Genomic DNA, 72,089 nt, shown 5'->3' with positions numbered 1-72,089 from the left:
GTGTTCTATTCCCACTTTCGTGGATGAATGTATAGCCTGCTCATAGTCTGACTAGTAAAAAGTGTAGTAAAATCAAGTCTTTTTAGATAAGCAAGAATCATAAGCAGCAATTTACAACACCTAATAAGGAGGCCATCTTCTTAGGGACTTAGAACACTAATGACAAGATGAGATTTATAGTTGTTTCATTTGTCCATGTTAATCATCACTGAAGCTGGGGGCAAGAAGAAGAAAGTCATAGAGCATCATACGCTGAGGTGTCCTGTCTGCTGGACAGCCACACCACAAATGCTACCCACGCTCAATCACACAACACAATGCTCCCCATCACATTAAGACAAAAATAATGTAATGTAAAACTTCCATAATGTAAAACTCTGACCTACAGCAATACACAATGTGCTTCTTTTAGACATACAATATTTGTGTTATACGTTCATTTATACACATAAAACCAGCCTTCTAGGACCAGCATTGTGATGTAGTGGGTTGAGATGCCACATACCATACCAGCATCTCATATGGATCCTGGCCATTGTGGTCATTTGGGGAGTGAACTAGCAGACAGAAGATTTTTCTCCCTCCCTCCTCTCTGTAACTATTTCAAATAAATAAATAAATCTTAAAAAAAGTCAGTATTTCCTTTGCTTCAACTCACTTCTAGAATATCTATCTTCTTTATATCTGTGCTTCCTTCCACTTTTAGCACTGATTTAATCACTAGCACCACCAGCACCAAGACCATCATTAACACTACTGCAAAAACTAGCTTGAAACTCAAATGCTTATTTAGTCTATATCATTGTGAATATGATTTATAATAATAAATGGTCCTTTTGAATGAAAATTTGTTTGTTTTAAGTAACTAAATTATACCTAGTTGCTTTTCAATCTAGTTTGGTTATTTCTTTCCAATAGATACAATGTACCAACACATTTTTGTACACCCTTCAATGATATTTTTAAAAAAAATTCATACTTGGGGCCAGCGCTATGGCGCAGCAGGTTAAAGCCCTAGCCTGAAGTGCCAGCATCCCATATGGGTGCTGGTTCTAGTCCCACCTGCTCCTCTTCCAGATCCAGCTCTCTGCTGTGGCCTGGGAAGGCAGTGGAGGATGGCCCAAGTCTTTGGGAGATCCGTAGGAAGCTCCTGGTTCCTGGCTTCATATTGGCGCAGCTCCGGCCATTGAGACCACCTGGGGAGTGAACCAGCAGATGGAAGACCTCTCTCTCTGTCTCTACCTCTCTCTGTAACTCTCTCTTTCAAATAAATAAATCTTTTCAAAAATTTCATACTTTCATCTCAATTGATAGTAATTAGATCAATTATATAAAATCATCTTATATCAAAAATGTTGAAAAGGAGCTAATTTATATCAGGTGGATTCCTTTCAGCCACTAAGTCTCTACTGAATATGAAACTTTGCTTCTGTATTTGATATTTTCAATGTGTTATTTCATATGATATTCCAACTGTTATCTAAATGAGTTTCCTTTACCCACCTTGAGTTTAAATTCTTTCAAAATTGGGATTGAACCTTTGAAAAATTTCAGGACATTCCAGCTCTGTTTGAACACAAAAGGCAAGTTGTTAACTTTGTTGAAGCAAATACATTAATAATTTATATCCTACTACAATGTGTGCTTCCTAATTCCCTTAAAAGACATAAAATTCACCAAAAATTCAGTAATCTCTCTTTGAAATCAGCTTTTATCAACTGAATAAAGGAAAATAAGGCTCTGGTTCAGAATGATTTTCTAAGACACATCATTATTAACCTCCATCTACTTCTCCCCATTGATTCCTTTTCTCTCCATGTTTTTCCTCCTTTTCATCATTTTCACTTTTTGTATTTTCTAAGAGATTCCCTTCCTATACACTGCATATATTAACTTTCACAAATAAAAGAAAATGTGATATTTGTATTTCTGGGTTTGGCTTATTTTATGTAACATAATGATCTCTAGTTCCAAACTATGATGTACAAAAATTTGCAGGATCATATATCCTCTGGGGCTCATTTAGTAGTGAACAGTAGATGTCACTACACTTGAATTTACAGAAAGAGAGGAACACTATCCAACTAAGAACATACATTCTAGAATTTGCCAACTTATTCAATTTCTGGTTTTCCTTGACCTGGATTTCTGTTTGAATGGTGAATTACCTACATAGCCAGAAAGATATTGCACATAGTACTATTAGAAATTCAAAAGACATTTAGCTTCTTCAATTAAGTATATCTCCTGTACAACCTCCCATAAATACCTCCTAAAATGTAATTACTCCACTCTTTACCCAGAGCCCAAAACAAAACCTTGTTCTTTCACTTACGTACTATGACTCTGCATTAGCTAAACTAAACCTCTATTGTGCTCATCTTTATTCCCCAGCATCAGGCATATCGCTTCTCAGTTTTTTACAATTCTCTTTTCCCTTCCCTCTCTAAAAGACTTTGAGCTTCTGTGACTTTCCATTCTGAATGGAACCCATCAGTTAAACAGTTCCAGAAAACCACACTCCATCTCCGTTTTATAATGACACACAACACAAGAGTTATTTTACAACTTGTATGATCTCCTCACCATGAAACCAGTACCCTCAGTGCAGGTTAACAAATGAGTTCAGCAACACAGTTCTCTTTCAACATCATCCTCATTAACATAGGCAGAAAATGGATGAATTCTTATTAGATGTTAAAAGCCTGTGGTAGAGGCATCAGCTTGGATCCAGAGTTATTTATGGCACTATATAGAGAATCACAGATGGAAGGTACCAGAGGGAGATTAAAAAAGTATTCTCTTGAGGTAGTGGCTTCTGTCTGTTACCCATGAGATGCTTAAAACACAAATTACAAGGAAGTAAGACCTCAGCAAACTTCCTTTTCTCGACACTCTAGAGTCCTTATCAATATTGCACATTCAAGCATGCAACAAGTCATGTCTCTTCTATCATAGTCATGTGTCTTCTTTGGAAGAGATTATTCTTGATAAGTGGTCTTTCAGTTTCCAAACAATGTTTGGGTCACTTTCAAGTTTATTTATTTATTATTTGAAAGGCAGAATGATAGGGAGAGGGTAGAGAGAGAGACAGAAAGAGAGACAGAGAGCGAGACAGAGAGAGTATCTTCCATCATCTGGTTCACTCCCTAAATGCCTGCAACTTCTGGAATGGGAAAAGACACAAGACAGATGTCAGGAACTTCACCCAAGTTTCCTATGTGGGTGTCTTTCATTAATATTTTTTTCTGAGCTTTTTTTTGACTTTTATTTAATGAATATAAATTTCCAAAGTACAGCTTATGGATTACAATGGCGTTTTCCCCCCATAACTTCCCTCCCTTCGCAACACTCCCCTCTCCACTCTCTCTCCCCTTCCATTCACATCAAGATTCATTTTCAATTATCTTTATATACAGAAGATCAATTTAGTATATACTAAGTAAAGATTTCAACAGTTTGTGCCCACACAGAAACATGAAGTGAAAAATACTGTTTGAGTACTAGTTATAGCATTAAATCACAATGTATAGCATATTAAGGACAGAGATCCTACATGAGGAGTAAGTGCACAGTGACTCCTGTTGTTGACTTAACAAATTGACACTCTTGTTTATGGAGTCAGTAATCACCCTAGGCTCTTGTCATGAGTTGCCAAGGCTATGGGAGCCTTTTGAGTTCACCAACTCTGATCATATTTAGACAAGGTCATAGTCAAAGTGGAAGTTCTCTCCTCCCTTCAGAGAAAGGTACCTCCTTCTTTGATGACCCCGTTCTTTCCACTGGGATCTCACTCCCAGACATCTTTCATTTAGGTCATTTTTTTTTTTTTTGCCAGAGTGTCTTGGCTTTCCATGCCTGAAATACTCTCATGGGCATTTCAGCCAGATATGAATGCCTTAAGGGCTGATTCTGAGGCCAGAGTGCTGTTTAGGACATCTGGCATTCTATGAGTTTGCTGTGTATCTCACTTCCCATGTTGGATCATTCTCTCCCTTTTTGATTCTGTCAGCTAGTATTTGCAGACACTAGTCTTGTTTATGTGCTCCCTTTGGTTCTTAGTCCTATCATTATGATCAATTGTGAACAGGAATTGATCACTGGGACTAGTGAGATGGCATTGGTACATGCCACCTTGATGGGATTGAATTGGAATCCCCTGATATGTTTCTAACTCTACCGTTTGGGGCAAGTCAGCTTGAGCATGTCCCAAATTGTACATCTCTTCCCTCTTATTCCTACTCTTATGTTTAACAGCGATCACTTTTCAGTTAAGTTTCAACACTTAAGATTAGTTGTGTATTAATTACAGAATTCGACCAATAGTATTAAGTAGAACAAAAAAAATACTAAAAGGGATAAAGTATTAAGTTGCTCATCAACAGTCAGGGCAAGAGCTGATCAAGTCATTGTTTCTCATAGTGTCCATTTCACTCTGACAGGTTTCCTATTTGGTGCCTAGTTAGATGTCACCGATCAGGGAGAACATATGATATTTGTCCCTCTGGGACTGGCTTATTTCACTCAGCATGATGTTTTCCAAATTCCTCCATTTTGTTGCAAATGACCAGATTTCATTGTTTTTTTTTCTGCTATATAGTATTCTATAGAGTACATGTCCCATAATTTCTTTATCCAGTCTACTGTTGATGGGCATTTATGTTGATTCCAAGTCTTAGCTATTATTAATTGAGCTGCAATAAACTCATTAATATTTGTACCACCTTTTTATTTTCTTTATTTTTTTCAGTTTTTATTTAAGGAATGCATTTTTTCATAGATACAACTTTAGGAATATAGTGATTCTTTCCTCCTTACTTCCCGCCCCTCAACCAGCTCCCATCCCACCTCCCTCTCCTTCTCCCATCTCCTTCTTCATTATGGTTCATTTTTAGTATGAATTTATATACAGAGGATCAACTCCATGCTAAGCATAGACTTCAACAATTTGCACCCATGCACACACACAACATATAGCGTACAGGTTGGGGAGAAAATTTGCAGTTAATTCTCATATTACAATTAATTAAGGACAGAGGTCCTACATGGGGAGCAAGTGCACAGTGACTTCTGTAGTTCCTTTAACAATTAACACTCTTGGCTGGAGCCACGGCTCACCTGGCTAATCCTCCACCTGCGGTGCCAGCACCCAGGGTTCTAGTCCCAGTTGGGTGATGGATTCTGTCCCGGTTGCTCCTCTTCCAGTCCAGCTCTCTGCTGCGGCCCAGGAAGGCAGTGGGTGATGGCCCAAGTGCTTGGGCCCTGTACCCATATGGGAGACTAGTAGGAATCACCTGGCTCCTGGCTTCGGATTGGCACAGCGTGCCAGGCGTAGCAGCCATTTGAGGGGGTGAACCAATGGAAGGAAGACCTTTCTCTCTGTCTCTCTCACTGTGTAATGCTGCCTGTCAAAAAAAAAAAAAATTAGCACTCTTATTTATGATGTCAGTGATCATTCGAGGCTCTTCCCATGGGCTGCCAAGACGATGGAAGCCTTTTGTGGCCATAGACTCCATTGGTATTTGGACACGGCCATAAGCAAAGTGGATATTCTCTCCTCCCTTCAGAGAAAAATATATCCTTCTTTGATGACCTTTTCTTTCCACTGAGGTCTCACAGAAATCCTCTGTGTAGCACCACCTCTTTAGAAGCTCAACATGTCGAGATGGTCCCTGAAAATTTCCTTGTATACTTTTGAAATTTAATGTATGGCCGGCACTGTGGCTCAATAGGCTAATCCTCCACCTGCGGCCCCGGCACCCCGGGTTCTAGTCCTGGTCGGGGCGCTAGATTCTGTCCCGGTTGCCCCTCTTCCAGTCCAGCTCTCTGCTGTGGCCCAGGAGTGCAGTGGAGGATGGCCCAAGTGCTTGGGCCTTGCACCCACATGGAAGACCAGGAGAAGCACAAAAGCTCCTGGCTTTGGATCAGCATGGTGTGCTGGCCGCAGCCGCCATTGGAGAATGAACCAACAGTAAAGGAAGACCTTTCTCTCTGTTTCTCTCTCTCTCTCTCACTGTCCACTCTGCCTGTCAAAAAAAAAAAAAAAGAAAAAATAAATTTAATATAAATATTCGGTAAAAGTCCCTGTCCTTTCAAGGGAGGCACTCTCTTGTGTTCTGTAATTCATCCTGAATATGTTAATTCTAAGATCACAAAATTCACGAAAGGATCTTTAGACTCCAATATCAAGAAGATAAAACACTGGAGATTCAGAGATTTCTCCAGTCCTCATCAAATGTTAATGCAGTTTTCAGTATCTTCATTTTATTTCTTAAAATGTTGAATGCCATCGTGTCAGGAATTGAGCAAACTAAACCAATTACTTGGCCATAATACACAGAAGAATTATCCTGTCCAAGGGATGTCTGTGTCTCGCTAGAGGGCTAATTGAACTTCATAACAAGGGTCCCCATTATAGCCACTCATAAGGTATAAAATAATATATTTTATTTAGAGGGCTCCTATCAGCAAAAACATTTGATTTTAGGAAAGCAATACACACATAAAATTAGCCCAATCATCAAGTCATAATGTAATGCCAAAGCAGGGAAAATGCTGATTGCCTTGTTTTGGTCAATATAAATTTTATAAAAGTATTGAAATGGCATACCATAATTAATAAATATGCAAAATTGCTATTAATAAAAAATTTTAAATGCAATGCAAAATCCATGACTCCACATTAGTTAGAGTGATTTATCAATGAAAATTTGGACTCATGAGTAGACAAAGGGTACTTTTTGTACCTTATTTACTGCCCAAATAAACCCCAAGAAGATTATTTTTTTAGTTCTTTTTGTTCAGACCCAGTATCTATCTGTGTTCTTTATTATTTTTTGTAGGATTCCTGGCTAATTTCTTCCACCATGAGGAAAAGGAAAACTAACAATAAAATTACAACTTGTAAAATTGTGTTTCTCTACAGATTTCCCTGCATTGATGCAAGCTTATGGTTTTGAATTTATTGTCTCCAAAACTCCATGTTGGAATTGTGAAGTCCTTAAAAAAGATATAAACTTAAACTGGCTATGCTATTTACAGGTAAGACTTTTGGAGGTGATTAGGATTAGGTAAATCAGCAGTGTGATTTTCCCATGGCTAAACACTGGTGGTTTTTAAAGAGAGAAATAGACCAGGATAACAAACACTTCCTGGAAAGCCCTGTACCACTTTATACCCTGTCAGTAGGAAGACTATCACCTGATGTGTCCCCTTGATCTTGAACAAAAGTTGTTAACAAAAGCATTCCAATTTTCTTTGCAACTTAGTCTACTATATGGTTTTTGTAGCAAATAGGGTATTAATCAAATTATAATTGTCTGTGCCATTAACATTACCCCCCCCTTTTTTTTTCTGATGCCCACGTATGGTTTGATCTCGGGAATTCAATGTATTCTAGCAAAACAATGGATGACCCAAAATCATGAATGAGGACATAATCACATTAGATAGTAGATTTACAGAGCTGATAAGTCAATAAGACCTATAGTACAAAGATACAGCATCTATCTTAGTACACTCGAGCTATATTGAAGAAAACAGCTGACCAATTCCAACAGTGTCTGGATTAAGATGTGGCAGATTAGGGCCAGTTCTGTGGCTTGGCTGGTAAAGCCACTGCCTGCAAGGCCAGCATCCCATATGGGTGTGGGTTCTATTCCAAACTGCTCCACTTTCAATCCAGCTCCCTGTTTATGTCCCTGGGAAAGAAGCCAAGGATGACCCAGATCATGGGCCCCTGATCTGTGGGAGACTCAGAGGAAGTTTCTGGTTCCTGGCTTTGGACCATCTCCAGCCATTGTGGCTATTTGGGGAGCAGACCAGTGAATGCAACAGCTCTTGCGCTCTCTCACTCGCTCTCTCTCTCTTTCTCTTTCTCTTTCCTTCTCCTCCTCTTTCTCCTCCTCCTTTTCTTCCTCCTCCTCCTCTCTCTGTAACTCTACAATTCAAATAAAAATAAAAGAAAAAAGATGTGACTGATAAGATGTGAATAATATGGAGAGTCATCACATATGCTGAGGAAGCTTTCTCTTAGACAAATTCTTCAGAATGCTCAGATCTTCTCCAATAAGTAATCCTTTACCTGTGTGAAAGTTTTAACCTTCAAAGAACATGTACCGACAGGTGAAGAAGCAATGAGTTTCAGCCAAAAGTCCTCCTGTAGCAATTTTCCCCCAGTGAAATAATTCCACAATATGTTTCTCACATTTGTAAGCACAAAACAATGATTTCTCAGCATAGATAGATGCTATCAGTTTCCTAACACCCATTCCTATGTATCCAAGGTTACTGGGAAATTGAGGTGAATAAAATATCATTGTGCTCATTGGCACAGAATGTTTTAATCAGTGCATATTGGTACAGTGGAGAAATCAGCATGGAATACAAAATATTAATAAGGAGGCTTTTCATTAATATGCTTTCTTTTTTTTTTGACCAATGTCATTTTATTCCTAATTGTGGTAACCAATAGAGTACAAAAAATGTAGTGTAATTATTTCCATTGCAATATGCATAAAATTATTCTTGTCATAAACTGCTCAGAGGAAATGACTTAAAGTCTAAATTAACTTAATTATTATCTTATAACAACACAGGAAATATTTATTTATTTTTTTAACTTTTATTTAATGAATATAAATTTCCAAAGTACAGAATATTGATTACAATGGCTTCCCCCCCATAACGTCCCTCCAACCCGCAACCCTCCCCTTATCCACTCCCTCTCCCCTTCCATTCATATCAAGATTCATTTTCGATTCTCTTTATATACAGATCAGTTTAGCATACATTAAGTAAAGATTTCAACAGTTTGCTCCCACACAGAAACATAAAGTGAAAAATACTGTTTGAGTACTAGTTATAGCATTAGATCTCAATGTACAGCACACTAAGGACAAAGATCCTACATGAGGAGTAAGTGCACAGTGACTCCTGTTGTTGACTTAACAAATTGACACTCTTGTTTATGGAGTCAGTAATCACCCTAGGCTCTTGTCATGAGTTGCCAAGGCTATGGAAGCCCCCTGAGTTCACTGACTCTGATAATTTTTAGACAAGGCCATAGTCAAGGTGAAAGTTCTCTCCTCCCTTCAGAGAAAGGTACCTCCTTCTTTGATGACCCGTTCTTTCCACTGGGATCTCACTCGTGGAGATCTTTCATTTAGTTTTTTTTTTTTTTTTTTTTTTTTTTTTTTTTTTTTCCCCCCAGAGTGTCTTGGCTTGCATGCCTGAAATACTCTCATGGGCATTTCAGCCAGATCCGCATGCCTTAAGGGCTGATTATGAGGCCAGAGTGCTGTTAGGACATTTGCCATTCTATGGGTCTGCTGTGTAGCTCACTTCCCATGTTGGATCGTTCTCTCCCTTTTTTATTCTATCAGCTAGTATTTGCAGACACTAGTCTTGTTTATGTGATCCCTTTGGTTCTTAGTCCTATCATTATGATCAATTGTGAACAGGAATTGATCACTGGGACTAGTGAGATGGCATTGGTACATGCCACCTTGATGGGATTGAATTCGAACCCCCTGGTATGTTTCTAACTCTACCGTTTGAGGTAAGTCAGCTTGAGCATGTCCCGAATTGCACATCTCTTCCCTCTCTTATTCCCACTCTTATGTTTAACAGTGATCACTTTTCAGTTAAGTTTCAGCACTTAAGAAGAATTGTGTATTGATTACAGTATTCAACCAAAAGTATTAAGTAGAACAAACAAACAAAAATACTAAGAGGGATAAAATATTAAGTTGTTCATCAACAGTCAGGGTGAGGGCTGATCAAGTCACCATTTCTCATAGTGTTCATTTCACTTTAACAGGTTTCCTTTTTGGTGCTCAGTTAGTTGTCACCTATCAAGGAGAACAAGTGGTATTTGTCCCTGTGGGATTGGCTTATTTCACTCAACATAATGTTTTCCAAATTCCTAACAGGGATCACTTTTCAGTTAAAATTTAAACACCTAAGAATAATTGTGTGTTAATTACAGAGTTCAACCAATGCTACTAGAACAAAAAAAAATGCTAAAATGGATAAAGTATTACATTGTACATCAACTGTCAGGACATGAGCTGATCAAGTCACTGTTTCTCATAGTGTCCATTTCATTTCAACAAGTTTCCCCTTTGGTGCTCTGTTAGTTGTCGCTGATCAGGGAGAACATATGATATTTGTCCCTTTGGGACTGGAAATGCAAATCAAAAACTATGCTTTCTTAACAATAGGATTTAACTATAGCCTGCAATACTTTAATGGTATCAGGCAAGATCAAATAATTTAGCATCTCCCAAAATCATATGCTAGTATGATTCAACAAATTCTATTGTGGAATCATTGGTTTATTCTTTTTTGTGTTGCATTTGGATGCTATAGTCTTTGATTCTCTTTATTAGTAGTTTGACACTTTACGACCTTCTCTTATAATTAATATATTGATAAATATTAATGATTTGATGGGGAAACATTTGGATATTCATTATATCTTATCACTCTGTGGGAAATAGTGATGTATAAAATGTATGTGTAATCTTTGTGAGATTAAAATAATAAAAAGAATATATATCCGTAAATATACTATATACTACACTATAACACAGTACATAAATATTTCCTAGTGTTTTTCACATTTTGATCTTATAAGATTATAATTATGGATCAGGTGGGTGCACAATAGAATGTGTGACTTTGGCCATGAGGTATGACTATAATCCATTATAATGGGTTGATACTAATCAATATAAACCTAATTCACCTACACAGTATTTTACATAGAAGAAATAGAAAAAAAGAAAAACCACATTGAACATTTTCTAACTTCAAATGGATGACTTATCAATTATATTGAAGATTCTCTTCTTATTTTACTTGATCATTTCGGATTTTTATTGATATCAGAGTATTGTCTTAGACTCATGGGAGTTGGCAAGCAGGAAACTGTTTTTAATTTTCAGTTTTGTACAGTTGAGCAAAAATGACTCAACTTTTTAGCTTCAATGTCCTCACTTATCCTATAGTAAAATAATAGTATCTGTAATCTTTATGGTTTGAAAAATTAATTCATAAAAATGTGGAGTTTTTTTTTTGACAGGCACAGTGGACAGTGAGAGAGAGAGACAGAGAGAAAGGTCTTCCTTTGCCATTGGTTCACCCTCCAATGGCCGCCACAGCCGGCATGCTGTGGCCGGCGCACCGCGCTGATCCGTTGGCAGGAGCCAGGTACTTATCCTGGTCTCCCATGGGGTGCAGGGCCCAAGCACTTGGGCCATCCTCCACTGTACTCCCTGGCCACAGCAGAGAGCTGGCCTGGAAGAGGGGCAACCGGGACAGAATCTAGCGCCCCGACTGGGACTAGAACCTGGTGTGCCGGCTCCACAAGGCAGAGGATTAGCCTAGTGAGCCGCGGCACCGTCAAAAATGTGTTCTAAATATGAGCAATGTTATAACAATATCTGTTGATAATAACGGCCCATTGCCCCTACATCCATATTTCTTTTCCTGTACTAGACTGTGACCTGCGATTGAGTGATATATAACTTTATATACTTGTAATTGGATCACATTTAGCACAGAATATAAAGGCTTTAAGCATTTGATGACAAATTGTTCTATTATTTTTACTTTTCAATATTATGCTGTTTTTCAGGAGGCAATAGATTCTGAAGTGTATTTCTATTAACACTTAAAAATACATCCTGGTACCAAAAGTAGTATATTTAATAATTGGAAAACAAACCAATCCCATCTTTCTTTGACTTTGTGTCCATGATACTAGTCTTAATCTAGACTGCTGCTACTAAAAAGGAACATCGTTAATTCTCTCTGTCTCAAAATGACGCTCTTCCAAAAAACCTCGATCATTCCTTAGGTCTTCCTTAGCCTTGTTAAAAATGATGAAGGGCTTAGAGGACCATAAACACTTTCTTTGATTCTCCAATTATACTGAATCTTAGGTCTCCTGGGAGAGAGGATGACATACAATAGGCTTCTGCGCTAGTGCTGGGACCTAAACAAGTGAGATGTCCCATCATGCAGAGCCTGAGAGAGTCTGAAATTGCAGAGCAGGTGAGGTAACAAGCGCTATTTTAACAAAGTATCCGGTGAGTTCAAGTTTCACATTAGGAATAATCTTGGTTCAAAAGAAAGAAATTGTGCATTGTTTCCTGCCACGCTTTCCCAAGTACAGCCCTGTCCCTAAGGCATATCTAATGCTGAAGGTGGAAGCATATTCTATGCTATTGAAATGACATTTGCTATCAACAGCATGTCTGACTACCTGTCCAGACTATAACTTTTTAAGAAAATGAAATATACTTTGAAGCTGGCTTTTGTCTTTCAAAAGAGTTAATCTGCAAGATATAGAATGATTTTAGAATGTGGTAAATAGGTTATATCCAAAATATGGATCAACAGAGGAAAAGAGGTTGGGGTTTCTGGTCCCAACTATAGGAAGTCCCAGGTAAGATTTCTTATAAGTATAGAGACATCTTTGAAACTTTTTTTTACATTCTGTATTAAAGGATTCTAGTATTCTGTACTTAGTTTTAGCTTTCTTGGTAATGTTCTATATGAAGTAATAGAAGAGGGTTACTATGTAGATTTCTTAGATCAGTGGCTATCTCATTATTCACGGTGTCTCCTTCTCCCAGGGCTTGTGGATGCAATCCTACAGCTACAGTAGATGATTCATTGAGTGAGGTAAGCAGTGATTATTAGTGAGAAAAGATACGTGAATTATGATAGAAGATACCAAGGTTCTGGATGACTATCAGATCAGAATTTAACATCTAAAGAAGAGAAGGGAAGCTCAAATGTGGACTATGAAGATCCATACAATCTTTGCTCGTTTTATGAACAGTAGTGAAGTTGATATCTGAACTAATTCCTGAAATCAACTCATTTTTATTCCCTATGGTTTTTATTTTCATATATTAAAACATATTCACTTACTGTAGCAAACTCAGTGCTTTTTAAAGGAAAGTTAATTGAAAGTGGGAACTGGAAAATAAAATATGGATGGAGATGCCCAGCTGCAGGTGCAGAGTTAAACAGGGAAAAGCTTGGGAGGACAAACAATGGAAACTCTTACCCATCTACCATTAGGTGAAGAGGCTACACCTCTCCCACCTCCTCTGGACAGTCTTTTCAGAACAGCTTTTTCTCTTTTGCTTCTTTGGCATTATATTCTTGCGGGGTTTTCTATCTTCTCAGCATTTCCTTCAACCACTGGATAAAGATTCTCTTCCTTGGATTACACTCCTTTCTTTTTCTGCTTAACTATGAGTATTTGATTTTAGACATCTGAAGGTTCTTTTTGAAAAATCTCTTGACCCTCTCTCGAATCGTCATATGTAACTTCCCCTTCTGGGTACTAGGAGCCCTCACTACTTTTGGACAATTGGTTATGCATCTTATTTGGTGTTTTACATAATTTTCTCAATTTTGTGTTTTATATAATTTTCTCAATTTTGTGTATCAGATCTCAGTATGATTTTTCCACATAAGCTTGAGCACTAATTTTTTATAAGCAGTGCCTTTTATTTTATTGTAAAGATCTGGGTCAAATGCCTTTTGAAAATCTCTATATACCTTAGTATATATTGGGCTCCATTTTGCCCTAAAAGCTGGAATAGAACACTCAAGTGATAATCTCAATGAACCATCTTTTGTCAAGATAGGAATTTATTTCCAAAAGTCATTTATTTTCTTGCTTTCTTCAGACTCTCTTGCATAACACAGCTCTGATCTAAACCATTTAGTCATCTCTTTTGGCACCAAAATGATTTTTAGGACCCTTTTTTCACTGCAGATACTGCTTTCTTTCACTCCACTGACAGTCTAGTCAGCAGTTGTCTGTTACTGCTTTCCCAGTTGCTATTTGTTCAATACCTCACAATCTGTTACCAGATTTCCCCTTCACTAATTCCTTGAATTTGTCTTAGTCAGTTATGAAAATCTAAGGTTTTTATTTCACATCCTATTCTCAATATTGCCAATGGGAAGTAGTTCTGAAAAATAACATTACTAGTAATGGTAATAATAAAGACGACAGCAATAACAATAATAAAATGTAAATAGTGACAAGAATAACATTGGATAAAAGGCCCCAAGAACTGTGAAAATGTAGTAGGAAGACAAGAATAAGAAATCAAAGGAGTCAAAGGAGAGAAAAATGTGAAGAAGAGATTGTTCATGAGTGACAAACAAAGCAGGGAATAGAGCAAGATGACATGGGTGTGTGTGGTTGAAATCGTAGCTGTGAGATTGTACAAATTATCTAACCTGTTCATGCTATAGTTTTATAATTTGTTAGAGAACATATAAAAGTCACCAATTTGTTGGGTTATTTTTTTTAACTTTTATTTAATGAATATAAATTTCCAAAGTACGATTTATGGATTACAATGGCTTCCCCCCCATACCGTCCCTCCCACCCACAACCCTCCCCTTTCCCACTCCCTCTCCCCTTCCATTCACATCAAGATTCATTTTCGATTATCTTAATATACAGAAGATCAGCTTAGTATACATTAAGTAAGGATTTCAACAGTTTGCTCCCACACAGAAACATAAAGTGAAAAATAATAGATGATTTTTTTTAAATGATGATGAAATCAGATCAGACCTATTGTCATGTTTAATCCCAGTGAGAGTCAAGTTGGGAGTTGATAATTTCTTTCTTTTTTTTTTTTACAGAGGATCAGTTTAGTATACATTAAGTAAAGATTTCAACAGTTTGCACCCCCATAGAAACACAAAGTGAAATATATTGTTTGAGTACTCGTTATAGCATTAAATCTCAATGCACAGCACATTAAGGACAGAGATCCTACATGAGGAGTAAGTGCACAGTGACTCCTGTTGTTGACTTTACCAATTGACACTCCTGTCTATGGCATCAGTAATCTCCCTATGCTCCAGTCATGAGTTTCCAAGGCTATGGAAGCCCTCTGAGTTCTCTGATTCTTATCTTGTTTAGACAAGGTCATAGTCAAAGTGGAGGTTCTCTCCTCCCTTCAGAGAAAGGTACCTCCTTCTTTCAAGACCTGTTCTTTCCACTGGGATCTCACTCACAGAGATCTTTTGCCAGAGTGTCTTGGCTTTCCATGCCTGAAATACTCTCATGGGCTTTTCAGCCAGATCCGAATGCCTTTAGGGCTGATTCTGAGGCCAGAGTGCTATTTAGGACATCTGCCATTCTATGAGTCTGCTTAGTATCTCACTTCCCATGTTGGGTTATTATGACGTGTAAATAGTATTCAGTGAGGAGTAAATTGCATGAAGTGGATAACATAGGGATAAGTCTTGGTAAACACTTGAAAATTGAAGTTAATTATATATAATATAATATACAATTAATTATTTATGATTATTATATTATTTATATATTATAATTATTTATTATATAATATGTAATTATGTATAATATGGAAATTTTACATATAATATAGGAATATTATTTATATAATATGGGAACAAATTATATTTAAAATATGGGAACAAAATTATTTCATTTTGATCAAAAATCTAGATGATTGAGAGTTGTCACTGGTGTCAAGGAGACTATACTAGAAGTACAGGTAAGAAAAATAATGTCCACAATTCATTAATTCTTTTTTTTTCAGCATCTACTAGAATGATTTAGAAATTAAAAATTCAGTTCTGTCTATTCTTTCTTCCTTTCTGTCCATCTTTGAGCTCAAGGTGTGTGATTAAATTTAAAATGTTTGCATCTAGAAACATGCTAGTTGCGCTTCGACCTGCATGCCTCAAAGTCACCGTGGGCTGGTGGCAGAACTGAGTCTGTACTCAGACAAAGAGCCTCCTGTCTAGCTCAGTTCTCCTTCCAGTGCTCTATGCAGATTGAGACAAGCTGCCAAATTTATTCTCTTGGTTCTTCTATGGACCCGGGATCTATTAATCAAATTAAAACAATTGCAGTTACTTTCTCTGAATTAAACAATTTTGTATTGTATTCCTCATATTGGTTAATGGTGTCAATATTTTTTTCCAGACAACATGGCTCAAAATCTTTTATTGCCTTTCATTTCTTTCCAATTAAACTATCACCCAAATTATCTATTTTATTTACAAATATGCTTATGCACACTTCTTATCTATACCATTTTTTTAAAAAGATTTATTTATTTATTTATTTGAAAGTCAGAGTTACACAGAAAGAGGAGAGGCAGAGAGAGAGAGGTCTTCCATCCTCTGGTTCACTCCCCAATTGGCCGCAATGGCCAGAGATGTGCCGATCCGAAACCAGGAGCCAGGAGCTTCTTCCAGGTCTCCCATGTGGGTGCAAGGGCCCAAGGACTTGGGCCTTCTTCTACTGCTTTCCCAGGCCATAGCAGAGAGCTGGATTGGAAAGGGAGCAGCCGGGACTCGAACCGGTGCCCATATGGGATGCCGGTGCTTCAGGCCAGGACTTTAAACCTGTGCACAGCACCAGCCCCTCTATACCATTTTTAAAATATTTATTTATTAATTTGAAAAGCAGAATTACAGAGAGGCAGAGGCAGAGAGAGAGAGAGAGAAAGAGAGAGAGAGAGAGAAAGAGAGAGAGAGAGAGAGACAGGTTTTCCATCTGCTGGTTCACTCCCTGAATGGCCACAACTGCCGGAGATGGACCGACCCAAAGCCTGAAGCCCAGAGCTTCTTGCCAGTCTCCCATGGGGGTGCAAGGGCCAAGCACTTGGGCCATCTTCCACTGCTTTTCCAGGCCAGAACAGAGAGCTGGATTGGAAAGAAAGCAACTGGAACTAGAACCGGCGTCCATATGTAATGCTGACACTGCAGACCAGGGCTTTACCCGCTGCACCACAGCTCTGGCCCCGACTATACTATTTTCATGATTAATGCTATGTTGTTTCTGGTTCTGCTCTGGTTTGTTCAGCTACTCCAGTTAGCTGGAATAGGTCTTTGATAGGTCTTGCTACCTTCTGGTCACATTCACTCAATGAAAACCTCTTATGCAACTTGTTGAAAGCATACTCATAATAATCATGGAATTTAATGTTCTCTTTTAAAGAATAATACAGGAGCATTGCACTGTGACACAAGAGGTTAATCCTCCACTTGAGGCACCACCATCCCATTTGGGCATCAGTTCTAATCCCAGCTGCTCCTTTCCTGATCCAGCTCTGTGCTGTGGCCTGAGAAAGCAGAGGAAGATGGCCCAAGTGCTTGGGTCCCTGTACTCACGTGGGAGACCCAGAAGCTCCTGGCTTCTGATCAACTCAGCTCTGGCCATTGCAGCCATTTGGGGAGTGAACCAGCAGATGGAAGATCTTTCTCTCTGTCTCTCCCTCTCACTGTCTGTGACTCCACTCTCAAACAAGTGAGATCCTTAAAAAATACAAAATACATAACTAGGAAATAAATAGGAATATAACTGGAAAACAAACCAAAAAACACATATATTATTCATTGAAAAATCTCTGACAAAATAAAGCTGGCATTTTGATCATTTTCTTCCTTGTAGCATTGGCATCACAAAACTATTGTTAACTTTGATGTTAATGAAGTGTATCTGGTTTATCCTCTTTGAAACATAAGTGAGCACCACCAATTTCCCAAGGCAATTAACTTCAATAAAATGCCAATATTTACATTCAACCTGAGAAAAGAATCTTGAATTCTCATTATTATTTTCTTTCTCCATTCCAGTATCCACTATCAGAAGTCAAAATAGAAGATGACAACCTCCTCTAATCACACCAATCTTAGAGACATCTGGTACACCATGATAGGGATCCCAGGGCTGGAAGATGCACATGTGTGGGTCTCCATCCCTATCTGTTCCATGTATATAGTTGCCATTGTAGGCAACGCCCTGCTGTTGTTCCTAATCCTCACTGAGCGCAGGCTTCATGAACCCATGTACTTTTTCCTATCCATGTTGGCCGTGGCAGATATCTTTCTCTCCACAGTCACCACTCCAAAGATGCTAGCAATCTTCTGGTTCCAAGCTGGAGGTATTTCTTTTGGTAGCTGTGTATCTCAGATGTTCTTCCTTCACTTCATCTTTGTGGCAGAGTCTGCCATATTGCTGGCCATGGCATTTGATCGTTATGTAGCCATCTGCTATCCATTAAGATACACTGCTATTCTAACTCACTCAGTCATTGGAAAAATGGGTATTGCCTCTGTGAGTAGAAGCTTCCTCATCTGTTTCCCCTTGGTTTTTCTGGTTTATCGTCTTACTTACTGTGGCAAGAACATTATTTGTCACTCATATTGTGAACATATGGGCATTGCCAGGCTGGCCTGTGATAGCATTAAAGTCAACATTTACTATGGGGTAATTGCAGCCCTATTTTCTACATGTCTGGATGTGGTGCTTATCATCGTCTCCTATGCACTTATACTTTGTGCTGTGTTTAGAATTCCTTCCCTTGAAGCTCGACTCAAGGCTTTGAGTACTTGTGTCTCCCATGTCTGTGTCATCCTTCTGTTCTATACACCAGCATTCTTCTCCTTCTTTGCTCACCGATTTGGGGGCCGCAACATACCGCTCCATGTACATATCCTCCTTGCTAATCTGTATGTGGTGGTGCCACCCACTCTCAACCCCATCATTTATGGGGTTAAAAACAAGCAAATCCAGGAGACAGTTATCCAGGTCTTTGCTTTCAGAAAGACATTTTGTTGATTTAGACTAAAATGCTTCAGTCTTCATGTTTCTAAGTAGCCACACAATTAAGAGTACTTAAATTCATAGCGGACATCTTGTATCATGTCAGCCTAAGGAAGAACAATAACAATAGATTTGTGAAAAATCAAGACATTGTTAAAATTTTACTGATTATCTGCTGTTTTTGGTACAACTAAGGAAACCCATTTTTCTTCAAAATATTAAATTTGTTACAAAAATTTAAAGCCTAATAATTAAATAATTAAATAATCAATTTCAATTTTATATAAACAGAGAAGCACAGAACTGAAGACATAGCCTACCCTCACATTCTAAAAACTTAAAAAGAATCATATATCAACCTAAGAATTTTTCCACGAGCTTTTTCATCTCTGTAATTTAAAGAAAACAGTAGTCACATATTTAGTTAGCATCATGATCTAACTTTTTTTTTTTTTTGACAGGCAGAGTGGACAGTGAGAGAGAGAGACAGAGAGAAAGGTCTTCCTTTGCCATTGGTTCACCCTCCAATGGCCGCCGCGGCCAGCGCGCTGCGGCCGGCATACCGAGCTGATCCGATGGCAGGAGCCAGGAGCCAGGTGCTTTTCCTGGTCTCCCATGGGGTGCAGGGCCCAAGCACCTGGGCTATCCTCCACTGCACTCCCTGGCCACAGCAGAGAGCTGGCCTGGAAGAGAGGCAACTGGGACAGAATCCGGCGCCCCGACCGGGACTAGAACCCGGTGTGCCGGCGCCGCTAGGCGGAGGATTAGCCTAGTGAGCCGCGGCGCCGGCCATGATCTAACTTTTTTAAAAAGATACATTTATTTATTTGAAAGTCAGAATTTCAGAGAAGAAGAGGCAGAGACAGAGAGAGAGAGAGAGAAAGGTCTTCCATCCACTGGTTCACTCCCTAAATGGCCACAACAGCCAGAGATGAGCTGATCCAACAGGGGCCAGGAGCATGGGTTCCCCATGTGGGTGCAGCGGCCTAAGAACCCAGGCCAACCTATGCTGCTTTCCAGGTGCATTATTAGGGCACTGGATGGGAAGTGGGGTACTGAGACTTGAACAGGTACCCATATGGGATGTCAATGCTGCAGGTGGTGGCTTAACCCACTGCACCATAGTGCTGACTCCCATGATCTAACTTTTTAACATTTGAGCTCTGAGTTCAAATTTTGAATCCCAAATATCTGATCTTGGCCTTGAGTATGTATCTTTTTACTGGATATAAAATATTACATGTATCTTAAAAGATTGTTGAGATGATCCATATAAATTTCCACAACTGTGTCTTAAATGAATATAAAAGAATGTTGCCTATTGTTATTATCCACAGTTGTATAACTAATTTATCTGTTCCTCATAAACACTGGACCTACAGAACAGAGTGATATGGCAATGTTTTTAGAAATAATTTATGTATTTATTTGGAAGGGAGGGAGAGAGAAAGAGGGAGAGCGAGAGAGAGGTTGAGAATGAGAGGGATCTTCTATCTCTGATTCACTCCCCAAGTGGCTGCAAGTTCTGGTGCTGGAACAGGCTAAAGCCAGGAACCAGAAGCCCATCAGAGTCTCCCACATGGGTGGCAGTGACCCAACTACTTGGACCATCATTTGCTGACTTGCCAGGTACATTACTATGAAGCTGGATCAGAAGCGGAGTAGCTGGAACTCCAGCCAGCACTCTGATATGGGATGGGGGGGGACCAAGCAGAGGATCAACCTGCTGCACCACAATGCCTGCCCCAAAGGCAACTTCATTTGTTTCTTCTTTGGTACACATAGATTCAACATGGGATACAATGATTTTAATTTTCTTGAGTAATCTTCAATAAAATCATTTTAATTTCTTAGTGTGGAGTCAGGAGAGATATGTAAACAGAGATAGATTTCAAAAGTATTAGCTCACACATGAGCAAAAGCCATTGAAATAGATCAAGAATCAATGCTGTTCTTTAGATTAATTTACATGTAGCCATTATCCTCTGAGTGATTATCAGATGGCTCTATGAAATGCATTTTTCACCATAAAAACTGATTTTTACTATTACTAGTAACAGTTAAATTTATTTACCAAGGAATAAAAATGACAGTGGGGTATTAGATGACACAATAAAATAGTAATTAATAACAAAGATATGTTCTATGTTCACTTGTACAATCCATCCTGTTTCTTTATATAGGCTATTACATTCAACTTATTTTTTTGTAAATTCCCATTGAATAATTATTTACTTAAGAAAATGTTGAGGATCCATTGCTCTCATTGCCTCCTGAAATTACATTTAACTCTTCATTCTGAATTTTCTATTGCTCATATGGAGGGCATGTTAGGACATTTTCATAGGAAAGTTGCCAGAGAACTCTATTTTGCCTGCTTGAGTAGGTTGATCATGTTTTCTCTCAAGAATGAGCAATGAAAACACTTCTATATCTAAGGAATTCTTAGTTCACAGTTTTTCCCTCCAGATTCTAGGTATGGTTCTGCTTAAAATTGTACCGACGTCTTCAAATGACAAAATTTGCTAAGATGCACCTATTATATTATGGATACAAAGCTCTCATCTACCTGCTTAATACTTAAAATTGATGATTTTTTGAAAAACAACATCTCTGATCCCTAAAAGTATGAATCTCTCTTACTCCAAGTTAATGCACTATTTATTTATTCCATATACTATTCAAAAATATAATAAATTTATACATTTTATTACCTGTCTTCACCTTCCTTATCACTCTTAACTGTAAACTGTAAACATACAGTGTTTAATTTGTTTAGCATTACATCTCACTATCTAAAATGAAATTTTCCACATAGAATCATTCAAGCTGTTAAATAAATGGACTAATATATTAATTTTTTCTGTGTTTAATCTCTATGAAAATGATGTATGAATAGCTAAAATGTTTAAAATTATCATTTTATTTTGATTTGCATATAATTAATATTATTAAACAATTTGTTCAAAAACTGCCAAATGAAATTGACTAACCAAACAAGAGGATTCCATATTTAGCATGAGAATTTGTGTTTCTGAAACATTGCTTATTATGGTTAGTTTTAGCCAACACTCTATGACATCAATACCTGTGTTTACCATTGTAACCCTAAGTACATAGCCCTAAGTTCACAATAAGACATTTTGAAAAACAATAGAGAAATAAATTTGTAATATGCAACATATTTGTTAAAACAAATTTAGATATTATTCAAGAAGTTGGCAATGAGGAAGAGAATTCTAAATTTATCCTGATTTTTAAAGTTTTTATAACCAATGAAATGTTTTGTTCTGAGTGTTACCCTGGGATTGTTTCTGAGTTTTGATGTTCTGCTTTCGGGTAATGTTCATGCATATTCATATAGAATAACAACATTCTTTCACTATAATATATTACATATATCTCACTGGAATTTATAGGAACTAGAGGGTGGAATATTTCTCTGAAAATATAATTGACAATCTTTACCAGATTAGCCAGGAAAAAAAAAGATATAATCTTCTATGTAACTAGGAAGTATTCCAATATATTTAATGACCATGATAAATGTATAATTTCTTAGGATATACAAAAAACAAAAACTCCTTCCTGAAAAAGTAGAAAATCTAAGTAGCTCATATCTATTAGAGAATTTATAATTCAAAACCTTCTCACAAGAAATTTTCTAGGCCAAATAGGAGTACTACTAGATGAATACAGATAATTAAGGCAAAAATAATATGAATGTAATACAAACTTCTCTCAGAAAATGGTACAGGAGAAAATCCTTCATAATTATTTAAGAGGGCTATTTTATGCTGACATAAAACTTAAATTATAGCTCTTCTCACAAATAGTAATTTTTATCTTTGTCACTGGAGGTCATGTAATGCGGAGAGCTTTTTCATCTGGTGATCACTATCTTGAAAGTTTCCAATTTCAAATCCTTGATGATGTGTTTGTGTGGGCATAGGCACTTCATGAGCTTTTATCACCCTTTCGTACACTAATTCACACATTTAAGATCATGCCAGACTGAGAACAAAACCACTTCACAAACACTGGCCTCCAGATCCATGGATCAGCTTAGGTTAGCTATGGAGAGTGCTGCAGCATTGACATAAAGGAGGAAAAGAAGTCACAAAACAGCCCTTTTCACCAGAGCTGGTCTCAGCAGATTCAAGCTCCCTTCTTTGCAAATTAATGTCTGGATCCAGAATCTTATTTATGTTGCTCTTCTTGAAGTTTAAATTAAATGAGTAAAGCATGCATCACTGTCAAACACCATGTTTATTGTGCATAGTGTGAACCCTCCAGACAGTGTAGTCCAAGTGTTTGGTCCCCTGCCACCCATGTGAAAGACCAGGATGTGGTTCCTTGCTCCTGACTTCAGCCTGGCCAGACCTGGCTATTGTGTCCATCTGGAGGAGTGAAACAGTAGATAAAGATCTTTCTCTTCTTCTCTCTTTCTCATTCTACTTTTCAAATAAATGAAGCTATAGATAAATTAGTGATTCATTTTAAAGAAGCAGGTCTGGAGGTACAGAGCCAATGATAATTCATTCATTCTTTTTTTTATTTGCTTTCTTTTTTTTCTTTTTTTAACTTTTATTTAATGAATATAAATTTCCAAAGTACAGCTTATGGATTACAATGGCTTCCCCCCCATAACGTCCCTCCCACCCGCTACCCTCCCCTTTCCCACTCACTCTCCCCTTCCATTCACATCAAGATTCATTTTCGATTCTCTTTATATACAGATCAGTTTAGCATACATTAAGTAAAGATTTCAACAGTTTGCTCCCACACAGAAACATAAAGTGAAAAATACTGTTTGAGTACTAGTTATAGCATTAAATCTCAATGTACAGCACACTAAGGACAAAGATCCTACATGAGGATTAAGTGCACAGTGACTCCTGTTGTTGACTTAACAAATTGACACTCTTTTTCCCCCCCATAACGTCCCTCCCCTTTCCCACTCCCTCTCCCCTTCCATTCACATCAAGATTCATTTTCATTTCTCTTTATATACAGAAGATCAGTTTAGCATACATTAAGTAAAGATTTCAACAGTTTGCTACCACACAGAAACATAATGTGAAAAATACTGTTTGAGTACTAGTTATAGCATTAGATCTCAATGTACAGCACACTAAGGACAAAGATCCTACATGAGGAGTAAGTGCACAGTGACTCCTGTTGTTGACTTAACAAATTGACACTCTTGTTTATGGCCTCAGTAATCACCCTAAGCTCTTGTCATGAGTTGCCAAGGCTATGGAAGCCCCCTGAGTTCACTGACTCTGATAATTTTTAGACAAGGCCATGGTCAAAGTGGAAGTTCTTTCCTCCCTTCAGAGAAAGGTACCTCCTTCTTTGATGACCCGTTCCTTCCACTGGGATCTCACTCACGGAAATCTTTCATTTAGGTTTTTTTTTTTTTTTTTTTTTTTTTTTTCCTCCAGAGTGTCTTGGCTTTCCATACCTGAAATACTCTCATGGGCTTTTCAGCCGGATCTGCATGCCTTAAGGGCTGATTATGAGGCCAGAGTGCTGTTTAGGACATCTGCCATTCTATGGGTCTGCTGTGTATCTCACTTCCCATGTTGGATCATTCTCTCCCTTTTTGATTCTAACAGCTAGTATTTGCAGACACTAGTCTTGTTTATGTGATCCCTTTGGTTCTTAGTCCTATCATTATGATCAATTGTGAACAGAAATTGATCACTGGGACTAGTGAGATGGCATTGGTACATGCCACTTTGATGGGATTGAATTGGAATCCCCTGTTATATTTCTATCTCTACCGTTTGAGGTACGTCAGCTTGAGCATGTCCCGAATTGCACATCTCTTCCCTCTCTTATTCCCACTCTTACATTTAACAGCAATCACTTTTCAGTTAAGTTTCAGCACTTAAGAAGAATTGTGTATTGATTACAGTATTCAACCAAAAGTATTAAGTAGAACAAACAAAAAAAATACTAAGAGGAATAACATATTAAGTTTTCATCAACAGTCAGGGTGAGGGCTGATCAAGTCACCGTTTCTCATAGTGTTCATTTCACTTTAACAGGTTTCCTTTTTGGTGCTCAGTTTGTTGTCACCTATCAGGGAGAACAAGTGGTATTTGCCCCTTTGGGATTGGCTTATTTCACTCGGCATAATGTTTTGCAAATTCCTAACAGGGATCACTTTTCAGTTAAAATTTAAACACCTAAGAATAATTGTGTGTTAATTACAGAGTTCAACCAATGGTACTAGAACAAAAAAAATACTAAAATGGATAAAGTATTACATTGTACAACAACCGTCAGGACAAGAGCTGATCAAGTCACTGTTTCTCATAGTGTCCATTTCATTTCAACAAGTTTCCCCTTTGGTGCTCTGTTAGTTGTCGCTGATCAGGGAGAACATATGATATTTGTCCCTTTGGGACTGGCTTATTTCACTCAGCATGATGTTTTCCAAATTCCTCCATCTTGTTGCCAATGACCGGGTTTTGTTGTTTTTGACTGCTGTATAGTATTCTATAGAGTACATGTCCCATAATTTCTTTATCCAGTCTACTGTTGATGGGCCTTTGGGTTGGTCCAGGTCTTAGCTATTGTGAATTGAGCTGCAGTAAACATTAATGTGCAGACAGCTTGTTTGTTTGCCAATTTCATTTCCTTTGGGTAAATTCCAAGTAGTGGGATGGCTGGGATTTTGGTATTTTTTGGAATTTATTTGCTTTCTAACTTTTACCAAATTTTTGTTAGTACAAAATTGGCCATACAATTCTAAGATAACCATACTTGTCTAGAGAACAGATTTCATATATACAATTCCAAGAATATTACTATCCTTTCTTTCCTCCCTTCCTCTCTCTTCCTTCCTTTCCTTCTTTTTCCATATAATTTTTGCAATAACATACTTTGAATTTATTTTATAATCACATTAAATGCATATCTTTTTTTTACTTTTTTTATTTAGTAAATACAAATTTCCAAAGTACAGTTAATGGATTACAATGGCTCCCCCCCGCCAATATTTCCCTCCCACCTAAATGCATATCTTTAAAATAATGGGCCTGATATGCTGAAGGGCGAAATGACCCTGCTATCTCAGGCATAAAGTGGAATGTGAGGGTCACTGGTTGAATGACAGAAGCAATCAAAAAATGCCTTGCCGAAGTGGATGTAACAGTTTCATCAGTTCAAGGGGAAATGCCACTCCCTGTAATGCTAGCAGGGATTGTGGAAAAAAATAGTTCCCCACAGGAACAAGACTAGCTCCTGTGTCCTGGGAATCTGCATGGGTTCTTTTAGTATCTTGATGACTCAAAATGACCTGCTTTCCTAGTTTTAACTTAATATATTTTAGAAATCTGAATATCATATTTCCTTAAATGAAACTTAGGATATGCATCAGAGATATCAGGAGGAAATCAGGGAAGTATCTTTCAGAAACCGAACTATTATCAGAGGAGTCAGGAAAGTGTATTGGTGATCAGATAGTAGAAGGCCAAATAGTGAAGAGAATACACAGAACCCCTGTAAAACTCAGAATGCGGAAATATTGGACTTTAAATTTATGGAGTGTAATCATTTTTATTTAATTAATCAGGAGATGTATGCTTTAGGCAGTAGAACACTATGAAGGCCTACAACTAAGAAGGCAATCTCTGGAGTAAGACTATCAATATATCTCTGCTCCAATATTTCTAATTATAAAATCTAATGAAATTTAATTTAAGTGCCCATATTTTTCAATAGATAGATATGCAGACAGATAAAAATGGTATTTGTAATAGTGTCTGGAACAGAATTGATATTCACTAAATGATAGTAATTATATATAATATATATATACATATATATATCTGTATAAATTTAGTTAGCACAAGGACAATTGGTTTCAGTGTTGCACAGTAGGATAAAAACTTTACTTATACCACAAATAATCATCATTATTTGTAAAAGCTGGTGTGCATTTCCATCAGATCAGAGATAGCATGGTCTAGGTAAGAATGTTTTCTTGAAATGTAAAAATGTCTTGCATTTCCATATTACTAATTTTCTTTTCTTTTCCTAGAGCACGTCTGTCATTAAGTACATTTGCCAGAGGATACAACTAGAAAAAGGGTGTGGAGACAGGAAGTTCTGATGTGGAGGGAATTCCTTATGGACACAAAAGAGGAGAGAAACATGTTCAGCAGGAGAAGGGCAAGGGAGAGCAGGTGGGACTGGAGAATTGAGGAGACAGAACTTTTCAGTTACAGATTCACTGGCACTCATTCAAAGAATTAGAACATGAAAAGATAGAAGCCCAGTGTGTTTTAAGAGGGAAGCTAAAAGCAAAAGTGCATTATCACATTGTTCTCTGAAGAGCTGAATGAGATTTCCTTCAAGAGGTCTCATGACAACATAGGAGAGCAGTGTTCGAGTGAATATGACCAAGCAGCATGTCCAGAGAATAGCTTGAAATAAAGCCCTCTGGCTTTCTTCTTCAAGATCAAATGGACCTACACATTCCTTACAGTGCTCTAGGGGACATATAAATCATAAAAAAATGCTCACCAAAGAAGTTGTTAGTAGTGTTATCTTGGGTAGGGGCAAAGGGTTGTGTACCCAAGAGTCACTGAGACAAATGTTTCAAGGTTGATGAGTTGTTGAGTAAGATTCACAGTTACAGACATTTTATTAAGTTGGTTCAAGGGAAATTAATCAGGAAAAGTTCAACAGAGGGTGCAGAAATTTTGGAGTTCAATGCAGAGGGAGGAGGCGAACATTTCCTCAGGATGGGTCAACTAAATGAGACAAAATCAGAGCCCCAGTCAGTTCTCTGTCCCAAACCTCAGGGAAATGTCAGTTTCTCTTCAATATAGCAACATGGATGAGTGTGAGAATGGGTGGGTATTGACCTATGGAGGAAAGAAATAGTCTAGTTGAGACATTGCCTTGCAATTTATAGAAATCATTCTGAGTAAGTTACAACACAGAAAAGATATTTTGATGTTCAAAAGCATTATTTGAATTTTAAATGGAAGATTTGCTGTTAAGACAACTATTAGCACAAATAATGTTACTTGAAGCAGGATAACACCATGAAAGTAAGTAAGCAAAATAAGAAACATCTCCACATTTTACTTTTGAAACATAAGGTTTAAAACTTATTACATAGTTAAACATTGGTATAAATGGCATGCCTTGGTATATCATAATGTTGATTGACAAAAGGATCTATAAATATTTTATGTGGTAATACAATAAAAATATATTTACATCAATTTACAATTTAAAACCCTTATTCACAACATGAACACCACCACTAGGAAAAAAATAGGACAATGGAGCAAATTCTTGGGACACAAAATGAAATGATAACATATCTGATAAAAGAGTTAACTTTGACACCAAATTGCTCCTACTATTATGGTTCTAGTAATTTAAAATTCCCTTATCATAATTTTCTCATTTACAAATTTGAATGAATAGGATTTTCCCGAGAAATTAGTTCTGAGGATTAGTCATCAGTGTCACTACCTAGATCCTCCAATGTGTCTGGCATATAAAAATATCTGACCAATACAAACTAAGGAATATTTTATATCTTTTATTATTTTTGGTGGGTATTATATTCTTAAAAATAAGGACACAAACATTAAAAATAAATTTAAGGGAAACTAAAGTAAATTAAAAACCAACTTAAGGGAAATGCTTTTATAATCAGGTAGGGTGACTGTTTATAAGACTTTTATCCAGGGGCCGGCACCTTGGCTCACTTGGTTAATCCTCCACCTGAGACGCCGGCATCCCATATGGGCACCGGGTTCTAGACCTGGTTGCTCCTCTTCCAGTCCAGCTCTTTACTGTGGCCCAGGAGTGCAGTGAAGGATGGCCCAAGTGCTTGGGCCCCTGCACCCGCATGGGAGATCAGGAAGAAGGACCAGGCTCCTGGCTTTCGGGTCAGCGCAGAGCCAACTGTAGTGGCCATTTTGGGGGTGAACCAACAGAAGGCAGACTTTTCTCTCTGACTCTCTCTCTCCCTATCTATATCTCTACCCGTCAAATAAAAAAAATTATTAAAAAAAGACCTTTATCCAAATCAAAACGACACAAGAGCAAAATATCTATTAAATCATGAATGAATAAAGTTTATTGTGTATGATTCAATGGAATAGTATTCAATAGTAAAAGTTAACTTACTTTGGAAACAGGCAACAATAGGAATGAATCCTAAAAGCATTATTCTAAGTGAAAAATTATTATAGAAAAGATTATATTAATTATCACTTAATTGACATGGTCTGCTTTTAAAGGCCAACTTACGTGATGGAAATCAGATTAGTGACTGTCAGAAGAGGATGACCAAAATGGGTACAATGACACCTTTGAAGGTGATGGAAATATTCTACATCCTGATTGTGGTGACAGTTTTATGTCTGCAAATGTTTTCCACGCTCATCAATGTGTGCTTATACATCTAACAAGGATAAATAACTATTTGAAATTATGCCTCATAAACCTGACTTAAAGATATTAAGTGAGTTATATATAAGTTTTCAGACATATAATACTTAGAGGAAATTTACACATAGTGAGTCCAAATATGAACACCCTATTAACATCAGTTATTCACGATGATGATATTTTTACCTTTATTTACCATATAAATATTTTATAAAGGTTGCATAACTATAAAGAGAGAAGGAGGAAGGGAATATCATTATATTCTTAGAATTGAATCTGTGAACTACATTGAATCTGTTCTGTTTGTGTTGATATTACATTAATATGTAAAAGTAAAGTATGAGATGGTAAAAGTTGAACTGGTAAAAATTAAAAACAAAAGATAGAAAAAGAAGAACTGTCAAATGACTTACAACTGACTAAAATAGACTATATCATTACCCACTAAATCTTGACAGTTAATTTAATCATGCGGATTTTAAAAACCTGTTTATATAATAGCAAATAATATCTATCTTAGTTTTGATGAGGAGATATGAGAAACATATTTACATAATCTAGTCACTGTAACATTCCAGGATCTATTATTTTTTCTTAACTGGGGTAGATGGTTGAAAGATACAACGCAAAGTGAGCATTTTCAAGTGATTCACATAGTTTTCAAATGGTAATACTGGTCCCTGTTGTTTTTATTATTTGAATAAGGAATCACAGAGATCTTCTTACACTGGCCATTCCTGGTGATATATAACATTCATAGGTGACTACAAGGAAATATAGGGTGGCTGGTGAAAATTCTAGCAACATTTTTCATTGTTTTACTACTTTATATTTGATTCCAGTTGTCCTATCTCCCTATGAAACTTATTCAGTTATATGGCACTATGCCTAAACTGAGTAGCTGAGGCCATAGAAAAACAGTAAATGAGAATGTTGCTCAGAGTAATAAAAAGACTAATAAAATGACTGATCTTTCACTAATTTTTTAAAGTGCTTTATTAGGTAATGTTTACCTTTGTCATAATGGGTGAATTTAAAACTACCCTCATTGTATACTGTGGATAATAATGAATGGATATTTTTTTATGACAGGCAGAGTGGACAGTGAGAGAGAGAGACAGAGAGAAAGGTCTTCCTTTGCCATTGGTTCAACCTCCAATAACCCCCACAGCCGGCGCGCTGTGGCCGGCGCACCGCGCTGATCCAATGGCAGGAGCCAGGTACTTATCCTGGTCTCCCATGGGGTGCAGGGCCCAAGCACTTGGGCCATCCTCCACTGCACTCCCTGGCCACAGCAGAGAGCTGGCCTGGAAGAGGGGCAACCGGGACAGAATCCGGCACCCCGACCGGGACTAGAACCTGGTGTGCCGGTGCCACAAGGTGGAGGATTAGCCTAGTGAGCCGCGGTGCCAGCCCAATGAATGGATTTTACAAACAGATTTATCTCATAAATTATGAATGCTGGTCCACTATATATTCATATTCCTATTTATAAAATTCATCACAGTCATGCATGCGAATTTCATTATTTATGATGGTTATAGGAAAAGAAGAAGAGGTATTTGTAACCTATAAAATTATTAAAATAGCAATTACTACATAAATTTTAATTGCTTACTTAACCCTTTGCTTTTTAACATGGAGTTTTGAAAACATTCATGTTTTATCTCAAGACTTAGGATTCCTTTAAAGAGAACAATCTCTGGACTCTTCTTCGTATCTGCTGGGTTTTGATACTATAAATAATTGGGTTCATCATGGGTGGGAAAAGGATATAGATGTTACCCATGAGGACGTGAACAAGTGGTGAGAGGTGTTTCCCAAATCGGTGCACCATAGTCAGACCAATGATTGGGATGTAGAAAACCAAAACTGCGCAGATGTGAGACAGACAAGTTTGCAAGGACTTGATTCTCTCTTCCTGCGATGCAATAGCTAAGACAGTATGCAAGATCAGGATGTAGGAGATAAGTATGAGCACTGCATCCAACAACAGATTGCTGATAACCAGGGCCAGAGCATAGATGCTGTTGAAGCGAATGTCTGAACAGGCAATCCTTAGTAAGTCTTGGTGTAGGCAGAAGGAGTGAGACAGGATGTGAGGACGGCAATAATTTAAGAACTTCAAACGGATAATGACTGGAGGTATGAGCAAAGAGCTCCTACAAAGGATTGCCATCCCAATTTTCATGATTTTGTCATTAGTTAGGATGGAGGAATAGCGTAATGGGTTGCAAATGGCAATATAGCGGTCAAAAGCCATAGCGAGCAGGACAGAAGACTCCATGAAAGACAGACCGTGGATGAAATATGACTGGGCAATGCAGGAATCCAAGCTGATCTCTCTAATGAAGCCCCACAGGATCCCCAGAACTGTGTGCACAGTAGACAGTCCCATGCACAGGTCAGTGAGGGCCAGCATGGCCAGGAAGTAGAACATGGGCTGGTGCAGGCTCACCTCAGTCCGGATCACATGGAGCACCATGCAGTTTCCCAGGAAAACCATAGCATAGATGGTGGAGAAAGGGATGGAGATCCAGAGATAGTGGACTTCCAGGCCAGGAAATCCAGTGAGAGCAAATCTTGAATTGTTGAAGTTTGAGATTGAGATAGCAGACATTAATAGAAGACTGAAAATATGCCTTGAGTAAATTGTAAATTACATAAATTTGTGATCTTCTACTTTCTAGTAATGTTTGATTTTGGAAGAATATAAAGTGTAATACAATTTCCATAAGTGTCATAAGTTTAGCAAAACACAAACTCGATTCTTTAAGAGCAAAAATCTGTTATCTAGATATGAAATTTCCAGTGCTAGTAACAAGGGATGTAAGATTATGGACTTTTATGCGGATAGGGTAAGGTTAATATACTCATGGGATTTAAACTGCAGGTGTGACTTCTGAGTGTTTATTCCTAAATGTATTCCTAAAGGTAGACCTTGTATGATTACAGAGTTGTATCACTGCTGTGGCTTGCTTTACCCTAAGGACAATGAAAGTGACAAATCATCATTTTTGGGGGCTCTGTGCCTTAATTTTTCCCAACAGCTCAGAATATCTGAAGGGAAATTGACAAGTCTAAATAAACAATCCCTTCATTACATTAAAATTTGCAAGAAAAATTAAACAAGGGAATAAGAATTTTGGGCACATCTTAGATTGCCTAGCTTCTCTCTAAATTATTTATTCATTTAAATTGAACTTCTAAATTGAAATTTTCTTCCCTATCTGCATGTACTTTTTTATCCTGAATGAGACTTCTACCTTTTCCAAATATCTCAATGATACTTATATCCTCCATATGTAAGATGACATAATTGGTATGGGTGACAAACTGAGTACTAAACAAATATTTCACAATATCTATTTTACCTATGACTGTGTCAGCTATTTACAGGATTAACAAATTATGTTACTTATAAGTAGAAATTTTAATAATAATCAAATAGTCATAAGAGAATCTATCTAGGCCTAGTCTCCTATAGATCTATACTCCTTACACAATAATTTCAACAGCTATCCCATTCTAAGTGCTAAACAAACATCATATGTGCTTATCTAGTTAAGAGAAATTATGAATTAATAGAATTTATAAGAATAATTTTATAATTTCAAAATAAAAATACCAAAACAATTTATTTAAAGAATAATTAAAACTATGCCTCACTCAGTTTTTCTCTGCTTCTCAAATGAATATATTTTTATAATTAAAATAGCTACTTTCATATTTTTAAATATTATTTAAGATATACAAGCTTCATGTATTTCTTATATACACATTTAGGGGATAAGTCTCACCCAAACTTCCCTACTGCCCACACTCCAGCACTTCTTGCTCTTTCCTCTTCTATTCCAATTCTTAATTTTTACAAATATCTATTTTAAGTTTACTTTATACTCACAAGGTTAATCATACACTAGGTATGGAGTTCAACATAGAGTATGAAGAAAAAAACTGTTCCTCCACAGCAAAGATAAGGGCTGTAAAAAATCATCAAATCTCAAAATGTGAGCATGTGGAGCCACACATAGTAATTGCCCAGAGACCCAGCTACACCCTGCACCCTCTTGTGTATTCACATTTTCTCACAGTCCCAGTATTCAAGGCTTCCACAATCCTGGGGTAGAGAAGATCCACTCTGCCACATGAGCCTGTCTGGTCCACAGAGAGTTAGCCATTCCCAGAGCCAGCTGCCTAGGTGTGCTCCACCTAGTCAGCTTGAGGACTGGAGCCTCTCCACTGGTTCACACGACAAATGGCCATCATACTGGGCTGTGCCAGGCCAAAATCAGGAGCCTGGGGCCGCATCCATGTATCCTACATGTCTAAGTCTGTGGACCATCTTCTTCCTCCTTCAAAATTGCATTATGAAGAAGCTGGGTTCAAAGCTGAGAAACCAAGACTGAAATTGGCTCTGTGATATGAAATGCTAGGGCAGCAAGTGCTGGCTTAGCCTACTGACCTTAACACTGTCCTGCCTTGTGTTTTAAAAAGATTTACTTTATTTATTTGAAAAGCAGAGTGATAGAATGAAAGGGAGGGGCACAAAGAGAGAAATAGATCTTTTAAAAGTGGTTTATCGGTCGGCGCCGCGGCTCACAAGGCTAATCCTCCACCTTGCGGCACCGGCACACCAGATTCTAGTCCCGGACGGGGCGCCGGATTCTGTCCTGGTTGCCCCTCTTCCAGGCCAGCTCTCTGCTGTGGCCCAAGAGTGCAGTGGAGGATAGCCCAAGTCCTTGGGCCCTGCACCCGCATGGGAGACCAGGAGAAGCACCTGGCTCCTGGCTTCGGATCAGCGCGATGCGCCAGCTGCAGCAGCCATTGGAGGGTGAACCAACGGCAAAGGAAGACCTTTCTCTCTGTCTCTCTCTCTCACTGTCCACTCTGCCTGTTAAAAAAAAAAAGTGGTTTCTCTGATGTTTTTCTTTTTTTAATACAAAAAACAAAATTCATGTAGATCATAGATAAAAATCCAAGAATAAAATAATATTTCCTTCCCCCAAATTTTTCCTTTCTTTGTATTTAAGTTTATGATAACATATTTTTTATTTGATTTACAGTCACAGTCTTAATGCTTTGCTAAATAAACAGTTCAACACTAAAAAGTACAATGGGCCGGCACCACGGCTCACTAGGCTAATCCTCCGCCTTGCTGCGCCGGCACACCGGGTTCTAGTCCCGGTCGGGGCGCCGGATTCTGTCCCGGTTGCCCCTCTTCCAGGCCAGCTCTCTGCTGTGGCCAGGGAGTGCAGTGGAGGATGGCCCAGGTGCTTGGGCCCTGCACCCCATGGGAGACCAGGATAAGTACCTGGCTCCTGCCATTGGATCAGCGCGGTGCGCCGGCCACAGCCTGCCGGCTGTGGGGGCCATTGGAGGGTGAACCAATGGCAAAGGAAGACCTTTCTCTCTGTCTCCTCTCTCTCACTGTCTACTCTGCCTGTAAAAAAAAAAAAAAAAAAGTACAATGACCACTGCTCATCAAGAATATAGACAAGGGCAATAAACCATATAATTGTATGATTTTCTGAGAAGATTTATTTTCTTTTTATTTTTATTTCACTCCTTCTGTATGTACTCAAACTTCTATTACTATTTATTTACATTCATTGTGATACTACATTTACTCCTTGCCCTAATTTCTGAGCTAGAAAAATCATCGTCATTCTTCAAAACAGCTCAGCCTTTCTATGGAATTTCCTCCAATAAACCAAAATTGGACATTTTCTCAAATTCATCTTTTTTATATTTAATAATCATACACATAATTAAAATTTATTACATTAGACTGTTTCTACAAAATCTAGTAGAGATGCATCATTTTTTGGTTGCTGTTCTTCATTAATTAATGTATTGTTTTACTACAGTTTCTCACATCAGTTTAGCATATATTAAATACTTAATAAATAATCTCTGACATGAATTGAGCCTCTCTTACTCACTTGAGTGATATGAAGTATTAATGATTGATAAGTTTGGTAGGGTGGTGTGGTTGGGAAAATAAACACAAAATATCATACAGAGATATTCAATTGAAACCTCTCTTTATACTCTTGGAAAATACCTTTGTTTGGATCTGCATACTTCTAATATTTATCCTATGTGGAATAAGAGAATAAGATTTCCTTTACAATTGTGATAATTGTGTTCTGTTCATTATATCCCTCAATCCTTACCCCGGCATTATAAAATATATAAACTATTACCTTCATTTAAGAGATTATAAAACCAAAGGTTTGCAGTTTTAAAACTGAAATTCTTTCAGGTATTATGATGGAAACATATGAAGTTAATTCTTCTCTCTCCGGAACTCTAGCTTCATAATATATAATAAGGGGCAAATGCTGTGGTATATCAGGTAAAGCTGCTGCCTCCAGTGCCAGCATCACATATGGGAACTAGTTCAAGTCCCAGCTGCTCCACTTAATGATCCAGCTCTCGCTGTGTCCTAGGAAAGCAGTAGAAGATGGCCCAGGTCCTTGGGCCCCTGAACCCGCATGGGAGACCTGGAAGAAGCTCCTGCCTCCTGGCTTCGGAAAAGCACAGCTCTGGCAGTTGCAGCCAACTGAGGAGTGAAACAGCGGATGGAAGACCTCTCTCTCTCTCTCTCTCTTTACCTCTGCCTCTCTGAAACTCTTTCAAATAAATAAGTAAAAAATTTTCTAAAAAAAGATATGATAAGATCATTCAATGTATCGAATGATCATTGAATAATGGGGGGGGAGTTTTAATTATGTGTAACTATTTGCTAAAACATACAAAAAGTAAGCTACATTTTTAATAAATCAACAAATAAGAAAAAAGTAAATGAGCCAAGTATAAAAAGTCAAAGTTGAGTGCTAATTCATTTGAGAACACACACTAAATGTTTGAAAAATAAACACCAACCTGTATAAAAAATCAAAAAATTCCAATCCAAAACACTCTCATCCCATGAAAACAGTCAAAGAGTAAAATGGTGATTTGAATAAAACATCAGTAGATACACCCAAAGGTAGTTTCTTAGTTCTTCATAATGGAATTAATTGCTTTAAGTGAGAAAGAAATCATTTTCAATTTCAGCACTTAATGAACATGCCCTACCTAAACTCCCTATTCCTTGAAACTAACATAAATAAAACCACATGTGGATAAGAAGAGTTTTAGACTCATAAAGTTGTACTCAAATTTTGAAATTGTAGCCTTAATGTTTTCAGGCGGCACTGCTTGAATATTTCTCTAGTCAGATAAGAGCAATTCTTGTTTGGAGATTTGCTAAAAAGTGTAATAGATGTGTCAGGTAGACAGAGTGAAGGGACACTCAAAACATATCCAAATTTCTAGAAAAAGAAGAGGTTTTGGAATAATAAAACATTAAATATTTAGAAGAATAAACTTCTATTTGTACAAAGTAAATTAAAAAAACATTAAGACTTCTAAAACAGTGTAATAGTTTAGACCATGTATTCTCAACCTAGACATCTTGGGTTCTGATTCTGAATTTCTACCTTTTAAGTTACTTACCTTGTGCAATTTATGTAACATCTCTATTTCTCAATTTCCTAATTTGTATTCATGGGGTAGCTTTGTTGATTAACACAGTAAATACAGAGTAAAGAGTTTAGTACATGGCATATTATAATTGGAATGTTAAGCGTTTTTTTAACTTTACAATCAGTAAAAATATCAAAAGATGATTTCTATTCAAGAGTTTTTTGCAATGGACTTTTAATTTGGATATAATAATAATTTATAGGTATGAGGTGCATTGTCATAATTTAATACATGCATACAACATGTAATAATTAAATCTGTGTAATTAGCATTGCCCTCACTTTAAATATTTATCATTCTTTGTGTTATATACATTAAAACTTCTTTCTAATAGTTCTTCCAAAAATATATAATGAATTTTTGTCAACTATTGTCTCTCTACTGTGACATAGAACATTAAAACCTATCCCTGGCCAGTGCCGTGCCTCAATAGGCTAATCCTCTGCCTTGCGGAGCCGGCATACCAGGTTCTAGTCCCGGTTGGGGAGCCAGATTCTGTCCCAGTTGCCCCTCTTCCAGGCCAGCGCTCTGCTATGGCCCGAGAGTGCAGTGGAGATGGCCCAAGTGCTTGGGCCCTGCACCCCATGGGAGACCAGGAAAAGCACCTGACTCCTGGCTTCGGATCAGCGCGGTGCTCCAGCCACAGCGTGCTGGCCTTGGCGGCCATTGGAGGGTGAACCAACGGCAAAAGTAAGACCTTTCTGTCTCTCTCTCTCTCACTGTCCACTTTGTCTGTCAAAAATAAAAAAATACATAAATAAATAAAAAATTAAAAAAACCTATCCCCCTTATGTAACTCTATATGCTACCAATTATTCAACCTCTATCTATGGGGAACTTTAAAGCAGGGTGTACAAAGAGATTGAATAGGAAAAGGAAGCATTAATAATTTCAAAGTCCAATGTTTTGAAAAAATGTAAGTTGTTACATAATTCATATAGCCATTTTACATTTGTAGGCTGAATAAAATATTAACAATATAGAATAAAATAATAATATCAAAAATAAATGTTGCTAATATTTATTGAAAGATTTCCATAGAAAAAAATCCCTTTATTTCTAAAGGAATAAAGAAAAGGCATAAAAATTTAGATTTAGAGAACAAAAAGCATAATATCAAACATCCTTGAACAAAGCACACTGAATCAAGATAATTTTAAATTACCAGGATTTCAAGAGCCAGATTCTGCAATAATGAGTCTGCATTTAGGAGCTTTAATTTTCAGAGATCTTGTTTGGGAAGAAAACATTCACCACTCAGTCACAGATCTGCTTTGTCTTGACGCCATACACAAGAGAATTCACAGTGGGGGGTACTAGAAGGTACACACTTGCAAAAATTATGTGGACACTCAGAGGTACCTTCTTACCAATGCGATAAGTTAGGAAGCTAAAGAGCGCTGGTCTATAGAAGACAAGAATAGTGCAGATGTGAGCAGCACAGGTGCCCAATGCTTTAGAGAGAGCATTCTGGGAAGAGAGCCGGAAGACTGCCTGCAGGATTTTGATGTAGGATGCTGCTATGAGACCTAAGTCCAATACTATCACTGAAAGAGCCGCAGAAATTCCATATGCTTGGTTAACAAACGTGTTGGCACTGGCCAACTTCACCACAGCCATGTGCTCACAATAGGCATGATTAATGACATATTTAGTGTAATATGGAAGTCTGTTAATAAGGACAGGACAGGGCAAAACCAGAAGTGAAGCTCGAATCACACCAACTAGACCCATTTTAATGACCAGTGATGTTGTCAGAATGGTTGTATACCGCAGTGGTATGCAAATAGTTAAGGAGCGATCGAAGGCCATGAGACAAGGAGAGGTGATTGTATAATGCAAAATGTGTGGATAAAATACAGTAGTGCAAGGCAGACATTAAAGTCAATCCGATGATCATCAAACCAAAAGATGCCAAGCATCTTGGGGGCTGTGGAATAGGCAAGAGCCACATCATTCACTGCCAACATGCAAAGGAAGAAATACATAGGTTGATGGAGGCTTGGCTCCAGCTTAACGGTAACAATGATTACACTGTTCCCCAGTAGGCTCAGGAGAAACAGAAGGCAAACAGGGACTCCAATCCAGCAGTGAAAATCTTGCAAACCAGGAATACCAACCAGGAAGAAGGATGAGACATGGTAATGTGTAGCATTGTCTGCCATGTTAAAACTGCAGAAGCTGTGTGTTTAGTGCAAAGAGCCAAGCAAATCCCCTATAAGCAAAAGAATTGTAAAGTGATCCTCTCTGGTCCTGCATGGCACTAATCCAGACACAGTGGATAATAGCCTACCTGAAGAGCTGACTTTTCTCCTAAACCTCTATAAACCCTCAGGTATTCCATTTCACCATTTGAAGTTCCAGCATCTTCATCTGTTAAGAAGATTAAGCTTGTTTATTCCAGATTTTTTATGGAATTCTGAAATATGTTGTAATTCTATTCCTATTAGAAGATCAGATAGTAATAAAATCACTTTAACTATGTGTTGAGGCCAGTGAATATCTTTAGGAGATGAAGATGGTATATAAACTACTATTCACAGATTTTCCAACTTGCTGTGATTTTTTTTTTTTGGACAGGCAGAGTGGACAGTGAGAGAGAAAGAGAGAGACAGAGAGAAAGGTCTTCCTTTGCCATTGGTTCACCCTCCAATGGCCTCTGCGGCCATCGCGCTGCGGCCGGCGCACCGAGCTGATCCGATGGCAGGAGCCAGGTACTTATTCTGGTCTTCCATGGGGTGCAGGGCCCAAGCACTTGGGCCATCCTCCACTGCACTCCCTGGCCACAGCAGAGAGCTGGACTGGAAGAGGGGCAACCGGGACAGAATCCAGTGCCCTGACCGGGACTAGAACCTGGTGTGCCGGCTCCGCAAGGCGGAGGATTAGCCTAGTGAGCCACGGCGCCGGCCTTTTTTTTTTTTTTTTTCTGTGAATTTTTATAATTCTGTTATCCTTAGTCAGCATAATTTTAAAAATCCATAATTCAGAATAAGATTTCCTAACACTAAAACCTTACGAAAAACTTATTAAAGACAATAAATGCTTAGTCATCAAAGGTAATATTATTTTAGATTTTGAAAGGTGAACATTACAACATATAAAGTTCTTTAATGACTTTTTTAAAAAGATCTGAAAATGGACAACACTCAATTGTAAAAAATAGCATAAAAAATGATCCAGAGAAATGAGCAAAGGAGATCAGTTTTATAGAAAAAATGCCTGAAGAAAGGAGAAATTAAAAAGTCAAAAAGGAGGTGGATCATTTCAAAGTCACTTTTCTTGTAAGGCAAAGTCCGGGAGACAGAACAATCACAAGGTAATTAATATTAACTCTAGGCTAACTAAGTTACCTTTTCTGTGAGAACTTAAGTAGAGGGAAATTCATGACCAGTCCAACTGAATGTGGCGCATATGGGAAATTTGGCTGTTATCCTCTTGATTTCAGATAACAACTTAGTTTTGGTTGCAGTTTGGTGATGTGAAACATTAGAATGGGGAATACATTTTGACTTTTAATCTGGTTTGTTGCGACCTGGTGTGGTGCAAAAACAATGGCTTATTATAATTTTTATTTAATAATATTAAATCCTTAGCAAGATCTGAAGATGAAGAGAGTAATGAGTTTTAATACAAATTGATGACTATTTATGCTGTCAAAAGATCTTAAATTGTTTCATTTAAACTAATATTTACTGGCAGTAAGTCTAGTCTTTGTTCTGTAAAGCTGAGACATTTATCTATAGAATCAGCCCTGACAGTAGTTGTGACAGCCATTCTGCTCAAGGTACAAGGAAGAGCAAAGAAACTACAATCCACATTTTTTATTTCACCACCAAGAGTAGCTTCTTTTAGACATATAACTTTTATGTATATATTTATATAAACATTTATAACATTTATATATATGGAAACAAATATATATATATGTATTTATGTGAGCAAATTTCACATATTTCATATATAGAGATTTAACAGCAGAATAGTACTTTCCACCCTACACTCATTCCCTTTCTTCTTAAGAATCTTTCTTGAACTCCAAATTTTTAAGTTTTAACAGTTCTCTACCTTCTTTATAGATTCTAGTCTATACTTAGTTTTAATAATTTAAATATTCACCTGACTCCTGATGACAATTTTATTCATAGTTGTTCTCAGCATTTAAATTTCTGATCTTAAACCTCACTGATATGAAAGCAAATATATTATTAACTGTTTCTAGTGACAGTATTTCTTTGAATGTTCAAGATATAGATTTATGGGAATTTTTTTTACTTTTATTTAATGAATATAAATTTCCAAAGTACAGCTTATGGATTACAATGGCTTCCCCCCCATAACGTCCCTCCAACCCGGAACCCTCCCCTTTCCCACTCCCTCTCCCTTTCCATTCACATCAAGATTCATTTCGATTCTCTTTATATACAGAAGATCAGTTTAGCATACATTAAGTAAAGATTTCAACAGTTTGATCCCACACAGAAACATAAAGTGAGAAATACTGTTTGAGTACTAGTTATAGCATTAAATCTCAATGTATAGCATACTAAGGACAGAGATCCTACATGAGGAGTAAGTGCACAGTGACTCCTGTTGTTGACTTAACAAATTGACACTCTTGTTTATGGCATCAGTAATCACCCTAGGCTCTTGTCATGAGCTGCCAAGGCTACGGAAGCTCCCTGAGTTCACTGACTCTGATCATATTTAGACAAAGCCATGGTCAAAGTGGAAGTTCTCTCCTCCCTTCATAGAAAGGTACCTCCTTCTTTGATGACCCGTTCTTTCCACTCTCACTCTTGGAGATCTTTCATTTAGTTGTTTTTTTTTTTGTTTTTTTTTTTTTTTGTTTGTTTTTTTTTTTTTTCCCCCAGAGGGTCTTGGCTTTCCATGCCTGAAATACTCTCATGGGCTTTTCAGCCAGATCCACATGCCTTAAGGGCTGATTTTGAGGCCAGAGTGCTGTTTAGGACATCTGCCATTCTATGGGTCTGCTGTGTATCTCACTTCCCATGTTGGATCATTCTCTCCCTTTTTTATTCTATCAGCTAGTATTTGCAGACACTAGTTTGTTTATGTGATCCCTTTGGTTCTTAGTCCTACCATTATGATCAGTGGTGAACAGAAATTGATCACTGGGTCTAGTGAGATGGCATTGGAACATGCCACCTTGATGGGATTGAATTGTAATCCCCTGGTATGTTTCTAACTCTGCCTTTTGAGGTAAGTCAGCTTGAGCGTGACCCAAATTGCACATCTCTTCCCTCTCTTATTCCCACTCTTACATTTAACAGCAATCACTTTTCAGTTAAGTTTCAGCACTTAAGAAGAATTGTGTATTGATTACAGTATTCAACCAAAAGTATTAAGTAGACAAACAAACAAAAATACTAAGAGGGATAACATTAAGTTGTTCATCAACAGGGCGGGGGCTGATCAAGTCACCGTTTCTCATAGTGTTTATTTCACTTTAACAGGTTTCCTTTTTGGTGCTCAGTTAGTTGTCACCTATCAGGGAGAACATGTGGTAAAAAAAAATTTTTAAGAATTTGATATCTGCATTTTATATTAAATATATGCTACTCTGGCAGTATCTATTGTGTTTTCTAGTAGGAAATTGAAAAATGTCATTAAGTCATAAAATATTTCAAAAAGATTCAGAGTTCAAACATTCACTGTATACAGAAATTTAGAAGAAATCTATGACCCAAAACAGAGATGGGAACTTAGCAGTTTTTGTCTATACTTTGATAAGCCTTAAAAGAGACTCACATTAACAAAGACACTGAATATAGTCTTGTTTTAAAAAATGCTTGAAAAATATTTATAGTAGTTCAACATAAAATATTAAGAATATTTTTAAAATACATGCATAATTTCTAAAATGAAAATTAAAAGTCTTTGCAGAGAAAATTGAAGATCTAAATAGAAAGATAGATTATGTCTGCCATTAAAAGTCTCAATATTGTTAACAAATAGTAGTGCTCCCTTGATTGTGCTAAAATAATGTAAACTTAATCAAAATTTCAGTAAGATCTTTTTGGAGAATTTTACATTTTATTTCTAAAATTGATATTGAAATACAAGTGAACAAATGAAACTGTTTTCTAAATGAAAGGACAAAGTGGGATATCTTACTCAACCTAATTTGTCCATTTTCCACAAAGCTACAAAAATTCTGTCTACCAGATATTGACCCAGACATATAGTGAATGAATTTTCAGCAAAGTTACCAAGGAAATTCAAAAGACAGAGGAATCTTGTTCCAATAACTGATGTCATATCAAGTGACACATTTACATGGAAAAATTAATTTACTATTAAGCTTACACAATAGTAATGAAAGAGTTCATTGACCTAAGTGTAAAACATAAAACTCTAAAACGTAGAAAAAAAAAAAGAGGGAAATCTTTGTGACTTGCAGGGGCAGGAATTTATATCTTAGATATAAAAGAAAACTCAAGTGTAAAAGAAAAAATGATAATGTTAGACTTTATTTAATGTTTTTTTTTGTTTGAAAGATACAATTAAATAACTAAAAAGGCCAGGCTCAGATTGGGCAGAATTATTTAGAATACACATAAGGAAAGCTATTTGGGTTCAGAATATACAAAAAGTTAGATTAAATGTTAAACTGATAAAAAATAAAACCAAAAGAAAAATGGAAAATTGATTTTAAAAAAGTTTCAAACAATACAATATGCAGATGACCAGTAGACACATGGTTATTCACTGAAAATTAAGACTAGTGAAAATACACTACCACATACCTATACAAATTTCTAAAATATAAAATATTCAGCATATGCTGTCCAATTCATAAGTCAAAGTGGATAAAAATGGAACAGGTTTGGAAAACAATTCACCAATTCTAACTTTTAAACTTATAAGTGTAGCTCAAAAAGTTCATGAGACTGGAATTAAAATAAAAATTTATTTTGGTTAGAAATTTGAAATACATGTATTTTACTTTCATAATGTGCAAATTCTCTGAACTTTTTGAATATTTCACATACACCTAAGTTATGGTCCAGCTGTTTAAACCATGATATGCAACTCCAAATTAATATTTAGGTCCTGTTAGCAGGCCCTGAGGGGATGGTGGTTGCCAGAGAGAGTTTCAGGGGTTCTTTCCCTCAGACAATTTGCAAAGAGGCAGAAACATCACTTTGGTTGGCAAGTCACAGCAAAGTATCTGGTCCTAGAGCAGACCAGGCTGAGTGCCAGAACAAGACACTGGCTTTCAGGAAGTGCCCAGGGTATTTGAGTATTCCATCTTTTCCTGGGGTCATTCTATGGGGGTGCCCATTGGACAGGGGTTTCACATATGGTATATTGATTGGCTTGGGGCTCATGAAAATAATGGAGGGTCTTTCAGAGACAACCTGATTCTCCCTAGGGGCTCTGCACCCTACTCTCCTAGCTCTGGGAAGAAGGTTGCACCTAATTTAAGATGTGATTAAAACCACAAGGTTGCACACGCAGCTCAAGAAGCTGTATTGGGGGAGATGCTGATAGGTACGGAAACGAGCTTTCTAGCCACAGTTGGCAGCCTGCTTGCACAAAACTTGCAACCTGCCTGTGAAAGACATTCTACCTACAGCTTAGGGGCCAACAGACTACTAGTCCCAGCAGGTGGTCACAGGTGCCATAAAGATTTGTAAATGAATGTTCATTGCACTTTTATTTCCTGTAGTCCCACCTGGAAATAATCCACTTATGAACAAATAAGTGGCTAGAACAATGATGGTATATCAATAAATTGGAAAATTACTTAGCAAAAAAAGGAAACTATTGACTAATGAAATTAAGTAATTATGGAAGTGAAAGAAACCAGACAAAGCACGAAATATTGTGTCATTGTATTTGCATAAAATTCTAGGGAATGCAAATTTATCTTTAGTGATAGCAAATAGATAAGTGATGTCCTGGGGAGGATAACAGATGGAGGGATAGGTTAAAAATACATATGAGGAGATTTTAGAGAAGTGATGGGTTGATTTCAGTAATGGTTTCATTAATATATGTACATATCAAAATTCAACAGGTTGTGTATTTTAAATATGAACAGAAAGTTATTTTATGACACATTTTTATTATAAAGTATTAAAAATACATTATGTCCTACTTGTATAACTGAAAAGTAATTCAATTGGATTTTCATATCTATATAGGAAAGAAATATAATATATTGAATATGCTTACAAATACATAATTGGCAGATACCTTAATACATAATATATAATTATAGATACCTTAATACATAATATATAAATATTTACTTACATGCTTTATAATTTGGATTCCATGGAAATAAGGACACTTGTTTTTCTTTTTTTTTTAGATTTTTTTTATTTATTTATTTGACAGGTAGAGTTTACAGAGAGTGAGAGAGACACAGAGAGAAAGGTCTTCCTTCCATTGGTTCACTCCCCAAATGGCCGCAACTGCCGGAGCTGCGCCCATCCAAAGCCAGGAGCGAGGAGTTTCTTCCTGGTCTCCCATGTGGGTGCAGGGGCCCAAGCACTTGGGCCATCCTCCACTGCTATCCCAGGCTACAGCAGAGAGCTGGACTGGAAGAGGAGCAACAGGGACTAGAAGCCGGTGGCCAGGACACCTGTTTTTCAAAAGCACTTAATGAGTATAGCTCAAAAAAAGTTGACAAAATTTGCAACATGTTTAACATAGGAAAATATTGCATAAAATATTTAAAGACATACACATACTGAAAAAAAGAAATAAAGACAATTCAGTAGACTGGGAGACTTTAAAAAAAATCATTCAGACAAATAAACTATACATATGGAAAAATGATCAAATATTTTTATCAATAAATGCTAACCAAAATGACAACAAGTATTACTGCTTGGTAACATCTGGCTAAAGTCACATGGGGAAGTATTAGTAAATATGTCAAGCAGTGGCTAGAGCTAGGACTCAGTGGGTTAAAGCTATTGCATGCAGAGCCAGAGTCCCATATGGGAGCTGGTTGGAGTTCTGGCTGGTCCCTTGAAGATCCAGCTGCCTGCTAATGTGCCTGGGAAAGCAGTGGAGAGTGGCCCAAGTCCTTGGGCCTCTGCACCCACACGGGAGACACAGAAGAAGCCTTTGACTCTAGGTTTTGGCCTGGCCCATCTAGGTCATTGTGGCTGTTTGAGGAATGAACCAGTTAATGGAAGATTCTCCCTCCCGCCCACTTTTCTCTCTCCCTCTCTCTCTCATTCTCCTTTTCTCTCTCTGTAACTCTGTCTTTCAATTAAATATGTTAAGCAATGCAAATTCCTAGATTCTGATTATTTTGATTTATGTAATGTTTTCAATATCTACTAATGTTATATTTTAGTTTCCTATGATGTGGAAGTTTGATTTTTAGATGCAGGAATGAGCACTGTAATTATATGAAGATACACATATGAATTTTCATAGATAGTTCTCAAAAGAAAAAATACAAATGGCCAAGAAATATATGAAAAAATGATGAGCATCTTTAGCCATAGGAGAAATGAGAATCAAAACCACAATGAGATATTACCTCATCCCTGTCAGAATGGCTACAGTCCAAACACTGAGAGTAAAAATACTGGTAAGGAGGTGGACAAAGGAAAACATTAATACACTGTTGGTGGGAATGCAAATCAGTGCAACCACTATGGAATACAGTGTGGAGATTTCTTTCAAGTGTAGAAAAATTCTTGTCATTGATCTAGCAATCCCACTATGGAGTAATTTTCCAAAAGAATTGAAAACAATATTTCAGATACCTGCATCACTACGTTCACAGCAGCACTGTTCACAGTAGCTAAAATTTGGAATCAACTAAGATGTCCATCATCAGATGAATGGCTAAAGAGAACATGGTAGATACACACAATGGAGTATTATTCAGCTATGAAAAAGAATGGAAGTCTAGCATTTGCAGCAAAATAGACACGATTGGAGGAAATCATGTTGAATGAAATAAAGAGGTCACAGAAAGACAAATACTGCTTGTTCTCTCTTATAAGTGAGAGCTAAAATTTAAAAAAAAAAAGAAGAAAAAAAATGTGTGTATCAGTGTTGTTGCAAGCATAGTTTGTGAAACTAATCATTGAAATGTTATACTACTATAGTTTGGATGATCTTTAAAATCACTAAATGGGGCCAATGGTGTGGCTAGCAGGTAAGAGCTGCCGCCTGCAGTGCCGGCATCCCATGTGGGCACCAGTTGAAGTCCCAGCTGCTCTACTTCCCTATTGAGCTCTCTGCAATGACCTGGAAAGGCAGTAGAAGATGGCCCATGTCCTTGGGCCCCTGCATCCACATGGGAGACCTGGACAAAGCTTCTGGCTCCTGGCTTCGGATAGGTGCAGCTCCAGACATTGCGGCCTTCTGGGGAGCGAACCAGTGGATGGAAGACTCTCTCTCTCTCTTTCTCTCTCTCTCTCTACCTGCCTCTGCCTCTCTGTAATTCTGCCTTTCAAATAAAAATAAAATAAAATAAATAAATCTTTAAAAAATTTTACTGTATAAGGGTGAAATGGTCATTTTTCTATTCAATTATTGTTTATAGACATTGTCTCTATTCCCGCTAAACTAAAATTCTTTTGCTTTAACAAAAAAAAAGATTCATAGATGTGTTATTCATAATGGACATTTCACAATGCACATTTTCCCTGGATGTGTAGAAAAATTGTAGTGTATATACACCCTGATACATTATTCTGGAAGAAAAATAAGCATAATAGAAATTCAACGTAATGTGCATATAAAGCCAAGAAAGATACATAAAAGTACATTGTATGATTTCATTTATGTAAAGCTCAAAAACAAGCAACACAAAAATAGAAGACATAGGAATTTATGCTTAGGAGGATGTATCTTATATAAAAACAAAAGAATAACAAGAAAATAGTTACAGTCGTTGAAGTTTATCTTAGAGGGATGTGAGACACTGATAAAAAAGCACACATACATGGTTTGTTGGGAGTAAGCAAGGATTTTTTTCTGTATCTAAATGAGCACCTTGTGGTTATGTGCATTATGATGACTTCTTTACACTTTTCCATGTGTGTTATTTGCAAAAAACAAGGAAAAGTGCTCTAGAGCAGTGGCTATATTATTTACTTTTCAAGTTACCTAAATCAGAGATTAAACTGTAACTACTTTCTCTTAGATGAATACTGTCTCATCATTACTTTCATCAATACTTTCTTCTGTACTATCTATTTTTAGTAATTTGTATTTGTTTACTTTCCTATTTTAGATATAAAAAACAATTGCTAGCCTAAATAGCTTGACTGATGACCTAGAATCTTGTTTTATCATAAAGTCATCATTTAAAAATTGGGTCTTCCATTTCAGATAGTCATTATTCATTGTCTTTTCTAAACTCCAGAGAACAAATGAAATCAGACATTCCTAAGGACATATAAAATATTTCTTTTTTTTTCTGCACCCATTTTGGGGTTTTCCCATGTTGGATTTTTCCTTTACAGCTGATTTTTTTTCCAATATAGCTGCTTTGTTCTAATATCATTTATGTACTTTTTATTACCATAAAGAGAAGAGATTTCATGTGTTTAATAAATAAAAGTCTAAGAATATACTTTTCTCCCTTCTACCTCCTTCATATTTTTTAAAAATTTTTGTGATATCATCACTTTAGAATCACAGGATTAATGTTCCATTAAATATAAGGTTCAACAATTAAAAAGTAAAAAGACTGCTGTTCCACAGAAATTATAGACAAGGGCTATAAACAATAAGCAAATCAGAAGACGTCAATTTAACTCTTATACATTAAGTTTTCTTGTACTTTGTTTATTAGCTATCATAAATTAAAGAACACATATGATATTTGTCTAATTTGACTAAGCGTAATGGTCTCCAGTTGCATCAAATTTTGATGTAAAAGGCAGGATTTCATTCTTTATTGTGGCTAAACATTATTCCATGTGTATTTATATATTTATGTATCTATTACATTTTCTTTATTTAGTCATCAGTTGATGGACATCTGAGTTGATTCCCTTTCTCAGCTATGATGAATTGAGCTGATTTAAACACAGGGGTACAGATAATTCTTTCATTTGCTGATTACATTTCCTTCTAGTATATTCCTAGGAGTGAAATTGCTGGGTCTTATACTAGTTCTATTTTCAGATTTTTTGGGAATCTCCATACCATTTTCCATAATGGCTGTGCTACTTTATATTCCCACCAACAGTGAGATAGGGTACCTTTTTATCCACATACTTGCCAACATTTGTTATTTTTTTTATTTTTTGGATGAGAGCCATTCTAACACGGGTGAAGAAAAACCACATTGTATTTATTTGCAATGACTAATGATCATAACACTTTTTCATGTATCTGCTGGTCATTAGTATTTAATCCTTTCACAAATGCCTGTTCATGTAATTTGCTTATTTTTCTTTTTTTTTTTTAAGGATTTATTGATTTATTTGAAAGGCAGAGTTGCAGAGTGAGTTGGGGTGGGAGAAGAGAACTTTCATTCAATGGTTCATTCTCCAAATGGCTGCAACAACTAAAGCTGGGATGATCTGAAGCCAGGAGCCAGAAGCTTCTCCCAGATCTCCCATGTGGATGCCAGGGGTCCAGGTATTTGGGCCATTCTTCATTGCCCATGACCCCAGGTGCATTAGCAGGGAGCTGAATTGTAAGTAGAGCAGCCAAGGACTAGAATTATAATCCATATGGGATGCCAGAGCACAGTGCCATCACACTTTACTCATTTCTTTACTGGACTTTCAAGTTTATTGTTGTTGTTGATTGTCTTGAGCTCCTTATATATTCTAGATTCCAATCCTTTATCAGATGGATAGTTCACAACTATTTTCTCTGATTCTGTCAGTTGCCACTTCACTTTGTAAAGTGTTTCCTTTTCTGTGCAGAGCTTTCTTAGTTTGAGTGAATTCCATTTGTATATTTTTGCTTTTATTGCCTGTGCTTCTGTGATTTTATCCAAGAAATCTTTGCCCATGTCAATGTTTTGAAGTTTTTTCCCCTAGGACTTCCTCTAGGAATTTGATGATTTAAGGTCTTAGGTTAAGGACCTTGATCTATTGTTTGATGATTTAAAAAAAATTAATATAAATGAATTTCATGCATTCCACAGGTACAGATCCAAGAAAAAAAACCACACTTCCCTCACTCTCCTGTTATGACAGGGTTCTTGTTTCTTACTTCTCCATGCACAGACACAATTTTCCAAACACCATTCAAGAGACTGTCATCTTTTTCAGGGAGTAATTTTAGCTCATTTGTCAAATATTAGTTGATTGCAGATGTGTTGAATATTTTCTTGGGTGTCTTTTTTAAGATTCATTTGAAAGACAGAGATAGAGAGAAAAAAGATGAAAAATAAAGAGAAAAAGAGGGATCTTCCATCTGCTGGTTCACTTCCCAGATGGCTGCAATGGCTAGGGCTGGACCAGGCCAAAGCCTGGAGTTTCTCCCATGTTTCCCACATGGGTGCAGGGGCCCAAAAGCTTGAGCCATTTTTGCTGCTTTTCCAGGTGTACTAGCAGGGAGCTGGATTGGAAGTGGAGCAATTGGGACTCCAACAGGCACACATATGGGATGCCATTACTGGAGACGATGACTTAACCTACCACTTTTTTTTTTTTTTATAATACACCTTTTTATTTTCCCACATACTCATCACAAAAAGTTTTCAAACTGAAAAAATAAAAATGTGAAGAAAATCAAAATGTTCTCGGTATTTCCACCTGCACTGATGTGGAAATAAATATACTAACATTCTTCCACACATTCAAGTACTATATTTATACACATACACATGCAAAATTGAATATACTTTGCATATAATTCAAAATTCAGACACTCAGTTTCGATTGGTAGACATTTTGCCCTTGTTGTTTGTTTCTAATATAAACAACAGCATAGTAAACACACCTTTGGAAACATATTCCTTATTGCTTCTCTGATGACTAATCTCTAACACTTACTTCCCACAGATCAATGAGCCATACCTGCCAGTATGTGTGTCCTTGCGACAGTCCATTCACTTGAATTTTGGCAGGTTCTGTGACTTGGAGCAAATAAAATCTGGCAGAAATTAATTGTTCTATGATATAAGTTACAGGTCTGATCTGAAGATATTTTTGGATTCCATTTTGATTTCCTGGAACATTCACTCTTTTTTTTTTTTTTACTTTTATTTATTGAATATAAATTTCCAAAGTACAGCTTATGGATTACAATGGCTTGCCCCCACTAACGTCCCTCCCACTTGCAAATCTCCCCTTATCCAATCCCTCTCCCCTTCCATTCACATCAAGATTCATTTTCAATTCTCTTTATATACAGAAGATCAGCTTAGCATACATTAAGTAAAGATTTCAACAGCTTGCTCCCACACAGAAACATAACGTGAAAAATACTGTTTGAGTACTAGTTATAGCATTAGATCTCAATGTACAGCACACTAAGGACAAAGATCCTACATGAGGAGTAAGTGCACAGTGACTCTTGTTGTTGACTTAACAAATTGAAACTCTTGTTTATGGCATCAGTAATCACCCTAGGCTCTTGTCATGAGCTGCCAAGGCTATGGAAGCCCCCTGAATTCACTGACTGTGATCATATTTAGACAAGGACATGGTCAAAGTGGAAGTTCTCTCCTCCCTTCAGAAAAAGGTACCTCCTTCTTTGATGATCCATTCTTTGCACTGGGGTCTCACTCGCGGAGATCTTTCATTTAGGTTTTTTTTTCCCCCAGAGGGTCTTGGCTTTCCATACCTGAAATACTCTCATGGGCATTTCAGCCAGATCCGCATGCCTTAAGAGCTGATTTTGAGGCCAGAGTGCTGTTAGCACATTTGCCATTCTATGGGTCTGCTGTGTAGCTCACTTCCCATGTTGGATCATTCTCTCCCTTTTTTATTCTATCAGCTAGTATTTGCAGACACTATTCTTGTTTATGTGATCCCTTTGGTTCTTAGTCCTATCATTATGATCAGTGGTGAACAGAAATTGATCACTGGGACTAGTGAGATGGCATTGGTACATGCCACCTTGATGGGATTGAATTCAAATCCCCTGGTATGTTTCTAACTCTACTGTTTGAGGTAAGTCAGCTTGAGCATGACCCAAATTGCACATCTCTTCCCTCTCTTATTCCCACTCTTACATTTAACAGCAATCACTTTTCAGTTAAGTTTCAGCACTTAAGAAGAATTGTGTATTGATTACAGTATTCAACCAAAAGTATTAAGTAGAACAAACAAAAAAAATACTAAGAGGCATAACATATTAAGCTGCTCATCAACAGTCAGGGTGAGGGCTGATCAAGTCACCGTTTCTCCTAGTGTTCATTTCACTTTAACAGGTTTCCTTTTTGGTGCTCAGTTAGTTGTCACCTATCAAGGAGAACAAGTGGTATTTGTCCCTTTGGGATTGGCTTATTTCACTCAACATAATGTTTTGCAAATTCCTAACAGGGATCACTTTTCAGTTAAAATTTAAACACCTAAGAATAATTGTGTGTTAATTACAGAGTTCAACCAATGGTACTAGAACAAAAAAAGTACTAAAATGGATAAAGTATTACATTGTACATCAACCGTGAGGACAAGAGCTGATCAAGTCACTATTTCTCACAGTATCCATTTCACATCAACAAGTTTCCCCTTTGGTGCTCAGTTAGTTGTCGCCAATCAGGTAGAACATATCATATTTGTCCCTTTGGGACTGGCTTAATTCACTCAGCATGATGTTTTCCAAATTCCTCCATCTTGTTGCAAATGACTGGGTTTCGTTGTTTTTGACTGCTGTATAGTATTCTATAGAGTACATGTCCCATAATTTCTTTATCCAGTCTACCGTTGATGGGCATTTGGGTTGGTTCCAGATATTAGCTATTGTGAATTGAGCTGCAATAAACATTAAGGTGCAGACTGCTTTTTGTTTGCCAATTTCATTTCCTTTGGGTAAATTCCAAGGAGTGGGATGGCTGGGTTGAATGGTAGGGTTATATTCAGGTTTCTGAGGAATCTCCAGACTGACTTCCATAGTGGCTTAACCAGTTTGCATTCCCACCAACAGTGGGTTAGTGTTCCTTTTTCCCCACATCCTCACCAGCATCTGTTGTTGGTAGATTTCGAAATGTGAGCCATTCTAACCGGGGTGAGTTGGAACCTCATTGTGGTTTTGATTTGCATTTCCCTGATGGCTAGTGACCTTGAACATTTTTTCATGTGCATGTTGGCCATTTGGATTTCCTCTTTTGAACAATGGCAATTGAGGTCCTTGGCCCATCTCTTAAGTAGGTTGTTTGTTTTGATGTTGTGGAGTTTCTTGATTTCTTTGTAGATTCTGGTTATCAACCCTTTATCAGTTTCATAGTTTGCAAATATATTTTACCATTCTGTTGGTTGTCTCTTCACATTCCTGACTGTTTCTTTTGTAGTACAGAAACTTCTCAATTTGATGCAATCCCAAATATTAATTTTGGCTTTGACTGCCTGTGCTTCTGGGGTATTTTCCAAGAAGTCATTGCCGGTACCTATATCTTTCAGGGTTTTTCCAATGCTCTCTAATATTTTGATGGTGTCAGTTCGTAGATTTAAGTCTTTAATCCATGTTGAGTGGATTTTTGTGTAAGGTGAAAGGTAGGGGTCTTGCTTCATGATTCTGCACGTGGAAATCCAATTTTCCCAGCACCATTTATTGAATAGACTGTCCTTGCTCCAGGAATTGATTTTGGACCCTTGATCAAATATGAGTTGGCTGTAGATGTTTGGATTGATTTCTGGTGTTTCAATTCTGTTCTATTGGTCTATCCATCTGTTACTGTACTAGTACCATGCTGTTTTGATTACAACTGCCCTGTAGTATGTCCTGAAATCTGGTATTGTGATGCCTCCAGCTTTGTTTTTGTTGTACAAGACTGCTTTAGGTATTTGAGGACCCCTGTGTCTCCATATGAATTTCAGCACCATTTTTTCCAGATCTGAGAAGAAGGTCTTCGGTATCTTGATTGGTATTGCATTGAATCTATAAATTGCTTTTGGGAGAATGGACATTTTGATGATATTGATTCTTCCAATCCATGAGCATGGAAGATTTTTCCATTTCTTGGTATCCTCTTCTATTTCTTTCTTTAAGGTTTTGTAATTTTCATCATAGAGATCTTTAACGTCCTTGGTTAAGTTTATTCCAAGGTATTTGATTGTTTTTGTAGCTATTGTGAATCGGATTGATCTTAGAAGTTCTTACTCAGCCGTGGCATTGTCTGTGTATACAAAGGCTGTTGATATTTGTGCATTGATTTTATACCCTGCTACTTTGCCAAAATCTTCTATGAGTTCCAACAGTCTCTTAGTAGAGTTCTTAGGGTCCCCTAAATAAAGAATCATGTCATCTGCAAAGAGGGATAGTTTGAGTTCTTCCTTCCCAATTTGTATCCCTTTAATTTCTTTTTCTTGCCTAATAGCTCTGGCTAGAACCTCCAGAACTATATTGAATAGCAGTGGTGAGAGTGGGCATCCCTGTCTGGTACCAGATCTCAGTGGAAATGCTTCCGACTTTTCCCCATTCAATAGGATGTTGGCTGTGGGTTTTTCATAGATTGCTTTGATTGTATTGAGGAATGTTCCTTCCAAACCCAGTTGGCTTAGAGTTTTCATCATGAACGGGTGTTGTATTTTATCAAATGCTTTCTCGGCATCTATTGAGATAATCATATGGTTTTTCTTCTGCAGTCTGTTAATGTGGTGTATCACATTGATTGTCTTGCACACATTAAACCATCCCTGCATACCAGGGATAAATCCCACTTGGTCTGGGTGGATGATCTTTCTGATGTGTTGTGCATTCTATTGGCGAGAATTTTATTGAGGATTTTTGCATCTATGTTCATCAGGGATATTGGTCTGTAATTCTCTTTCAATGCTGCAGCTTTTTCTGGCTTAGGAATTAAGGTGATGCTGGCTTCATAGAAAGAATTTGGGAGGATTCCCTCTTCTTCGATTGTTCTGAATAGTTTGAGAAGAATTGGAGTTAGTTCTTCTTTAAATGTCTGGTAGAATTCAGCAGTGAATCCATCTGGTCCTGGGCTTTTCTTTGTTGGGAGGGCCTTTATTACTGTTTCAATTTCTATCTCAGTTATGGGTCTGTTTAGGTTTTCGATGTCTTCCTGGTTCTATTTAGGTAGGTTGCATGTGTCCAGGAATCTATCCATTTCTGATAGGTTTCCCTATTTGCTGGCATACAAGTCCTTGTAGTAATTTCTGATGATTCTTTTTATTTCTGTGGTGTCTGTTGTTATGTTTCCTTTTTCATCTCTGAATTTATTGATTTGGGTCTTTTCTCTTCTTTTTTTAGTTAGTTGGGCCAATGGGGTGTCAATGTTGTTTATTTTTTCAAAAAACCAGCTCCTCGTTTGGCTGATTTTTTGTAATTTTTTTTTTGATTCAATCCTGTTGATTTCTTCTCTGATTTTAATTATTTCTCTTCTCCTACTAGATTTGGGTCTGGTTTACTGCAGTTTTTCTAGATCCTTGAGGTGATTTGAAAGCTCATCTATTTGGTGCCTTTCCAATTTCTTGATGTAGGCACCTATTATTATAAACTTTCCTCTTAACACTGCTTTTGCTGCGTCCCATAAGTTTTGGTATGTTGTTCTGTTATCCTCATTTACTTCCAGAAAATTTTTGATTTCTCTTTTAATTTCTTCTATGACCCATTGTTCATTCAGGAGCATGTTGTTCAATCTCCATGTGTTTGTGTATGCTCTAGGGATTCCTGAGTTGCTAATTTCCAACTTCATTCCTTTATGGTCTGAGAAGCTGCATGGTATGATTCTAATTCTTTTGAATTTGCTGAGACTTGCTTTATGGCCTAGTATGTGGTCAATCCTAGAGAAGGTTCCATGTACTGCTGAGAAGAATGTAAAATCTTTAGCTGTAGGATTGAAAGTTCTGTAGATATCTGTTAGATCCATGTGGGCTATAGTGTCGTTTAAATCTACTGTATCCTTGTTGATCTTCTGTCCTATTGATCTGTCTATTTCTGAGAGTGGAGTATTGAAGTCCCCCAGTACTATTGTATTGGGGTCTAGGTCTCCCTTTAAGTCCGTTAATAAATCTTTTATATAAACCTGTGCCCTGTAGTTAGGTGCATATACATTGATAATTGTTATATCTTCTTGTTGTATTGATCCCTTAATCATTATATAGTGTCCCTCTTTGTCTCTCTTAACAGTTTTTGTGGTAAAGTTTATGTTGTCTGATATTAAGATGGCTACGCCTGCTCTTTTTTCATTTCTGTTGGCATGGTATATCTTTGTCCAGCCTTTCACTTTCAGTCTGTATGCATCTTTGTTGGAAAGATGTGTTTCTTGTAAGCAGCAAATAGATGGGTTTTGTTCCTTAACCCAATCAGCAATCAGTGTCTTTTAACTGGACAGTTCAGGCCATTAACGTTCAATGTGACTAATGATAAGTGGTATCTTTGCCCTGCCATTTGCCAAAGATAAGTTCTAATATATGCTTTGAATTCCCTGTGATCTTTTGCTGTGGGGTTTCCTTCCTTTACCTTCTTTCATATTGATGACCGTGTTTCTGTGTTTCTGTGTTTAACACATCTTTAAGCATCTTTTGCAAGGCTGGACGAGTGGCGACAATTCTTTCAATTTCTGTTTGCTATGAAAAGTCTTTATTTCACCTTCATTCACAAATGAGAGCTTTGCAGGATATAATATTCTGGGCTGGCAGTTTTTCTCTCTTAGTACCTGGGCTATATCTCGCCATTCCCTCCTAGCTTGTAGAGTTTCTGATGAGAAGTCAGCTGTGAGTCTGATTGGAGATCCTCTGAGAGTAATCTGACATTTCTCTCTTGCACATTTTAGGATCTTTTCTTTATGTTTCACTGTGGAGAGTTTAATTACAACGTGTCGTGGTGAGGATCTCTTTTGGTCATGTTTACTGGGGGTTCTGTGAGCTTCCTGTACTAGGATTTCTCTGTCCTTCTCCAAACCTGGGAAATTTTCTGCTAATATCTCACTAAAAAGGCCTTCTAATCCTTTCTCCCTCTCCATGCCTTCAGGAACTCCTAGAACCCGAATGTTGGGTTTTTTAATAGTACCCTGAAGATTCCTGACAATATGTTTTAGATTTCTAATTTCCTCTTCTTTTCTTTGGTCTGACTGTATCCTTTCCTGTTCTCTGTCTTCTAAGTCCAATATTCTCTCTTCTGCTTCACCCATTCTGTTTGTAAGGCTCTCTATTGTGTTTTTCATTTGATCTATTGAATTCTTCACTTCATTATGATTTCTCGTCACTATCACAGTTTCCTGTTGTACTAGTTGTTTCGTTTCATTTTGATTCCTCCTTAATATTTCATTTTCACGAGAGAAATTTTCTACCTTGTCCATTAAGGATTTCTGTAGTTCAAGAATTTGTTTTTGAGAACTTCTTAATGTTCTTATCCATTTTTTAGATCTGCTTCTTGCATTTCTTCTAACTCATCATCTTCATAATCTTGAATTGGGGTGTCTTTTTCATTTGAGGGCATCATGGTGACTTCCTTGTTTTTATTACCTTGGTTTTTGCGTTTGTTATTTGGCATATGGAGATATTTGGTTTCTTCACTGTGGTGCTTTTTCTTGTTATACTATGACTCTAGATTAAGTGGACTGTCTATTTTTGATGTAGCCTTAGAGGCTTGAGATGGGTGTGGCCTGAGAGCTCTGTTTGGTGTGCCAAAGGTGACACTCCCAGGTTAGGCGTGGTAGATCTCTCTCTCTCTCTTTCTTTCTTTTTTTGATTCAAAAGGGAAGTAATTCCGCACAGCTGAACGAAGTTGGAGGTAGTTAGCAGGCAAATGATATACCTACAGGAGCCAGAGATCGGAAGCTCTTTCCCAAGGACCACACAGGGATTCTGTTCTGCCCTCAGGGTGGGCTCAGATTCTCCTTCAGTCTCCCACTGGGTTGCCAAAGTTACAGAATTGTAGCGTCTCTGGAGAGTACTCACGTGAATTCCGTGAGTTCTCTCCCCCACCCACCGTCTCTTTTTTCACAGTCTCAGTTCAGTAGCACCACAAATTCACTAGGTCCTAATCTCCTGTTAATTCGCCCCGCCCAGAGTCAGGTTTTTCTGCTAGGCTCAGGGCCGGTGCAGACCTGAGCTCGCTCTGCTTATGACGTATGTCCAAGATGGTGCCTGCTCTTTGTCTTGCTCGCCCTTGAGAGGTGAGCAGAGAGAGAGAAACCCGTGTCCGTACCAGTCACCTTTTTTTTTCTCTCTCTCTTCCAGTTAGCCTGATGAACTTCCCCCCCACCGGGGGGTCTTTCCCTCTAGTCTCCTCTCTCTGCTTGCCTGCCAGTGTCTCCGGCTATTGAGGTTCGGCTCACCTCGAGTTCCAGCGCTGGTGTGTTGAGTCTGCCGCTGATGTCCCGAACTGTGGGCTCCCACGCTCTCCACGCAGGTCCACTGTGAATCACGTGTTCCGGAAGAGTTTCTTCTGCTGTTTCCTCCCCTACTCTTCCTTGAATCTGCAGTATCTCCACTTTTATTAAACTGTCTCTCCCCGGACTATCAGTGTGCTCCCTTCCTATTCCGCCATCTTGCCTGCTCGGAACGGAATTTTCAATTTTTGTGTGTGTTTGTATGTGTGTGTCTTCTATTTCTTTCCTGAATGTTTGTAATTTTCATTATAGAGATCTTTCACTTCCTCGGTTAAACTTATTCTGAGGTATTTAAACTTTCTTGTCGTTATTATAAAAATGACTGCTGTTCTTTCTCAGCCATGACATTGTTTGTGTATATAAATGCTATTAATTTTGCTTGCTGATTACAACCTACAGGTTTGCCAAACTCTAGCAATTACAATAGTATGAGTGTCTTGGTTCCCCTATATATAGGATCACATCATCAGCAAGTAATAATTTCACTTCCTCCTTTCCAATTTGATACTCTTGATTTCTTTTTCTTGACTAACACCTCTAGCTAAAACTTGTAAACTATATTGAATGAATAGTAATGGTAAGAGTGGGACATCCTTGTTTGGTCTTGGATCTTGGGGGGAAATATTTCAACCATTTCTCCATTCAATATGATGTTGGCTGTGGGTTTGTCATGTATTGCCTTGATTGGGTTGAGGTATGTTCCTTCTATATCTGATTTGCTTAGGGTTTTTCTCATGAAAGGGTGTTGTATTTTATCAAATGTTTTCTTTGTATCTATTAAGTTAGGTATATGGTTTTCATTCTTCAGTGTGATAATGTGTTGTATCATATTTCTTGATTTGTGTATATCAAACCAGCCCTGAATCCCTTGGATAAATCCAACTTGGTTCTGGTGAATGATATTTTTAATGTTTTGTTGATTCAATCAGTTAGCTTTTTGTTGAGGATTTTTGCATCGTTGTTCATCAGAGATGTTGATCTATAATTCTCTTTCTTCATTGTATTATTTTCCAGTTTTGAAATTAAATTGAGTCCAGCCTCACGGAAGCTTTAAATTGCTTTGAATAGTTTAAGGAGTATTAGGATTAGTTCTTTGAACATTAGTTAAGATTCAGCTGTGAAGCATTGTGGTTTTTTTTTTGGGGGGGGGTGTTGGTGAGGATTTTACTACTGATTCGATCTCTATCTTGGTATTTAGTCTATTTAGATTTTTGTGTATTTGTGTCTCAAATTTGGTACATTGTATGTGTCCTCAAATCTATCAATTTCTTCAGGCTTTTCAAAATTATTGACATACAGCTGTGGGTAATAACTCCTGATTATTATTATTTTTTACTTCTGTGCTATTCATTGTAATATCTCCTTTGTCATCTCTGATTTTACTAATTTGGGTCTTCTTCCTTTTTTGGTTAGCTGGACCAATGGTTTATCAATTTTGCAATTTTGTATATTTTCTCAAAAAAACAGCTGTTCTTTTCAACAAATATTTTGTATCTTTTTGTTTCAATTTTGTTGTTATTTCTTTTTTCCTAATATTTTTTAGTTTTGTTTGTTCTTATTTTTCTAGGTCCTTGAGATGTGTTGTTTGATCATTTTCTTAATATCTTTCCAAGTTCTTGATGTAGACACTAATTGCTATAAACTTTCATCTTTGCAATACTTGACTATAATCCTTAAGGTTTTTTTTTGTTTGTTTGTTTTTACTTATTTGACAGGTAGAGTTAGATAGTGAGAGACAGAGACAGAGAGAAACGTCTTCCTTCCACTGGTTCACCCCCAAAATGGCTGCCACGGCCAGCACTTGGGCCATCCTCCACTGCCTTTCCTGGGCCACAGCAGAGAGCTGGACTGGAAGAGGAGCAGCCGGGACTAGAACCCAGCGCCCATATGAGATGCTGGTGCCTCAGGCAGAGGATTAACTAAGTGAGCCACGGCGCCAGCCCCTATGTTACTTAAGTTTTGATATGATGTATTTTCTTCCTCATTCATTTCTAGGAATTTTGCTTTTTATTTTCCTTTAGATTTATTCTATAACATACTTAATTCAGGAACAGGTTGTTCAGTCTCTATATAGTTTCCAGAGTTCCTTATGTTATTAATTCCCAGCTTCTTTCTATTGTGATCCTAAAAAATATATGGTATGATTTCAATTTTTCTAATCTGTGGAGGTTTGTTTTATTGCCTAGCATTTGGTGGATTCTAGAGAAAGTTTCATATACTAATGAAAAAGACTTATTCTATAGCTATGGATGAAATTTTCTGTAGATATCAATTAGGTTATTTGGTCAATAGTGTAGATTAGCTCAGCTGCTTATTGATATTTTGTCTGGCTGATCTGTCTATTGATGAAAGCAGTGTATGGAGAGCCACCATTACTACTGTGTTGCAACATATGCTTCCAGTTAGATTCATTCACATTTATTTTAAATAACCTGGCACTCTAGCACAGGGCACATATAAACGTACTATAATCAATTCCTTCTGTTGAATTGATCCCGTAATCATTGCAGAGTGATCTTATTTACTTAAACAATTTTTGTCTTGAAGTCTATTTTGTATGATATCATGGCTATTCTTGCCCTGCCAGTTTTGGATTTCTGATAGCATGGAATATTTTTCTGTCCTTTCACTTTCAGTCTCTGTGTTTCTTTGTTGGTGAGGTTTGCTTCTTGTAGGTACCAAATACATGGATTTTCAGCTGACCTTATCTTTAATTGGAGAATTCAGTCAATTTGCATCCATATTATTTAATAAGTAATGAATTCATCTTTCCATTTTCCATAAATATCTATATTGTTTATTTTTCATCTTCTTTGTGCTTTTTACTTGAAGGTTTTCTGCCTTCACATTCTGTCATGATTCTGATTTGATTTCTCTGTTACTATGAGTAGCATATTCTTAAATATCATTTATATAGCTGGTCAGGTAGTGAGAAACTCTGTCAATATTTGTTTTGGAAGGTCTTTATTTCACCTCCAATTAATAATGAGAGCAACTTTGGGTACAGTATTCATGGATGGCAGTTTTTTTTTTTTCCCTTTTGGTAATTGTACTGTATCTCTCCATTTTCTACTTATAGTGTAGAGACTCTGATGAGAAATCTACCATCAGTCTAATTGGAAATCATTTAAAATTAAAATGATTATTTCTTAATCTTTTACTTTTGAAAAATTTCTACAATGTGTAGTGGTGAAGATCTTTTCTGAACATGTCTGATTGAGGTTCTATGTACTTCCAATACGTGGATGTGCATATCTTCATTTAAATTAAGGAAATTTCTGCTATTGCTTTGCTGAATAATTTTTCTAAGACATTCTGTTTTTCCATTCCTTGAGGAAATCTTCAATTCAGTTATAATCTTTTGATATTTCATTGTACACCATTTTCAAATGTCTGCCTATCACCAATATGCTGTGTTTCATAGTACTTTATTTTCTTATATTATTCATGTTAATATAAATGCTCATGAAAATGAAACATGTTACAACTGAAATTTATTTCTGCATCATAAACAAGTATTGTTTTTCAAAACAAAAATTATTCTGTATGTCTGTTTCTTAAATGGCACCATCTCTTGTTTGTATTTTCTTGGATTCTTTCTTCTTTAATCATGGATCTGTTCAAAATTGGGGATCTTGATATCTCTTCCTATGTATTTGATACTTTTAAAAAATATTTTTTGATTTATTTGAAATCCAGATCAACAGAGCGAGAGCGAGTGAGTGAGAGAGAGGTCTTTCATCCACTGTTTCACTCCCCAGATGGCTGCAACGGCTGGAGCTGCAGCAATCCAAAACCAGGAACCAGAAGCTTTCCCCAGGTCTCCAAGTGAGTGCAGAGGCCCAAGGACTTAGACCATCTTCTACTGTTTTCCCAGGCCTTAGCAGAGAGATGGATCAGAAGCGGAGCAGCAGGGGCTTGAACCAGCGCCCATATGGGTTGCCAGCACTGCAGGTGGTGGCTTAACATACTATGCCACAGCATCCTCCCCAAATAATGATATTTCTTGTATAAACTGAGATGACAATGCTTTTCTAAAAAAGGATTTTTAAATTTAAATTTTGAATGCTTTTCAATGCAAATTTCTCAATGATTATGATGTTTGTGTTTCATGGCATAATTTTTGTACTGCATTTCTGCCTTTATATATGTTTTATACTGATCAGTATTTCAGAGAAAGTACATAAGGCAGAGATAAATGATTTCAAATTTGTCAAAATATATTGAAAAGCAAATGCAAGGGGTCTTCAAAAAGGTCATGAAAAATATATGCTAAGAAAAAAGTGTTCAAAGATTTCCAAAAATGTTTACACAAAAATATATATATCTTTGGCCTCAATTTTTTCACAAATTTTTGATATTGCCTTCTATTAGAAAGTGGGTTTTCTTAAACAATTTTTTAAATAATTTTTTTTTAAATGAAATTGTCTTAGCAGTTTGAGAATATGATATATTGTTTGAAATTTTGAATCAAGGACTTTTTCTGAAATTTTTTCTACAGGTATAATTACTAGAGTGAAATCACTATATTTAACTGGACATGCCCAAAACAGAACAATAAATAATTTTAAATTTCAACATAAGAGTGCTTTTTCATCCTTGTCAAGAGAAGCCATAAAGGTTTTGATTCTTTGATGATTTAATGAATACATCAAGACATTATAAGCATATGAAATGAACAGGTTTTTAAAGATATATATATTTAAAAAGACACAACTTTTAACCACACACACAATTGTTACTTATGTTGTTGTCATTTAGAACCTACAAGTTCCAAAAATGCAACGTATTAGAGGGAAATGGACATTTTGAGATTTGATGATTATTTACTGCCTTTATCTCTTCTGTTCAGGAATAGTTTTTTTTTTCCTTCATACTATTTCTTGAACTCTTTTGCCTAATGTAGGGTTAATCTGATGATCATTAAGTAAACTGAAAGTAGATCTTATAAAAATTAAGAGTGGGATAGAGAGGGAGGGGGAAAAGGGCTGGAGCATGAGCGGGAGGAAATGAAAGATTGCTCTGTTCCTAAATCTGTGCATAAGAAAACATGAAACTTGTATAACTTATACAAAATTTTAAAAAATTCTAGAGGAGTCAGTAATAATCAAGAAGATTGTTTAGAGCACAACATTTTCAAGACATTGTCACGGATTTGTTTGGTCTTAACTCCATAGACAATAGGGTTGAGAAAAGGTGGGACTAACAGGTAAAGGCTTGACAAGAGAATATGAACATATTTTGGTATATGAGAACCAAACCTGTGTGTGAAGAAGGAGAAGAAAGCAAGAAGGTAGAATTGCAGGAAGACACAAATGTGGGCAATGCACGTATTGAAGGCCTTGAATCTTGCCTCTTTCTCAGGCAGTTGAAAGACAGTGATAAAGATTTGAACATAAGACAAAGTAATAAAGATTATGTCAAACCCTAGGATGGTAAAGGCAACAAACAACCCATATATCTTGTTGACGCGAACATCTTCAGCTGCCAGTTTCACAATGGCCATGTGTTCACAATAAGAGTGGGCAACAATTGTAGTTCGATAGAGCCTAAGGCGGCATTTGATGAGAAGTAGGGATGGGATTGTAAGGATAATGGGCCTGAGTGTCACAGCAACACCAATATAAGTCAAGAGTTTTCGAGAGAAGAAAGTGGCATGTCTCAAGGGGTTGCAGATGGCCACGTAGCGATCCAAGGCCATTGCCAGCAACACACCTGATTCAGTTGCCTGGAATGAATGAATAAGCCCCATTTGCAGCAGGCAGGCATCAACATAAATCTCTGGCATATTAAACCAGAAGATTCCTAACATTTTGGGAAGAATGCAAGTGCTAAGTGCAATGTCTGTGGCTGCCAACATGGCCAGAAAAATGTACATGGGCATGTGGAGGCTGTTTTCATTTTTGACTATAACTATGATTAAGGAGTTCCCAACCACAGCAATGATGTACATGGCACAGAATGGAATCCCAATCCAACACTGCACTGACTCCAGGCCGGGAATCCCAATGAGTGTAAATACAGATGGCATGAAGACTGAGCCATTCAATGGGAGCATGGTGGTTTGGTCAATAGATTCTGCTTTGTCTTCTGTTTCTTGTCAATACCTGACGACTTAAAAATCAGAAAAAAAATTATTCATTTTAGCATAACTTACTTTAGTTAGAGTAAGAAAGAATCACTTTCTCTCTTCCATCTTAGCTCCTAATTTTCTACCTTCTTTCATGGTCATTAACAGACAAATTTTCAAATTCTATGTTTCTCCATGTTTTAATAAATTTTTATGAGCAAACCAAAATGGACTGCATGGTTTCTTTCTCTCCAGGAATGCTGGGCCATTGAGACTCCATTTACATTTTACATGCTACTCATCTTTTTATTTATTTCTTTGAGAGGTAGTGTTACAGACAGAAGAGGAGGAAATGTAAAAAAATGTCTTCCATCGGCTGGCACCGTGGCTTAATAGGCTAATCCTCCGCCTGCAGCGCCAGCACACTGGGTTCTAGTCCCGGTCGGGGCACTGGATTCTGTGCCGGTTGCTCCTCTTCCAGTCCAGCTCTCTGCTGTGGCCTGGGAGTGCATTGGAGGATGGCCCAAGTGCTTGAGCCCCGCACCCCATGGGAGACCAGGAGAAGCACCTGGCTCCTGGCTTCGGATGAGTTTGGTGCACTGGCTGCAGCACACTGGCGGTGGTGGCCATTGAAGGGTGAACCAACTTAAGGAAGATTTTTCTCTGTGTCTCTCTCTCTCACTGCACACTTTGCCTGTCAAAAATAAAATTGTCTTCCATCTGCTGGTTCACTCCCCAAATGGCCGCAACAGTCAGAACTGAGCTGATCTGAAGCTAGGAGCTTCTTCTGGGTCTCCCATGTGGATGCAGGGGCCCAAGCATTTGGGCCACATTCCACCTTTTCCAGGCCATAGCAGAGAGCTGAGTTGGAATTAGTGGTGCCGGGAGGCAAACTGGCATCCACATGGTATGCTGGTGCCACAAGCTGAGGCTCAGTCTACTACACCACAGCGCAGGCTCCATTGCTACTCATCTTAGTTTTCTGGTGACCCACTAATTGGACTTGTGGGGAAAGATAATGTAAAGATATTCAGGAGCTAGACTCCACCTATAACACACAAAAGAGATCTCAAGGTGATAGAATATTCAATTTGGTTTAAAACAGAAGACAAGTTTGACTGGATTAAATATCATATTCAGAAGTCACTAGGTTGTTTTCTCAGGTTAGTCTCTTCATAGTGTAATTCCTCCTCAACATACTCTCTAATAATGCTTTCAATATAATTGTTTGAAAGTTTTGTATTTTCTCAAAAACAGACCATATATTTCACAACTTTCCCCAACTGTTCATAAGTTTTTTCCCCTCAACATAAGGAACAATGATATGTTTATACATTATCTATTTATGAAGCATGTATGTGGTGAGTTCCTGGGATTCAAACAGTAGCATTTGCCATTTATTAAATATACATATGCATTATTTACCATCAGAATATATTTGAACATTTTAGGTTGCCCTTTAAAATTGAGCATATTCTCTGCTTCTATGCTCTGGTATGTGCACATCACAGTTCTTTGTTATCAAGTATCAATATATTCTCAGTTTTCCTTTCGTCCTTCAAAATACCTACTTCACCTTCCTAAGTTGGAATAATCACTTTGACCTATCGTTTGAAATAACATAGACTACTCCATAAAAATTTTTATTGACTTATAGTCGTGTACATCTTCTATCCACTCAAACCACAATGCTTTCTATAGGGGTGACAGTGTTCTTCTGAACAAAGTTTTTCTTAGGACACTCTCCATCATATCATCTGTCAGTACAGCACATTGTACTGTGGGTTTCCTTATGCTTCCAAGGGACTTATTTCAGAGTAAAAACTATTTGACTTGTCACCTACTAACCTTCAAGGGGCTTTCTGACTGATTATTTGAAGCCAGTATGTATCTCTCCTTACAAAATGTATATATCCCTTAATTTTTCAAATGTTGAATAAATACAGATCACAATACTTTTTTTTTAATTCCTGCAAACATCACAGTAACAACCATTTAAGGAAAGTATAGACAAGCACAGTGATGATGCAATAAAAAAAACATACTGGAAACAGGAAAATCTGCCAAGCCTTCTCATTCTTCTGTAATGTGGAAATGAGTTCACCTTGACAGATTGTCTCTGAGATATGAAAGGGCATTGACAACCCATCACAAACCAATTGCAGGAGCTTTTACTGCTTCATTTCTTTATTTTTTAATTTTTTATTTAGTAAATATAAATTTTCAAAGTACAGTTAATGGATTACAATGGCTTCCCCCCCATAATTTCCCCCCCACTCACACCCCTCCCATCTCCCACTCCCTCTCCCATTCCATTCACATCAAGATTCATTTTCAATTATCTTTATATACAGGAGATCGATTCAGTATATATTAAGTAAAGATTTCATCAGTTTGCACCCACACAGAAACACAAAGTGTAAAATACTGTTTCAGTACTAGTTATAGCATTACTTCACATTGGACAACACACTAAGGACAGATCCCACATGAGAAGTAAGTACACAGTGACTCCTGTTGTTGACTTAACAATTTGACACTCTTGTTTATGGCATCAGTAATCTCCCTAGGCTCTAGTCATGAGTTGCCAAGGCTATGGAAGCCTTTTGAGTTCGCCGACTTCAATCTTATTCTGACAGGGTCATAGTCAAAGTGGAAGTTCTCTCCTCCCTTCAGAAAAGGTACCTCCTTCTTTGATGGCCCTGTTCATTTCTTAAAATATAATCATAATCTGAACCAAGCTTCCTTTTCTGAGTCTTCTAATTCTAGAACACTTCTTTTTAGCAAATACACAATATGATAACTAAGATGCTACCCACTTTGTAAGTTAATACTACACACAAATTAAAAGTGCATTTCCAACAGATTTATTCATATACATTTTGAGTATCTTATATATTATGGTGTCGTTTCAAGCAATTAAGGAACAATGATATGTTTACGCATTATCTATTTTTGAAGTGTGTACATAGTGAGTTACTGTAATTCAAACAGTAGCATTTACCATTTATTAAATATACATTATGCATTATTTACCATCATAATATATTTGAACATTTTAGGTTGCCCTTTCAAATTCCAATCTACAGCAAGCTTGGTGAGTGACTTGAAGGATCTGAAAGCCATGGGCTATAAAGATCTTCATAGAAAATTTTCTGTGATACTATCTAAATTAGATATCAGGAAGTGATGTCACACAACTGAGGGAATATCAAGGATTCAATATCTGTGGGACTTAATGACTGGGCCTTAGAGAAACTGAGGTAAATGAGGGTTAACCACATTCTTCAATTGAAAAATACAACACTGGATGATACAAAGCAACAACCTATGTGCATCATACATTGTAAGAGTGAAGAAAGCTTTCATTCACCATTGTCATCTCTGGATGAAGCTGAACCATCTGAAAATTTGAGTCTCTGTTAATACACCTAAACTGTTAGGGTTTCCTAGACTCTAATTCCAACTCCAGATAATTCTCAGGTTATAAAAGTTGAAAGGAATTAAATGATCTAAATCCAAACTCCTTACCAGAGGTAACACATGCTCCTGAAAATACCAAATATCTTTTTTCTCTACACTGCCCCTAAAGTTCACCATTGATCAAGTCTTCAGTTTTCAAGTAACAGAAACCTCTTTTTATTTCTGAAGTAGTCTGCCATATTGCAGGATGGCACCAAACATCATTAAGCGGATCCTTAAATTGCCTGCCTCTTAATGCCTGGTAGTGGTGCTAACTTACATTCTAATAATAGGATTTTACAGAACCTGAAGCAATCAAGGAAGATCTCCATTGATTATCTTTCTTCTCCCTTGAATCAGTTACAAAACTCAGTACTTGAATTTTCTCATTGGTAAAATATAGCTAATATATAGAAATACAATACAGGATGACCGTGAAAATTAAATGAAATATTCTATTTCAAGTACTGAGATAAAATAATAAAATGCACTATTTTCTCACTAAATGCTATGTATTAATCCACAGAAATTTATCCACTTTTGCATTAAATGCCCTCAGACATTTGGTAATACAGTGAGCATTTCCCTATATACTTTCCTGAAGTTCTAGCCGAAGGAAAGCATTCTGTTCTTTTGTCATCTCAACTATCATTCTCTTGAAGTCTTATTTTTCAGATTAACTTTAAAATTTTGAACCAGTTTGTTTTAATGTAATTTGGAAATATTATAGAATGGATACATTATGATGAGACAAAATCTTTACAGAATTTGAATACTCAGTTTCTTTAAGCATCTGTTGCTTTTTGAAAATCATGCTGGCATCATATTGGGCACAAGCATGCATGTTCTCTAGAAACTTAAATTTCTCCACTACTGTGTATATTCTGAAAGCCAAAGACTTACTGAGAACTATTGATGGACATATGAGCAGAAGCCACAGAGTGGGAATCTTCTTGATGTTTCAGGCAGGGACCAATGAGTGTTTTATACTATGTAGCATCCTTGGGGAATTGAATTTCTCTATTCACTATGGGACAATGATGTCTTTCTATAAAAGATAAAAAGAAAGCAGGAAATGTTTCAGATATTGGAAATTTCATTGCCTAAAAGGGATTCAAACATTGAATCTGTTCAAACTACAATTAACATGAAAAAAAAGTTGATATTACATTAACATGAAAAAATAAAGTATCAGAAAGAAAAAAATCAAACTTAGCTTATTTTTTGGATTTGTAACAAGATATCTCTCCTTAAAAATGTATAAGAGAAGTGAATATGCTAAGACGGCACAAAACAAACCAATGACAGTTAATAAGAAAGAGAAAAATATCTTGAGATATTCAGAGTCATCCATACAGATATGCTGATAGAGAAATGCAATGAATATTTCCAAAATATAAATTCATTATAACTAATAATAATTTTATTTTGTCCAGTACAGTGGATGGCGATTTATAAAGTGTACCTTAGAGCCACAATCACTGAGTCTCTTGCACATGATCTTACATGAAAAAGATTTTTCCTAGATCTATATCCTATCTCACCAAGATGTATCGATCATGTTTAGCAATATGACATGATGGTTTGTATTATCATTATTTCTAATTTCATTGCCAATCACAATGCTTTTAAGCTAAGAACCAATATTCATTTCCTACATTATCTAATGGAGTGAGTGGTTTGTGTCTTAGGAAAGGGATTTAAAAAGTAAACTTAACAGAAATAAGAGTTGAATGATGGTTACCAGACGCAGGGTTTGTTGGTCTTTGGGAAGATGCTGGCCCAAGAACATGAAATTTTAAGATAGGAGTAATTGGTTCAACTGCTCTATGAAACAACATGGTGACAAAGCTAATAACCATTCTCTTAGGGCTAAGATTAGATTTTAGGTGTTCTCACCAAAAAAATCTAAGTATGTGAGGTAATAATACATTGTCAATAATGTGGCTTACCTGTTCCAGTGTATAGAGGTACAAATATGATATTGTACACCATAATGATATGTTCAACTTCTATTTGTCTATTAAAAGAACCAGGTCCAGTGTATGTATAAATGGAATAATATTATGTAGAAACAGTTCATTTTAAAGTTTGACGATATTTCTAAAGCTTTCTTCTACAATCTTATTTAGTTCTTATGCAGATGTCAAAAAAGGACTGCCCAGTGCATTTAATTTTCATGCCTCTTTAAACTTCAGCTCCTCAGCCTTCACAGCTCCCCAGCTTTTTCTTTTATTTTAGATAGTTATCAGTTAAATTATTGAATAATTTAGATAATTTTTATAAAGGATCCATAATTTGATTAGGATGACGACTATGTGATTTGTTTTGTGTTGAATTGCAGAAGAATATGCTTTTCTTCTGATGACCAAATCTGATGCTCATATGTTCTAATAATAATGACAGAATTTTCAATCATTTAATTAGTGGTTTTCACCCCAGTATACTCAATGCAATTACAATTATTCCATTTCTAATTGATATTTAGCAACAATGACTTGTAAGTCCATGATTTTCATTTTTTTAATTTTAAATACAACTTTTTATTTTTATAGCTTGCTTGATTTATTTTGATAATGTTTATAATTTTCAGAGTAGAAGTCCTACAAGTATTTTATGTTATTGTAAATATAAATCTCCAACATGTCTTAGAATTTTACACTTAATGGAACTTATTATTTCCTAAGTATTTCTATACTGTATATATATTTATAAGAAATTTTCATCTGGATGTCATATCTTCTAGTCTTGATAAATTCCCTCATTAATTCATTGTATTAAATTTATTCCATACTCTTTAGATTTATTGTATTATAAAGCTCTGTATAGGACAAATAAAGATTGTGCATTTGGGATTGTATATCTTAGTTTTAAGCCATGAATATGGGAGACAACAGTTACTAATATCTGTCCCTCTCTATTCTTTTGAGAATCATCATCAAGAGACAAAGAATCTTAGAAAATGGAGCAGAGCTATTTATCAGATCCACAACAGCCAGACTTAGCTTTTACTAATTTGATTAATATATATTCTGAACAATTTTAGAAATTATAAAAATATAGCCTGTATTTCAATATCATTTAAATGTTCAAGTACAGTGGGTTAGTGTCCCTTTTTCCCCACATCCTCTCCAGCATCTGTTGTTGGTAGATTTCTGAATGTGAGCCATTCTAACTGGGGTGAGGTGAAACCTCATTGTGGTTTTGATTTGCATTTCCCTGATTGCTAGTGACCTGGAACATTTTTTCATGTGCCTGTTGGCCATTTGGATTTCCTCTTTTGAAAAATGTCTGTTGAGGTCCTTGGCCCATCTCTTAAGTGGGTTGTTTGATTTGTTTTTGTGGAGTCTCTTGATCTCTAACCCACTGTTGGTGGGAATGCAAAGTGGTTAAGCCACTATGGAAATCAGTCTGGAGATTCCTCAGAAACCTGAATATAACCCTATCATTCAACCCAGCCATCCCACTCCTTGGAATTTACCCAAAGGAAATGAAATTGGCAAACAAACAAGCTGTCTGCACATTAATGTTTAGTGCAGCTCAATTTACAATAGCTAAGACCTGGAACCAACCCAAATGCCCATCAACAGTAGACTGGATAAAGAAATTATGGGACATGTACTCTATGGAATACTATATAGCAGTCAAAAACAACGAAACCCGAACATTTGGCAACAAGATGGAGGAATTTGGAAAACATCAGGCTTAGTGAAATAAGTCAGTCCCAAAGGGACAAATACTACTTGTTCTCCCTGATTGGCGACAACTAACTGAGCACCAAAGGGGAAACTTGTTGAAGTGAAATGGACACTATGAGAAACAGTGACTTGATCAGCTCTTGTCCTGATGGTTGATGTACATGTAATACTTTATCCATTTTAGTATTTTCTTTGTTCTAGTACCATTGGTTGAACTCTGTAATTAACACACAATTATTCTTAGGTGTTTAAATTTTAACTGAAAAATGATCCCTGTTAGGAATTTGCAAAACATTATGTTGAGTGAAATAAGCCAATCCCAAAGGGACAAATACCAATTGTTCTCCTTGATAGGTGACAACTAACTGAGCACCAAAAAGGAAACCTGTTAAAGTGAAATGAACACTATGAGAAACGGTGACTTGATCAGCCCTCACCCTAACTGTTGATGAACAACTTAATATGTTATTCCTCTTAGTATTTTTTTTGTTCTACTTAATACCTTTGGTTGAATACTGTAATCAATACAGAATTCTTCTTAAGTGCTGAAACTTAACTGAAAAGTGATCACTGTTAAATGTAAGAGTGGGAATAAGAGAAGGAAGAGATGTGCAATTCGGGACACGCTCAAGCTGACGTACCTCAAACGGTAGAGTTAGAAACATACCAGGGGATTCCAATTCAATCCCATCAAGATGGCATATACCAATGCCATCTCACTAGTCCCAGTGATCAATTTCTGTTCACAATTGATCATAATGATAGGACTAAGAACCAAAGGGATCACATAAACAAAACCAGTGTCTGCAAATACTAGCTGAC

At 37.0% G+C, this 72,089-nt stretch overlaps 3 protein-coding genes and 1 pseudogene across 3 annotated transcripts; 1 reads left to right on the top strand and 3 right to left on the bottom strand.

The window, feature by feature from the left end:
- The first annotated feature begins 17,695 nt into the window (after nt 1-17,695).
- On the top strand, nt 17,696-18,652 carry OLR110 (olfactory receptor Olr110). Its single transcript, NM_001171451.1, is given in 1 exon segment — nt 17,696-18,652. A coding segment is annotated over 1 exon segment (957 nt).
- A 12,094-nt stretch (nt 18,653-30,746) lies between these two features.
- On the bottom strand, nt 30,747-31,691 carry LOC103350849 (olfactory receptor 51V1-like). Its single transcript, XM_008267963.3, has one exon. The coding sequence runs from the start codon at nt 31,689-31,691 to the stop codon at nt 30,747-30,749; it is 945 nt and encodes a 314-aa protein (XP_008266185.3).
- A 6,131-nt stretch (nt 31,692-37,822) lies between these two features.
- On the bottom strand, nt 37,823-38,772 carry LOC100349379 (olfactory receptor 52P1-like; annotated as a pseudogene).
- A 24,372-nt stretch (nt 38,773-63,144) lies between these two features.
- On the bottom strand, nt 63,145-64,095 carry OLFR68 (MOR 3'Beta2). The gene is given in 1 exon segment (NM_001171452.1): nt 63,145-64,095. A coding segment is annotated over 1 exon segment (951 nt).
- Nucleotides 64,096-72,089: the final 7,994 nt, after the last annotated feature.

The sequence above is a fragment of the Oryctolagus cuniculus genome, chromosome 1 (genome assembly GCF_051225735.1).
Source record: "Oryctolagus cuniculus isolate XC-2025 breed Fujian yellow rabbit chromosome 1, ASM5122573v1, whole genome shotgun sequence".
NCBI lineage: Eukaryota > Metazoa > Chordata > Mammalia > Lagomorpha > Leporidae > Oryctolagus > Oryctolagus cuniculus.
Note: the sequence above shows the minus strand (reverse complement) of the source record. Positions and strands in the feature narration are given on the sequence as shown.

Coding starts and splice junctions, on each gene's coding strand:
- LOC103350849 (XM_008267963.3), bottom strand. CDS start 31,691: ATGTCTGCTATCTCAATCTCAAACTTCAACAATTCAAGATTTGCTCTC.